General features: G+C 34.7%; 4 protein-coding genes and 1 pseudogene across 11 annotated transcripts in view; 2 read left to right on the top strand and 3 right to left on the bottom strand.

Annotated features, from left to right (window-relative positions):
• The window catches only part of LOC127795043 (MAR-binding filament-like protein 1-1), a 9,503-nt gene extending 1,932 nt beyond the window's left edge, over nucleotides 1-7,571 (top strand). The window contains exons 2-4 of the mRNA XM_052326459.1: nucleotides 4,347-4,390; nucleotides 4,502-4,642; nucleotides 5,764-7,571. Coding sequence (XP_052182419.1) covers nucleotides 4,347-4,390; nucleotides 4,502-4,642; nucleotides 5,764-7,473 — 1,895 coding nt within the window. The 3' untranslated portion in view covers nucleotides 7,474-7,571. The remainder of the gene's footprint in view (nucleotides 1-4,346; nucleotides 4,391-4,501; nucleotides 4,643-5,763) is intronic.
• A 14,282-nt stretch (nucleotides 7,572-21,853) lies between these two features.
• Nucleotides 21,854-24,137, bottom strand: LOC127795515 (disease resistance protein RPV1-like). Of its 4 annotated transcripts, XR_008021808.1 has the most exons (3): nucleotides 23,542-24,137; nucleotides 23,101-23,478; nucleotides 21,854-22,696 (listed from the first exon to the last, which is right to left on the bottom strand). XR_008021808.1 is itself a non-coding variant. In XM_052327253.1 (2 exons), the coding sequence occupies exons 1-2, from the start codon at nucleotides 24,066-24,068 to the stop codon at nucleotides 23,364-23,366; spliced, it is 642 nt and encodes a 213-aa protein (XP_052183213.1). In that variant the 5' UTR covers nucleotides 24,069-24,137; the 3' UTR covers nucleotides 21,854-23,363. The 4 variants fall into 4 exon arrangements, 3 of the variants coding, with proteins under 3 accessions (XP_052183213.1, XP_052183215.1, XP_052183214.1); XM_052327253.1 differs by having other exon boundaries at nucleotides 21,854-23,478; XM_052327255.1 differs by having other exon boundaries at nucleotides 21,854-23,448.
• Nucleotides 24,138-44,726: 20,589 nt separating this feature from the next.
• LOC127795511 (TMV resistance protein N-like) lies at nucleotides 44,727-49,645 on the bottom strand. 2 transcript variants are annotated; one of them, XM_052327247.1, is made up of 5 exons: nucleotides 49,044-49,645; nucleotides 47,414-48,506; nucleotides 46,684-46,959; nucleotides 45,510-46,589; nucleotides 44,727-45,440 (listed from the first exon to the last, which is right to left on the bottom strand). In XM_052327247.1, the coding sequence occupies exons 1-5, from the start codon at nucleotides 49,568-49,570 to the stop codon at nucleotides 44,784-44,786; spliced, it is 3,633 nt and encodes a 1,210-aa protein (XP_052183207.1). In that variant the 5' UTR covers nucleotides 49,571-49,645; the 3' UTR covers nucleotides 44,727-44,783. The 2 variants fall into 2 exon arrangements, with proteins under 2 accessions (XP_052183207.1, XP_052183208.1); XM_052327248.1 differs by lacking the exon at nucleotides 46,684-46,959.
• A 1,446-nt stretch (nucleotides 49,646-51,091) lies between these two features.
• Nucleotides 51,092-53,882, top strand: LOC127794824 (uncharacterized mitochondrial protein AtMg00530-like; annotated as a pseudogene).
• Nucleotides 53,883-64,526: 10,644 nt separating this feature from the next.
• On the bottom strand, nucleotides 64,527-69,406 carry LOC127795514 (disease resistance protein RUN1-like). Of its 4 annotated transcripts, XR_008021807.1 has the most exons (6): nucleotides 68,782-68,990; nucleotides 68,509-68,576; nucleotides 67,154-68,246; nucleotides 66,428-66,703; nucleotides 65,460-66,328; nucleotides 64,527-65,390 (listed from the first exon to the last, which is right to left on the bottom strand). XR_008021807.1 is itself a non-coding variant. In XM_052327251.1 (4 exons), exons 1-4 carry the CDS (start codon nucleotides 69,306-69,308, stop codon nucleotides 65,582-65,584), a joined length of 2,643 nt encoding a protein of 880 aa, XP_052183211.1. In that variant the 5' UTR covers nucleotides 69,309-69,406; the 3' UTR covers nucleotides 64,527-65,581. The 4 variants fall into 4 exon arrangements, 1 of the variants encoding a protein (XP_052183211.1); XR_008021806.1 differs by lacking the exon at nucleotides 68,509-68,576 and having other exon boundaries at nucleotides 64,527-65,325; nucleotides 68,782-69,406; XR_008021805.1 differs by lacking the exon at nucleotides 68,509-68,576 and having other exon boundaries at nucleotides 68,782-69,405.
• Between the last annotated feature and the right edge of the window lie 2,683 nt (nucleotides 69,407-72,089).

Below are 72,089 nucleotides of genomic sequence, written 5' to 3'. Positions count from 1 at the left end.
TCCAAAAGATTGACTCTGGGCCTTTTAATAGTAGGTATGTACCTTGCCTATTCATCATGAAGTAGAGGTATTGGACAGAAGTAGGAGTGGGCTTTTCCTTGTCGTTAGGTTTGGGAGAAGCCTTGACTGGCGCTGCTCTTTTAGTCATTCATTAGAAGTAGGCTCTCCTAAGGTGTTGAAGGAAGGCTATGAGGCATTTGGGAAAACCCTTTAGCTCAGCTGGCACCAATTACTTTTGTAATCTTGCTGCCCTGAGGCTTTCTTGCATCTTCTTCTTCCTTGTTTTGGTCAAAAAGTTGCCAAAAGAAATGGACTTCTTTGGGGAGGGTAATCTCTTCACTTGCTCTACAAATCACCTAAGGTCCTTATGGTTGCACAACAAGATTATTAGACAAGTCCTAATCTATTTTTCATGGTTGTTTCTTCTACTTTAGGCATGTTTGGTAGCTTTTTGTTTCTAGTTTTCTATTTTCTTCTGCATTATTTTGGGAACAAAAACAAGGAATAGGTTTAAGGAAGTCGGCATGGCTATGGTTCTTTTACGAATGGCTTTGTAAATTAGATTGTTCCAAATGGTAGAAAGGAAGAGCAATAAAAGGGTATGGCAGGTAGAATTTTTTCTATTACCTTATCTAGATCTGTCGAATTTCTTGGAGTAGGGATCTTTATAAACCTAGTAAGAGGCTAACTATCAGAAACATAAAATGGAAGGGTGATTTTCTCTGTTTACAAGAGTCCAAGCTATATTTGTTTTCCTTAGAGGTGATTAGAAGTATGAGTAGTGCTTGTTGGGTTTATTGAGTGTGGGCTATTCTCTTGCACCGGGTTTCTTGAGCTCTTCAAAAGTTAGATTGTTTTGTTGGTAATATTTTGATTTCATGTATATTCAGGTGTGTGGAAGATAATTTTATTTGGATTTTTTCGAGGGTGTAGTGGCTGCATCGTGGTGTGGATAAAATTTTACTTTGGGGGATTAAGCATTATAGAGCCCCTTGGAGTAACTGTGGTATTTAATCGTGATTAGATTCCCCACAAAAAAGAGTTTAGTTGTGCTGCAATGGATTGAGATTGAAGAGCTTATTGATTTACTGCTAGAAAGGGATTTTGTTTGTTTTCATTAGTTAGATTTGTCTAGGTCCCATTTAGATTGGTTCTTAATTTTCTCTGGTCGGACCATCATTTCCTGGTGTTCTTCAGCCTCAAAATAGCATCTTATGATGCTTTTAGTTTGCTTGATTATGATGGCCTAAGGTTGCATGCCACTTCCTTTAGGTTTATAAGCATGTCACTTAAGGAGGACAATTTTGTGGAGTTGTTTTCAAAGTTCTGGGGTTAGTACAAGATTACAGGATCTTGACCTCTCACGCTAAAAAGCTGAAATAGTTATAGACTGACCTCTTTTTTGTTTTTTTGATAGGTTGCTGTAGGCCGACCTTAAGAAATGGAGTAAAGAAGTTCTCGGCAAAATTAAGGTAAGAGTTGATAGGTAGCTTGAGGATATTAAATCCTTATATGTTAAAGAAGGGAGTCAGATATTTCCTTGGACATAAAGTTTAGGGGAGAATTGACTTGGAACATTAGGTGAACAATTTGTTGATTTTAGAAGTGTTCTGTTGGAAACAGAAATCTAGGGTTTCTCTTTCAAAAGAAAGGTGACAAGAATATTAATTTTCATAAAATGGCTAATCTCCACAGTAAATTTAATATATAGGCCAGTTGAGGAAGGTGAATGGATGGTCCATAAGGAGGATGATCTTTGCTGGGTGGTTTGTTCTTATCTGTCTTTACAAAGGAGTTCTTTAGACTATCCATGTTAAATTTTTGTTTCAAAGTTCTTTCTCTGCAGCAAGGTGGCAGTAATTGAGAAACCCTTCATAGAATAGGAGATTGTTGAGGCTTCAAGAGTTAAAATAGTGAAAAGTCCCATGTTTCAAAGTTCTTTCTTTCATTATTGTTGACTGTGGTTGACTAGGAGGTTTGTGTAATGTTAAATGAATTCCATAGCTTTTACTCTTTTGAAAGCCTTAACACCCCTGGTTTAGCTCTTTGTCCTAAGAAAGGAAACCATTAAACATGGCATAAGATATAAGCGCTTTATAGAGGACATGACCATGAATAGAGATGGCTGGTGATCTAAAATTCATGTAGCCAACCCCACCTAATGAGATTAAAGCTTGTGATTGTTGTTGTTGTGTTGTTGTAATCCTATGGAGGGAGCAATAAACAAACAACACCAAGCCTTGATCTTGCCAGTTATCTCTATCCATGACCAAATCTGAAGAAGGGAGCAGTGAAAGAGTTAAAAGATTTTAGAGCAATTGACCTAATAGGAAGTGTTGGTCACTGAAGACTTGATTTTAGAATGTGAGTGTGTGTGTAGTTTTATTTATTTATTTATTTGCTGGGAATGTACTTTTATTAATTATATGTTTGAAAACAGTAATCACAAATCACACTACAAAATTAATTCAGAGACAAAAATAGATTATTTTATTATAATTTTAGAATATACCTATCAACACCAGTATTCACTAAAATGCCAAAACAGTAGGTCTTTAACTTTGAACTGCGCGAAACTTCAAACAAATCACCACCTAAGATATGACGCATGGCTTGACATGTATTTTGTTGGTTCACATCAGTCATAGCTACAAGAATTGTCGTACGGGTATTTTGATTTGTCTGACTAGTGTGCATGTATAATAGAGTTGTTATATCCACTTTGGAGTGTCCATGCTTGTTATGATGGCAGCCACAACTCAAGCTTGATGATCTGGACAGATTATGATTTTCACTGATTTTTATTCTTTTGGGAATAGCTGACACAGATCTCAAAATTCATATTATCTTGATATTAATCTGTTGTCTATATTCTTGGTGACAAGTTAGATATCCTCACTGCCTTTAGCCTTGCCCTGTGGTAGCCTTGCTGATGTACTTTGGAGAACAAATTATATTGACAGAATGAACTCAATCATATTATTCGTGCAAATAATGGGCTTCAAACACCTGTTTTTGAAGTGGATGTCACGAACTCTAGAATTGCAATTTTGCTTATGTAAACAGGCTTTGGATAGAGTTTCCACCTTTTGATCCCCATGCAAGTTGATAATTGCAGGTATTCATGCTATAACTTTTTATCACACAATAGATATTCCTGGGTGGTTTTTCTGATCAAACTGGAAGGAGGGAGAAGTTAAGTTTCTGCTTCTGCCACCAATTGTTAGCATCAAATAGTTGAATTGTAAATATTGTAGTTCAGCATAACATTGCATATTTTCCTCTTCACTCCAATGTCTAGGATACATCTATATGTGATTTCATTATTCTTTAAATTCAATAATTTTATTGGTTTCATTCTATTTTAATTACAGTGTTTTGTGGAGTTATATCTGCATACTGATCATGTGATCCTTTTTAACTGATGAATTGTTGACTGTCATCTCATTTAAAAAGATTTAACATATTAGAGGGAGGCAACAGTATCTTTTAAATTATTATTCTACTCCCTGTGTGATGTTGCCTGATCCTTCTTTCGTAACCTACTAAAAAAACATGGAACAACGTAGATATGGGTGCACAGAAAGGTTTAAACACATGATTTTTGTTTAATAGGAGAGTTTACTTGCATTATAGCATAACTCCTGGTGGAGATGACCAATGTATGGAATTTATAATGTTTCAGCTCACATTTGATGGGACATGCTTTTTTGGATCCTATAGATATTCTTCTTAAATTTTAATGTTACTAAAAGGATACAAGTATATGGTTTTCTTGGTGTCTGCACATTTTCATTAACAAGGATCAAGCATTCTCCAGCTAGATTCCTTTATAACACAACTTTATGACAGGATGGAAAATCTTGAAGACTAGCTCTGATTTTGATGTTAATTATATGGCATGATGAATCAAATGAACAGAGAAAACTCATCTGATACCCTATAGAATGAGAATAAAATTTGAAAAAGTAAATGGAGTGGATGTGCTTAGGTCTTCAAAAAATGACAGAAATGTAGGCAAATGTGCTTAGGTCTTCAAAAAATGTTTCTGTTTTGGAGATTAGATAAATTTATAAAAACATGGCTAGTGTACTATTGAAGAAAACTATTTTTATAAATTCTCCTTTACCTCAACTTCAGGATATTTAGTTTCAAAAATAAATGAAATAATGTAAGAAAAATAATGTTCTCAAAGTCTCTTCATTTATATATGCATAATACTTCATATATTCAGGGTACTAAAATTATTCAGGCAACTATTTATATATGCATAATACTTTATCCATATTCTCTCGGTAGTTATTTTTGTTGGTGACTATCTTAGTGTCTATTTCATTTTATTTCAGAAGAACCTGAAATGAGGGTGATAGAGCAGAAGCAAGAGGCAGAGGTCTGACTCGTAATTATCTCAGTGCCTATTCCCCTTGAATTTCAATATTTATGTTCTTCGGTTATTGTGGGCCTCCCTATATTATCAGTTGAATTAGTTTTTTGTGCCCAGAAAGCAATTCAAGTGAAGGCACCACCAAATTCCTCTCTTTCTATTCTGAATGGACTTGGAATATTCAGTTCTGGTGTGCTGGGTTCGCTGTATGCATTGGCTAGGAAGGAAAATGTTGCTAATGAAGCAATGATGCAGTCCGTAAGCAATCTCTAATTCTACTCATCCGTTTCTCTTCTATAAGATGTGGAATTGCATTGGAAATATACAAGGGTTGGTTTAACTAGATGAAAGCAATATAGGCTTGGCGAATAGTTGGGGCCTGTTTAAATTCTTGTTGTCAGTTTTCATGTGTTGGTTTTTATTTATTTTGTGTTTGCTTTAGTTTCCTGTTAAAAAATGGAAACTAAACCTTTTGTTTTATAATGTTGTCATTTTTTATTCAAAATTTAAAACGAAAATAATTGTCAAACAAAAGTTTTGTGCATTTTATAATATGATTGTTAATCAAAACGAGCACGAAGAACACACGAGAAAATAATTTGATTGTTAGGATTAGGTCGATCCGCGTACTAGCTCTGCATAGGGGTAATATGCGCCAAGGTGATAATTAGGCTCCACACACTAACAATAATTGCATATATATAAAGAATTATTATATTCTGAACAAAATATCCCTACCCTACAAAAAACGGCTGGTCAGTCTCCGGAGGTTGATGAAGGGGCGTTTCTGGTTTGTCACCGAAGGTTGCGTCTTTGATTAAGGTGGTGGCTAGTTGGTTAAATGAAGACAAAAATATGAACACAGGAACACAAGTTTGGTGTTTCTAGTTTTTGTTAAAATAATTAGGACTACGTTTCCCTGTTTTTGAAACGAAAAACAACATACCAAATGCTATTTTGTATGTTTTCTTTTGAAAACAAAAACAGAACTGAAGAAACACACTAAAATCAAATGGCCCTTAGTTTCTGATGTTGTGATTGAATTTTGTCCAGCATACATTCAACATATCTGGGTTGAAATAACTTCCTTTTGAAGTGGTAGGAGATCTGGAATTTCATTGCGCCCCCACTTTTTCATCTTCTTTTCTTTTATAGCAAAATTTATCCCTGTGGAATAAATTTCAGAGTTTCAAGAGGAATAACCCTTGCAAATTGAATTTTCCCTTGAATAAGTTCTTTAGCTCTTTACTCTCTCTCTCTCTCTCTCTCTCTCAATTTTACTCTCTTTTATACTGCATATTTGTTTTTATTTTCTCCAGTTCACTCTGAAATATGTTTGTGAAGTATTTTGGCCCATCATCTACCTAATGGATTCACAGATGAAAAATAAACTGGATGAAAAGGAAGCGACCATTGTTTCACTAGAGAAGAACTTCGAGTCAAAGATTCTAAATGAGAAGGAAGAACGAAACAAAGAGCTAAAGAAGGCAAATGAAGAGAAGCAGTCTTTGCTGAACCAATTAAAATTGGCAAATAGTACTATAACAGGATTAGGACATGAGCTACAAAGTGAGAAAAGATCAGTGGAGGATCTCCATGTCCAACTAGAGAATCTTCAAACCGACCTCATAGAGGTCGAGGAAGATAAGAAGGAACTAGAAGAAAAGCTCAAGGAGAAGCTTGATTCAATTGAAGTCTTGGAAGAAAGGATAGACTTGCTTAGTTCAGAGATCAAGGATAAAGAATATCATTTTCGTGATCTCAATTCCAAGTTTGCTGATAAAGAATCAGAACTTATTAAATTGAGTTCTACCTATGAGAAAACCAAGGATGAATTGACAGTGGCAAATTCAGAGATTGAAAGATTGAAGGAGGAACTTTTAGAAAGCAAAAGGGAATCAGAACTGAAGAAAGCTGTGGTGGATGATTTGAATGCTCGGGTAAGTGCTTTAGTTTTTCAGAAAGATGACTTAAATCAGAAGTTTGATACTATTCAGAAGGATTACTATGATATGAAGTCACAAGCTGAAGAAAGAACAGCTGCTGATGCCAAATTATTGGAAGAAAGAGACCGTGAACTTTACCAGCTCAAGGAAAAGATTGATCTCGCTTCAAATGAAGCGAGCAGAAACAAAGCATTAGTTGCTGATTTGACCCAGGAAAGGGATGATTTGAGGAAATGGCTGGATGTAGAGTTGAAAGGTATTAGTAGTTTGAAACATGAGATCCAAATTACGGAGGAAAATCTTGGAAAATCAAGAAAGGAGGTTTCTGATCTGACAGAACAGTTAGACCAATCAAGAAGCCTGTGCTTAGGCCTTGAAGCTGAGATTTCTAAGGTTCAAGCTGAGTTTGGCGAAGCTAGAAGGTCATTCCGTGCAAGCCTTGATGAGGCAAAACACAGTGCAGAGGTGTTAGCTGGCGAGCTCACATCAGTTAGAGAGGCTCTTAAAAACACTGAAGACGAGCTCCAGACCGTGTCCCACGAACTGGCAACTGCAGTAGAAAACCGTAACAGCCTACAGAAGGAGATGGTCGAAGCCTACAGGAAAGCTGAAAGTGCGGCCAATGATTTAAAAGAAGAAAGGAAGGCTGTAGCTTCTTTGAGTAAAGAAGTAAAAGCTTTGGAGAAACATATCTTAAACAACAAAGAATCTCGAAAATCCCTTGAAACGGATTTGGAGGAGGCTACCAAGTCACTTGACGAAATGAATCAAAATATAGTGCTGCTTTCGAGGGACCTAGAGATTGCTAAATCACAGATTTCTGGCCTGGAAGATGAGAGAGACTTGCTCTGCAAGTCCCTCGCTGACCAGAAGCAAGCCTCTCAAGAAGCCCGGGAAAACTTGGAGGACGCGCATAACCTCGTCATGAGGGTCGGAAAGGAAAAGGAGGGTTTGGAGAAGAAAGCACAGAAGCTGGAAGAGGAATTGGCATCGGCGAAGGGCGAGATCCTGCGACTGAGGACTCAAATGAATTCATCTGCAGCAGCAGCAGCAGCCCATGTAATGGATGGAGGCAATGCTACAGTGCCTGTGAAGAGAAGTAGGAGGAGGAGAAAGGCAGCTCCAGAGCAAGATAATTCATAGTACATCAACTTGCTTGCCCCCCACTTTATATTTTGTTCTTTCAATCTATCTACTAAGATGGTATTATTCTTGAAAAAGTTTTTAATGCTTGATGGATAGAGTATCGCTAGTTACAATGGTAATTAAGTAACGTGATGTTTCAAAAAATAAATAAATAAATAAAATCAGATCGTGCTGCCTAGTTTGGATGTAAAATAAATTTGGGCATTAATGATATTTATATAGATGGAAAGAAAATATCTGCCAAGTTAATTCACAATTACAAGAATACCATTTCAGCTTCATCTCCAGATCATTCCCAACCAACCCCCCCAGCCACCCCCCGCCCCTAACCAACAAGGAATCATCATAAAAGCCAAATAATCTGTGGATCATCAAACCAAGCATTTATAACCTTACCGTTTCCCTCTCAGATTCACGGTATATATATATCTTCCATGAAACCCTTCCCTTCGAATCACCTGAAGCAGCTTTCAAATCCCTTCAGTCTTCATCATGACGTTGTCGAAGACCTCAACAACCGCCATTCTTCTTCTTCTCTTCTTGGACTGCATCGGCAGCTTCGCCAGAGACATGCCGACCAGCTGGCCTGATTTTCTTCCGGCGCAGGGCGGCGGCGGCTCCTGCCCGTCGGCTTTGCTCGGTGTGAAGTTAGGATGCGCGAGAGATGTGATCGCCTTCGTCAGGACCGGAAAATTTGAGGCCAGTCCAGATTGCTGCAAGGCGTTGGCAGAGGCGAAGGATAAGTGCAGTTCCAATGGATCTATGACCTTCAGCAATCCGTTCTTCCAGCAGACGCTCGATCAGTACTGTTTCAATGCAGCAGCCCCAGCGCCATCTTATGCAGCCTGATTACATATATATATATATATATATATGATTCATATTTGGTCAATAATAATTAGGTTAATTTCCGTTGAATCTCTCTATCTAGTCTTTGTGCTGGTTATGGTGGTTGTTAGAGAATGATATCTCAAAAATAACTTATAGACTTGTTGCCTGTTGCCCAGGGAAAGTTGGGAAGGGAGCGTGAGTCTCATGGGGGTGGGACCGGCACACCCATCCCTATAAACCTACGTCAGACAAGATAACAAGTTTGTTAAAAATAAATTAATTGATTGACATCACGTTTTAATTGAAAACCAAATTAACTTAATTTTGTTTAAATTTAAATTTAAATAGATAGAGAGATTAGGTTAATTTGTTTATAATTTTGCAAAAAATAACTGATAGACCCACCCACGTTTGAAATATTAAAAACAGAGATTGCCTTAATTTCGTATAAATTTCAATTTTTTTGCTTTTAATTTTACCACGACCATCTCGCATTTGAATTAAAATCATGGATTGGCTTAGGTTTTGTTTTAATTTTAAACTTTTTATATTCTTTCAAAAATAACTAATAGACCCGTTTAAATATTAGAATAATTTTGTCTAAATTTCAATTTGTTTATAATATCCAAAAAATAACTAATAGACCCCATGATTGAATCGGAAACAGATAGTGGATCAATTTTATCTTAAATTTTAAATTTTAATTTTCTTTTAAATAATTTAAATTAAGAATAGATATTGGCTTAATTTTAAACTTTATTATGATATGTCATAGGAAAGCATAACAAATGAGGGATCCTCTAGGAAGTTAAAATATTGATATAGTGAAACACAATTTCCTTAATTTGAAGCCATTTTTAAAACTATAAAAATCTTAGTATAAATGACCAAAAGATAAAAGTCTATGTTAAGTTAGGTAACTCAAATTCTTATTTAGAATAAATTATTATTTTTTCTTTGAAGTTTGGTGAAATTCGTGATCATCTTCCCATCTTAGAAACACCTCTGTTATTTCTTCACGTTTCAATTTCATCAAAACCAATTAATAGATTGTTGACGTGACAAATGAGTCACAAAATAATTTACTAACAATCTTACAAATAACTTTCTTTTGAACGTAAAAAAGAAGCTGTAATAGGATTAAATAAAAAAGTTTATATTAAAAAATTTAAACTTTACCCATTCCTCTAATATATTTAAAATTTAATTTTATTTAAATTCAACTTATTTTATTTAAAATTTTGTATAAACAAATTATAAAACTATAATTATAAAAAAATCATTTATAACTTTTTATTTTTTTACATGTGGGTTACTCCTCCATATATATATATATATATATGCATAAATTGAAAACATGAATTTAAGGAAAAAAAATCTATAGATAAACTTTACACAAATATTTAATCTTGTTAAGGAAAATGGACAAAATGGAATTATAATTTGAAGAAATTATAATGAATTAATGGTTTCTTTGGGGATAAATTAGAGTTCCTATTACTTATTTCTTCGAGATTTATGTAACAAAAATAAATTAATAAACGTAAGAAGAAAAGAATCATAGTTCGAATTTAATTAGAAAACCTATAGGATAAATACAACTTCTCCTTTTCGTTGAATTTGACGTTAATTTCACCTATAAAAACAACCAATCATGCCACAACTTCTTGATTCATTGATAGAAAAAGAATAGAGATTCTACATAGTATTTAACATTCAAGCAAGATGAAGAGGGTTTCTTCCATTCCCACTGTTCTTCTCTTTGCCTGCATTGCGACGGCGGGCAGTACTCTTGGCTCTGCTCGAGTTGATGGCTCCTTAAAGTCTTCCAAGTCATTAGAAGCTCCCAAACCAATGGAACATTCTACTGATGATTATTCGTGGTCATCTTGGTATTACTATTACACTCCGGACACATCAGGAAGCCAACATTCAGGTTACAGTTGGGATACGTGCGGTCAAACCATGTCTCAGTTTGGAGCTTGCATGGGGCAGATTATGGGCTCTTATTCTTCCGACTCCAACCAGATCTATGTTACTCCTCAGTGTTGCAAAGCCCTCAATGAAGCTAATCAATATTGCACTTATGGTGGTCTTAGTCGTGACCCTAAAGTGAAATACATTATTAATGTTTGTCGTTATTAACTAGATTAGTTTTTTTTAATGTTAATTAGTAATTAGATTTGGGTTTTAGAATTAATTAAATTGGTTAGGGTTTAGGTTAGCTATATTTGTTATGTGGTGGCAGAATTGTATCTTCTTCCAGCAATTCTTTTGCATGTAATAATTAATAAATGGAATGACATTATTCTTCATATTATTTCTTTAGTCCAAAACTTGTTTTTTATTATTTTATTTCTTTTGTTCACAAGTAGTATTTTGATGGGAAGGAAAAATAGTGGTTTTTTCTATAAAAGAATTATATTTTATAATATTTGAAAAAATATAATTTGTCATCAATTTGTCCTCTTAATAAAAAAATATTCGTTATAAAAAGTTATTATTATTCAATCTAAATTAGCTACGCTTTCAATAAAGTTTAACAATTTGATAATGAATAAGAAGCCAATTATTTCTATATAATTTTTGGCTATGGAAATTAATATTTTTAAGTTAGACATCTGTGTTTTATGCATTTTATCTTAGATTTGTAAGACAATTTAGTTAGTCAAATAAAAATAATTTAATTGCAAAGTGCATATATTTTACAATTATAAAAGAATTATGGATTTTTTTTTTTTACTTGATGAATTAGGAGTGTGTTAAATATATTGGTTAGTACAAAGATAAGGACAATAATGTTTTAAATTTGAAAAAAAAAAAATAAAGGATGTTGGATTGTTACGGTGAATTAGTGGGAAAGGGGATGATACCTTTACAAAATATTTTTTAGTTTTTTAATTTTAATTTCTAATAAGTTATTGAATCTTTAATTAAAAAATATTTTTTTTAATTATTTTTAACTTTTCAGTTTTACCCTATAGGATAAATTGGAAATGATAAATAACCAACAACATTCTTGAGGTTTGGTAATTTTTTACTCTTTAACATTCGAGAAAGATACAAGATTTAATATCATGTTACAATTTTTCTCTTGCATTAGTTAATTGCAGTTATATTTTGGAATAACCAAATAACCTTTATATTTAAAAGGCTTATCTTGCCTTCTCTCCATACTTTTTTACCGTAATCAAAGCTGTTGTGTCATGAAAAATTGGTAGGAAAAATGAGAAAATTTTTCAAATTAATAAAATAAAAAGTTTAGTCACGAGGGCTAGCCTCGCAGCAGGTGTTGGCCGCGAAGGCCAACCTCGCAATAGCTGGCCGCAAGGTCCAGCTTTGCGGTAGCCTGCCGCGATGCCTTGCCTCAAGGCAAGGTTGGCCGCAATAGCCAACATCGCGACCAGGCTGGCCGCGAGGGCAGGCTCACAATAGCCTGCCACAAGGGCCAGCCTCGCAGCTAAACTGGTCGCGAGGGCTACCTCGCGGCAGCCTGTCGCAAGCCATGGCTAGCCCGAATGCCAGCCCCGCCACAACCTGCCACAAGTTGCCTCACAGTGGTTTTTCGTGGCAATCTCCCCCTTCTTTTATTAAATTTGACCCATTTAGAATTCGCCATGTGTCGGCACCAGACACCCTTGAGAATCGTGCCCTATAAATACCCAGCTACAGGACATTGATGGGGACTTCCAATTTCGGTAAAATCTAGAGACTTTGAATGCACTTTTACTATTTTTGTGAATAGTCATTGGGATCTGGAACTGACTTTGCCATCGGAGGGCCTTTGGGGGGAAGATTCCCGCGAGCCTTCTAACCCATTTTTTGAGCATCAATAGGGTCAGAACCTTGCGGTGAGACCTCGCGACGAAGGCAAAAGCTTGTGGTCAGACCTAGCGGCGAAGGCTAAAGCTTGCGGTGAGATCTCGTAGCGAAGGCAAAAAACTTGCGGTGAACCTAGCGGTGAAGGCAAAAGCTTGCGGAGAGACCTAGGGCGAAGGCAAAATCTTGTGGCAAGAGCTAGTGGCGAAGCCTTGTGGCGAGAGCTAGTGGCGAAACCTTGTGGCAAGAGTTAGTGGCGAAATCTTGTGGCCAGAGCTTATGGCGAATCCTTGCGGCGAGCATTCTAACGAAAAACTTCCTTGAGACGACATCTCTTACGACAATCTAACTTCACCCGACCTCGAGCTCGAGTAAACCCAACATTACAAATTTTAATTGTTATACTTTGGCAACAACAAAAGCTTTCGTTGTCGTCGATTCTTTTCCCTCTCCTCCTCCCATTACCTTTTTTGGTGACTGAATCGTTATTAATGTCATCACCAACCAACTTTGTATTCCTTTCTTAGATTCAATCATATTCTAAAATCATTCATCAAAACATCCATATCCATAAGAGTTGGCTTATAATAATTAAATTACATAAGACTTAGTTCAATTTTTCCTTTCCTAACTAACATCTCTTTCCATTTTCTTGTAAATTCTTATTCACTTTTTTTTTTTTTATCATTATCCCAAATGGATAGAACCAAAATGGACAATTTGATTATGCTAGGTATCTCATGCCAATCTTGGTCAGTCCACCAATTGCATTTGTGGATATCTTATTGTAGGAGTGGTGCTTTGGGAAAGAAGTTACCTTACGCCTAATAAACTTCTTCCCTTCATCTTCATGTACACTAATTTCAATTGCATACCATGATTGAAAAGAATTGGTAATCTGCGGCCTATTGATTTACCATAAATGCAAACTAATTGACCGCTATCAAAGAGGAGGTAAGTAGTTCTTCTATCATTAAAGGGCAAAGGGAGAACATGTAGCGACTTGCATAGATCTCGTATTTCCCTCATAGTCTGTTGGTCAAACCAGTGATTCTCTTCTCATAGAAATAGAGAGAATCTTTCTAGTATGTAGCTCTGTTGGCTAGGAGCACAACTCCTCCTTGTTCAAGGTCATCAAATATTCCTCCAACTCCATGATATCGGTAAAGTGGGAGGCTACCCTGGACTCACCTCTCCCTCTATAAATAAATAAATAAAACCCTTCCTAGAAGAAAGTAAAATGAATCTTTGATTCCCGAATTCATTCTGGTCTCATCATGGAATTTTCGAAATCTACAAAAACATTCTAGGAGAGGGCTCGTACTCCTCAAAGATCAGAGAAGGAAAGAAGCAAACCGGCGTCGGTCTTCATTTTCTTCGTTCGCTGGTGGTGCAGCGCGTAGGCAGACAGTAAGGAGTTGCAGGCGGCCGACAGAGCAAAGTAGGGACTTCCTGCGGACTTGCAGTGACCCGTGAGCATGAGTTGCAGTAGCCGGAAGTAGTGAGCGCTAGCCGCGTATGACGAATGTGCAGCAAGAGTTGCTGGCTGTGCACACGAGCAGCGTACGTGCGGTGTGCGTGCAAGCAATTCGGCCAAGGCATTTGCAGCAATGATTGGTGAAGGAGTTTGCGATAAGTGGCTAGGCAGCAAGCAGTCGGCTTTGGCAAGGAGTTGCTGGCGGTAGGCAAGCAGTGTTGTTACGACATTTTTCCGACGGCTGCTCTAGCACCGGTAAGAGTTGCCGACAACTTTTTCTAGCAGTGTATTCCAGCAAGCGTTGCCAGCGATTCTTTCAGCCTCCTATCCTTTCTTTAAATCTCGCTATTTAACATTCATGAAATGAACTAACTTGGAAGAATGGTTCCAGCTCTCACTCACATACGTGTAGATTTTGTCTTTCACAAAAAATCCATGAAAGGTTCCAAGGTTGCTAGCTTGGTGTGAACACCTAGGCCCTCCACAGCTTGAGGATGGAGTTTTTATGTAAAAATTGTTTCTACATCTTCTAGGTATCTTTTAATTAGGTATGATTTTAGTTTATTACATGAGATGTAACAGTGCATTGTTCAAATTAATATCCAGATATTATATGATTTGTGTTGAATTTTGTTGTGTTTTTATGTAATAATTTTTTTTAAAAAAATATACACTCATCTATAAGTAAATCCTAATAATTTGGGCTTCACTCATTTATTTTTAAATGAATTTAAGTTTGATTCATGTTGCTTGAAAGTAAATCCTCATCCAGGAGTAAATCCTAATAAAGATTCATGTTGCTTGAAAGTTGTAATATAGTAATTATCTTGTTCAGGCAAAATAAATATTGATGTTATTATAAAATTGTTTAATAAATTCATTTTAATATTAGAGATGTTATTGTCGACGACGAAATTTGGCTAGTCATGATTCATCTTGTCTGCACTGAGAAAATAAGTATGAAAAAAGGAAGAGAAAGCACACAAAAGGATTTTTACGTGATTCGATCAAAACTGTACCTACTCCATGACTTTTCTCTGGTTATTGCCGCAAAATCACAGTATATTATTGCTTGATCTCCCTCATACAATGGCCTTGACCCCTATTTATAGAGTGAGGTGTTTACAATTTACATAAAATACCAAAATAGGAGGATAATGTGATGGAGACAGGATATTCTTATCTCTTCTGTAAAATCGGGAGTGAATCCTGCATTTGTCAGGGATTTGATTTGCCTCGAATAAACCAAGTGGGGCTCGCCTCTGATTGTTCCGCAATCTTGTTTTTATGTGAGCTGAATAGTTTGGCCGACGAGCTGAAAGCATCGTCAGGAGCTCGTTGGAAGCATTACTGGGACCTTACTTGGATCGTTGCTGGGAGCTCGCTTTGTAACATTCCGATAATTTGAGAAAAGTTAATAATTATTGAATTTTGTATTTGGAGTAATTTTTGATTTATTGGGACTGAATAGTTTAGTGGATAGTTGATAATTATTAATTATGGCGTATAAGGTGATTATAAAATATTTGTGGGTTTAAGAGGAATGTTAATTTATTTATGTATTAAGGAATTGGATAAGTAATTATTGGAGATTTAAGGAAAAAAATATAAATAAAAAATAAAAGTGTATGTTGCTTTGGGGAAATAGAAAATGTTGAATTATTTAATGGTATGTGGAAATAATTATTTATTGGGTTAATTTAAAGAAAAATATTAAATTACTTTATTTTTGGTGGGTGGGCATTATTTGGAAAGAGTTAGGGTATAAGTGTAATAAAGGGAAATGAGAGTTGGGGTGTATATGAGATTTCTAGAAGCGTTGGGGGCGCTTTTATAAATTCTGGAAGTGGCTAAGAGTTACTTTAAATTTAATTTTGTGTAATATATGTATGAAGGAGGTAGTAGCTTGGGTGGCACGCGCACGAGGGAGGAAGTAGGCGGTCGCGGGTTCGAGCAGGGGGAGATACGCGCGAAAGGAGGAAAGAATTGCTGATTTTCTCAGCAAGGCCACAGCCCGAAATGACAATGTTCCGGGCTAGGGCGGTGGCAGCGTGCACGACTGCTGGTTGCGTCACGCGGCGCGCTCATAGCTGCCCATTTCTTTTGAACGAGCAGCCTCCATTTTGCTTTGTTTTTAAGGCCGATTTCGGCCATTTTTGAAGTAGAAAGCAGAGAAGAAATTAAGGAGAAGAAGATGGCGCGCAGAGGTGAAGAAAATGGGGAAATTTGAGAAAAAAAACTCGGGATTAAACTCAGTTTAATAGTGATTTAATTAGCCAGGTAAGTAGAGAAGTTAGTATTAATTATTCTGTACTGTTGGAATTTAATATTGGATCCGATTTTATTAATTTTGGAAGTTTATGTTAATTTACAGCATTATTAATTTGGTGGTGTTCAAGTGTAAAAATGTTGTAATCTGCTCAAACGAGGCAAGCTCTTTACTCCCTTCATGACTCTTATTCAATTTATAAATTTCGTATCCTCCCTTAACTCAATTTGATTCCATAAATTAATTACGTTCGTTATAAATTGTTATTGTGCGAATTTTGCTTAATTAATTTAATGAGAAAATTTCTAGGGTTAAATACCTCTGTGAGCTCTATCAATTTTGTGAAACCCACGCCTTCCCTTAATTCGTTTCGGTTTCGCATATTAATTAAACGAATCGGGAATTTTATTAACATGACTTAATTTAAATTGCATAGGAGACTCGTTGGAAATTTATTTGTTGTGTGCCTACGGGGGTTCGTACTGCCCCCATTCCTTTCGAAATGATGTCAAACCCTATTCAGGAACTAGGTTCCTAGATGTGCGAGTTTGATTATGGATTTTTTAGATGTGAGTCGGGTAGAGTTATCGAGCAGTGGGGCAGGGGTAGGCTGTTTGGTGGCATTGGAGTAGACTATTATACGGCCCTGAAGTGGACCGTCGGGTGGACACTCCTAGTCACTGACCCTTGACCAATGCCAGATACTGCTAACTAGCTCTGCCAATATGTGATTTATTGCATAATTCGATATGTTGTATTATCGTTCATGATTTGATTTGCACATGGGTATGAGATGCATGTTGGGATATTCATTTATTGAGTATGCTTGGACACGGACATTCTAGCATGATTAGATTGGATCTAGCACGGCATATGCATCGGGAGTGGTTTATTATGTGGGCGGAGCATGGCCTAATGATTGGATGTATGGGTGCCAGTGTATCACTGTAGCACCCCCACCCGGATATCCCTAACCACCAGGACTACCCGAACGAGAGCGCTTACGGAAGGAGAAAGAATGTAACATAAGACAAGAACTACCCTGGCATGCATACACAAAAATAAGAATAGCGGAAGCGAAGCTAAACACATGCATGCACTACGGGTACCCCGCTAGCACAGCGGTCACATGATAAATAAATGGACACAGACTCTTGTGCTAACATACACGAGACTCAAGTAAAGACCTGGCACAATAAAAAAAATAATAGAGTAAATCCTACTCAGACATCAGAGTTGACGGGGACTTCTTGTACACCATACTGACTTTGCCGCTAAAAGCTGACTCCTTTGCCATAGCCCACGCTGCTACTACCTGGAATGATGGAAAGCAAAGTGAATCGAGAAACTCAGCAAGTATAAGGAAAAAAAGGTTGAAGGCTGTATAGAACCAATAAGCTCTCCCCCAAAACACCAACCCCCAAGCACACACAAGCCATGAGATGCTACCACACAATAGTATAGCATGATAAAAGTACATACCGGTATTTGGGGCCCACATAAGACACACGGTACCCAAGTCCCATACCAACCTGCCGCTACCCTGAGAGGCAACATAAATCTCCAACAAACCTGCGCACTTGTCCCGGGTCGGTGCTCTCGTCACCCGTGTGTCTGTGTTGGTAATCCTGACACCCAAGCTATAGGCTCCCTCGGAACAGTCCTTCCGTCCGAGAATTGATAACTACCAGGAACCATGCAATGCACATAAAAATGCAATGGCGTAGTGAGCATCAACGTGATACACTGGCGCCCATACATCCAGGCATCAGGCCATGCTCTGCCCACATATTAAACCACACGCGATGCATCTGCTTGTGCTGGATGCAACCTAACCAAGCTAGAATGTCCATGTCCAAGCATACTCAATAAATGAATATCCCAACATACAATCAGTACCCATGTGCATATCAAATCATGAATAATAATATAATGAATCTAATCGTGCAGTAAATCACATACTGCCAAAGCTAGTCAGCAATGCCCCGCACCGGTCAACGGCCAGTGACTAGGAGTGTCCACCCGACGGTCAATTTCAGGGCCGTACAATAGTCTACCCCAACGTCATCAAACAGTTGATCCCTGCCCCACTGCTCGGTAGCTCTATTCGAACCATAAATAAATCCGAGAAAATCATAAATAAACCCGCACATTTAGGAACCTAGTCCCCAAACTGGGTTCAGCATCATTCCGAAAGAAATGGGGGCGATACAAACCCCCGAAGGCACACAATAAATAAAACTCTATAAATCTCAGGTTTAATTTAAATCAAAACAAATGAATAATACTCAATAAATAATGCTAGACGCTGAATTAGAGTAAGGGAGAGGATAGAATACGAGAAATTACGGAGTCTCTCACGGGAATTAAAGAACACGAGGAGAGGGTTAGGAGCTTGTCTTTACACGGCGTTCTTTGCCTTTTCTTGCACTCCCGCCGCGAAGTAAAACGTTTCCTAGCAATTAATAAAATCATAACTTTAATTAAATAAATCTACCGTGTAATATAAATAATTTAGCCATCTAAAATCTCACGTAGGCGCACCACAAATAAAATCTCAGTGAGTCTCATATTTATTTTAAATTAAATCATGTCAATAACATTCTCAATTTATATAATTAATACGCGATACCGAAACGAGTTAAGGAAAGGCGAGGGGTTCATAAAATAGAAAAAGATCACAAGGGTAAAGAGAGCTTGCCTCTATTTAGCTGTTTATAGTGTTTCCACGCTTAAACACCACCAAATTAATACATGCTATAAAATAGATTAAACTCTCAAAATTAACAAAATAGGACCAAAAATAAAATTCTAACCATAAAAAATATTTATTACATATTTATTTACTTACCTAGTTAATTAAATCACGATTAAACTAAGTTTAATCTTGATTTTCCCCTCAAATTCCTCCATGTTCTCCCTTGTGCGTGCTACTTCTTCTTCTATTTTTGCTCTCTGAATTGCCTGATTTTTTGCCTGATTTCATTTCAAATTGAGGCTTAAAAATGAGAGAGAAATGGGTGGCTCAGCGCATGCCTCGTGGCAGCTGCTGGCTGCCACCGCCTTGCCCAAAACGATGCCTGTTTTGGGCGCTATTGGCTGGGAAAAATCAGCAAAAACTCTGCCCCCTAGCGCGAGCACGCATGCCTTAGGCCTCGATCCCGCGTGCCAGCTGTGCTGGCTACTCCTTCAACATTAATGTGCACCCAATTAAATTTAAAACAACCTCAACACAGATCCTAGAAATTACACTTAAACCCACCACTTCCAGAAACTTTCACACACACCCCAATTTAAATTCCCACTTATTTCACTTTTATCCCGAAACTTCCAAAAATTACCCAATTTAATTTTCTTTAATTTTTCTTTATTTTCATAAATGTTCCCAAATAATTTAATTAAATACCTAAATTTCCTATTTCCTCAAAACATCATAAATTACTATTTTACTTTAAATTAACCCAATAAATAATTATTTTCCTTAAACAATAAATACTCAATAATCACCAAACTAAAAAAAATTAAATCAATATTTCCTTTAAACCCACAAATATTCAATAATCTCCACAAACACAATAATTAATAATTAATATTTCTCTTAAACCCAAAATATTTAACAATTATTAATTATTCCCGACCAAATTAATAATCATTTATTTAATTCCCCAATTTCGAGATGTTACAATTACGTTGTTGCTCACTACGTCATTGCATTTTTATGTGCATTGCATGGTTATCGACAGTTTATAGGTCTCGGATGGGAGGACCGTTTCAAGAGAGCCTACAACTCGGCTATTTTACAGCTTAGGTGCCGGGAGGACCGACGCGAGCATTCGGGTGATGGAAGCACCGACCCGAGACAGCGCGCACAGGTTTGTTGGAGATATATGTTACCTTTCAGTGCAGCTATAGATTAGTATGGGACTTGGGTGCCGTATGTCTTGTGTAAGTCCCAAAGACTGATACGTACTTTTATTTACACTTTTATGCTGTGATGGGTGTCTCATGGCTTGTGTACACTTTGGATTGGTGTTCTGGGAAGAGTTTACTATGATGTTCAGCCTACAACCTTCCTTTCTGTATGCTTGCTGAGTCTCTCAACTCACTTTGTTTTCCATCATTTTAAGTGGTGGCAGCGTGGATCAAGGGCAAAGGAGTTAGCTTCTAGCAGCAAAGTCGGTATGGTATATAGGTAGTCCTGTCAGTCCCTATCAGCTCTGATGGTTTAGTAGGATTTACTCTATTATTTTTATTGTGCCAGATCATTCCTCGTGTCCAGCCCGCTTCGTGCGATCTGAAAATACATATAACAGTTATAAATTTAAATTTTATTAACATAATTATTTTTTATTTTTACATAAAATATTAAAAAATATTTTAAACATAAAAAATTTTAACAACACTTCATGTGCTATCTTCAGGTATGAGATGTGGGGGAGCATTCCTTATCTGTAGAGAGAGCGAAATAAAAAATATTCTTCAAACGAGGGGGAGCATCGATTACTAAAATTTCAAATATCAGTACGATTCCGACTAATAGGGGGAGAAATTTTTCTGGGAAAGAAAAGTTGTTTAACCCTTTTTAATTATGACAAAAAATTGGAAACATATTAAATCTCATAGAATAATTAAAGTTTTGTCGTAGTTGAAAAGGAGAGATTGTTGAGTTCACATGTTAATAATGATTTGATGATAATATTAATAATAAAATTTTAATTATATATCAAATATTAGAGTGAGACTTTATGCCTGACTAAGTAAACCTTAAATTCATAAGTTTTAACATCAAAACAATAATTTCAAACAAAATGACCCAACCAGTGTGGGTATTAATTTTCAAAAAAAATATACTATTCAAATGAAAGAATCAAAATAATAAAGTGATCTAAATTTACAATTGAGTATATTTTTATATAATAGAACCTCTAAATTACTAAGAAACTCATTTTTGTTTAAGAAACTCTAAATATATATTTTTAAAAATATAAATATACACTAAAAATACATAAAAGAAAATATTTTGTAATCATACATATATTATATTTGCTAAACTGTAATTACCAAATACGTGTACTAAAAATATAAATTATATGATGGGGACTATTGTGGTTATGGAAAAATTACAAAAATACCCTTTCTTGAAACTCTTTAGAGCCAACATGTGTTCCATGATATTCATACTGAAGTTTAGCTATATAAATACATAAATTTTAAGAGACAATTAGATCACCATTTATATATAATTACTTTGCTCTATCTTTAATATTGAGACTGACTTGATCGTCAAAGAATATGTCGAGAAATCAAGTATATCTACTTTGATGTTCAATCATCTCTCTTTCTCTCTTAGTCTCTCTTTCTATCTATTTATATATAGATATTTAAAATATTTATCAAATATTTTTAAGAAATAAGAAATATTTTTTATTACAATATGAATTGTGTTATAACTAAATAAAAATTTTATTTTTTTTATATTTGATAATAATAGTTTGATGTTATTTAATATTGTATGACATTTTTTAGTATATTATATGTAAATAATTTTGTTCGTTTTTATTTTGTAAAATTGCACAAACTTTTCTTAATGAAATTGGAGGGGTTGTCGCACCATCAGCGACCATATCCTCCAGAAATTTTGGACTAGAACCCCATTGTGATGAAAATTGAACCAACTATTATAGTTCAGTATATATCATTTTTTTATTTTTTACAATAATTATAAATATTAATAATTAATAAAGATAATGTTAATTATTTCTTATTTATCATTAGTCCATAAAGTTATGTTGACATAAGTTTGAATTGCAGATATTAAGTTGAATGTTATAAATTGTTATTATATTGTTTTATGAAATTTGATATTAAAATAAATATGAACTTAGTGATAGTTTAATTTATTTTATGGAATTAAATATTAATTTAGAATGTTAAAAAATGTATAATTATTGTATTTTATCTAAAAAAAGAAGTGTATTGAATATAACTTAAAAAATAATATAACAGCAATCATCAATATAACTCACAAATTTACAAATACTAATCCACTTGAAGCACTTGGCCCTCAACCCATGGCTGACCGAATGTTACCGATTTCATCCTCCCATCGGTCCACCGGGGCCAGAATGATTTTCTACCTATAATACAATAGCGTTACTGAAACTTATGGATGTCATCCTCCCATTAGTCCACCCGAGCAGGTATGATTTCTTATGAGTACAACTGAATCTTGAAACATGGATGATGTCCAGCCCAGCTGCTGAATCTCGCATATTTTGAATTGAAGTTCGTATATTTTGAATTGAAGTTTCTGTTAACTTAGACTGGGAGCCCCTCCATTGGAACTCACCGGAGTCACTTTGTTGGATACTTGCACATGAATCTAGTCGTTCTTCGTCATCCTCATATACTACATGAACAGCGCATTTTACTGGGACAAACATTTCAGCACTACTACTACTAAAATAAAAGAAGATCTCAGTCAAAGTTTTCAAATGATTAACTTCCATCTCCCTCTTAAAACTTTCAAGTGCCATGTAGTCCACAAATAAGTGATCTGACTGAAAATGGAATCCGCAAATGGTGATATTCTGGGCATAGACTGCAACATCATCGCGCATCCCGTAACATTCCAGATAGGCTTTGGCATCAATTGAAGGAGCCTTTGCTTCAAAAACAGCACATACAACAAAACCCCTGAGCCTTTGATACCAATCTGGTATCAGCTGGATTCGAACATAATTCCCCATATTATTTTGATACCTGAACCACTTTGGAACCTCTCTTCCAGGAACAACAATAGTGCATAGGGAATAAACAAAACCCTGCCACAACAAATAAAAACATGAGAGAGAGAGAGAGAGAGAGAGAGAGAGATGGACCTTAAGATAATTTCTGAGAAGTTCAAGGGGGAGGCCGGGCCTATTCTTTACTAGTGTATGACAATGCATTAAACGGACCCCTGCAAGAGTTCTAGGCAATATAGGCGGATCCGACAATGTTTCTAATGATGTGCATCCACTTGCATTAATGGAAACGATATTTGTCGGGAGATAGGGCGACGTTTTAAGCTTCTTGCAATCCATCAACTCAAGAAAGTTAAGCCCGTAAAGACCATTGATGCTTGCTGGCAAACTAATAATGTTGGTACCACTAAGGTATAAATGGCTCAAACAGGATAAGGAGCCTAGGTCATTTGGGAGAAATCCTTTTGAGAAGTTGCACTTACGGAGATCTAGTAAAAACAAAGAGCGTAAGCCTAATGGAGCAGATAGCTCAAACCCCACGTGATCTTGACGTTCTTTCCGAATTAGAAATTATGATAATAGTGAATTCCGTGGTCTTGATGTTACTGGTCCCTTGCATCCCAAAAATGACAAAACCTTAAGCTTCTTCAGGTGTATAATCGAGGATGGTGGTTGCTTAATAGCAGTAAAATCAGCACGAAGTTCCTGCAATCTCTCCAATCCTCCTAGGTTCTCGGGCAACTTGCTAAGTTTTGAGCAGCCAGAAACAATCAAACTTGCAAGAAGTTTCAACCCACAAATCCTCATCTGTCAAGGAATTGAAGCCAAACCTACAATGCCTCAATAACAACTGAAGTCTCCTGAAAAAACAATCAAATCAAATTTTTGTTTTATGCGAACCAAACAAATAAAAGAAGAGTTACCCGTGGGTTGTGCCATTTTCTGAATCCCACCCAGAAATATTGGCCGCTTCCATTAGAGCATTCCTCCATCTCTGCACCTTCTGCTTCCCCTTCTCTTCGCCGGAATCTCGCTCGTGTATGGCGAATGCTTCTCCAACGCTTCCTCTTTGTTTCCGTAAATCCGAGGGATCTACTTTATAAAAAATCGGCAAAACGGTAAGTCCCCTCGTCTTCTGGCACTCGAGTATCTTAACGAGTTCCTCCAAGCACCACTTGGAAGAAGCGTAGTTCTCGGAGAAAATAACGAGGGCAAGCCTCGACTCTTCTATGGATTTCAGGAGCGCCGGAGAAATGGAGTCACCTCGCTCGAGCTTCAGGTCATCCTTGAACGTGAAAATGCCCTTCTGATGCAGAGCAAAATAGAGATGGTCAACGAAGCCATTGCGGGTGTCTGTGCCTCTGAAGCTCAAGAAGACGTCGTATTTCCAGGAACTAGACCCGGAAGGGAGAGAAGCGCAGTCCTGCAATTGGGTGCTGGTGGAGGGCATTGTTCAGCTGCTCGAAAAACAAACTGGCTTCGTATCAATCTATCGTCTATGCGAAGCAACAGAGGCCAAAAGGACACTGGTTCAGTGAACGTAAGACGTATTCAATGTACCACGAAAGTATAAACGCGGTGGGCCCAGTCCATGAGTCCGACCGCGGTGGGCCTTGCCCTTGCAGTTTTTGCGTTGCGTGCAAGGTGCGCTGTGAACTAGAAGCCATGACCGACTTCCATTATGAAAATCTCCCCGAAATTTCATTCAAAAAATTTGAATTAATTACAATATATTTATAAATTACAAATCATATTCTTTTTACCAAACAAAAACTTACTGTCGATACATTAAGTATATCACTTATTATATATTTATTATATTAATTTTTACATAATTTTAAAAATATATAAATTAAATATATCACTGTAAATAAATTAAATTTAACTGCTATTGTTGAATTTTTTAAATTCAAAAACTCACTTCATTAAAATTTTACTTTTTTTATAAAGAATGTATTGAAATTAGAATATAAAATAGATATATATTTTTTAATTTAATAAATATTTTAAAAATATATACAATTATTCCATCGGAACATAAAAAGGTGAATTACACTTGGTAAATTATGAGGTTTAGAATAATTATAAAAAATATTTATGGCATTTGAAAAAATACAAAAGAATACTTAAAGTTTTATGTTATATTATAATTTCTCCTATATTGTTAATTAACTATAGTTAAATTTTATAAAAAAACTAAAATATTTTTATATTTAAATTTATTTTTCTTTTTTCTCATCATTTTTCTCTCTTTTATATCTTCACCATTATTTTCTCCATCTATCTAGAGAGAATAAATGATGGCTACAACTAGAATCAAGAGAAAAATGACAACAACCACAAAAAGTAATGACGAAGAGGTTTGTTCTTTGCAATAGTAGCGATAATTAAAATAGATGTATTTTCTTTTTTCCTTTTTCTTTTTTATTTTTTCTTCTTTTTAAATAAATTAACCTTTGTAATTTTATTTTTGAGTCCTTTAATTGAAATGGATTAAGGGTTGAGACTTGTTTTTACTTTCTACAACTTTTCAATGGAGACAAATACGTAAAACATATGCAAAAATTAAAAAAAGAATTGTTGGTAATGACCAAACTAGCTAGCTAGATTATTGGTAATGACTACATTATTGCCCTCTCCTTAACCTGACCTGACCATATATAGTTTAATTAGTCGATTTGAAATTCTAGCAATGTAATCCATTGAAGATTCTTGGTTGATTAATAATTAATTAATTAATTATAACCAAATAAATAGTGGTGGTCTATATCGTCTAGAATCTAACAATCATATATATAATTAAATGAATAAATAAATAATGCTATTCAAGGCACCTTAGTCCATCCACAAACAATTTAAAATTTCCTTAATTATATAAACAATTGAAATGGTGGTTGTCTACTGTACGTCTAGAATTCCTCATTGATTAGATGATAACAAAATTAATAAACAAAAACTATTATTATGGCTAATGCCTAAGCTATGCTCGGTTATATATATATATATATATACACTATAGTAGTAGTATAATAGATTAATATATATAACTGCTTTTTCAGGTTTAGAGCATCTTACGCAGTGTTCAGTTTAGTTACGTGGTTTTTGTTAATAAACAAAAATGGAGATTATGTGGTGTTCAGTTCAATTACGTGGTTTTTGTTAAATAAAATAAATAAATAATAGGAAGGAGGATTAATTAATTAGTATATGGTGGGTTTAGTCGTGACCCTAATGAAATACATTATTAATGTTTGTTGTTATTAACTAGATTAGTTTTATTTAATGTTAATTAGTAATTAGATTAGAGTTTTAAAATTAATTAAATTGGTTAGGGTTTAGGTTAGCTATATTTGTTATGTGGTGGCAGAATTGTATCTTCTTCCAGCAATTCTTTTGCATGTAATAATTAAATGATAATAAATGGAATGACATTATTCTTCATATTATTTCTTTTGTCCATAACTTTTTTTAATTATTATTTTATTTCTTTTTATTATGTTCTTCGAGCAATTGTTTTTATTATTTTGATGGGAAAGCAAAATACTATCTATAATAATATTTGAATAAATATAATTTGTTATCAATTTGTCCTCTTAATAAGAAAATATTCATTATAAAAATTTATTATTCAATCTAAATTAGTTACGCTTTCACTAAAGTTTTGCAGAAAGAATATGGACAATAATGTTTTAAATTTGAAAAAAAGAAAAATAAAGAATGTTGGATTGTAGAGATGGCAAAATGGGCCCGGCTCGACGGGCTGGCTCGTTGGGGCCCGGCCCGGGATCGGGCTAGGGCCAGCAGCTTGCTGGCCCATTTAAGGCCGGGTCGATTTGGCCCGGCGGGCCAAATGGTGGCGGGCCGGCTGGCCCGCTTGGCCCGGCGGCCCGTTAATCGCCCACAAACCCCCCCCCCCACCCTCAGCCTCGCCTCTCGCCCTCGCCCTAACCCTAACCCTAACCCTCGCCCTCGCCCTCGCCCTCGCCCTCGCCCTCGCCCTCGCCCTCACCCTCGTCTCGCCCTTTGTCATTCTCGCCCTCGCCCTAGCCCTCACCCGCGCCCCTCGCCCTCGCCCTCGCCCTCGCCCTAGCCCCTCGCTCGCCCTCTGTCTCGCTCTCGCCCTCTGTCTCGCCCTAGCCCTCGCCCTAGCCCTCGCCCTCGCCCGCGCCCCTCGCCCGCGCCCTTGCCCTAGCCCTCACCCGCGCCCCTCGCTCTCGCCCTCTGTCTCGTCCTAGCCCTCGCCCGCGCCCTCGCCCTCGCCCGCGCCTCTCTCTCTCGCCCTCGTTCGCCGCCCTCGCCCCTCAGTCGCCCTCGCTCCCCCTCTGTCGCCCGCGCCCCTCGCCCTCTCTCGCTCACTGCCTCGCTCACGCTGCCTACCTCTATTGCCTAGCTAAAGCAAGGTAAGTTAAGTTTTTTTTTGTTAATTATTTGCCTACCTAAAGTTTTGTGTTAATTATTTAAAATGAATTATTTGAATTATTTACAGTGAGGATTCTTCTGTTAGAAATTTAGAATGGATGGTGATGATCAAATTTCGAGAGAAATCCCTAGTAATGTTAATGAGGAATTCATCTCACAATCACAATCAAAAAAGCCTAAGATTTTAACCTCTGATGTGTGGAACCATTTTGTGAAAATTGGTGTTGGTAGTGATGGCAAACCAAGGTGTAAATGCAAGGGGTGTGGTAAAGAATATTCATGTCCATCTAAATCAGGAATCTCTCATTTAAGTCGTCATATTCCTAAATGTATGATGATTTCTAAGTATAATGATGCGGGAGAAATGTTTATTGATTATGAAGGAAAGTTGAAGAGAAAAAAATTTGACCTTAAAGTAAATCGTGAACTTATTGCTCAGATGATTATTTCACATGGTGCTCCCTTTAATATGGTTGAGTGGAAGGGGTTTAGAAATTACCAAAAGTTTCTGAATGAACATTGTAAGTTCATTTGTAGAAATACTGCTAAAGCGGATGTCTTGAGAACATATGAAATAGAGAAAGAGAAGTTAAAACAACAATTGGCCGAAATTCCTGGTAGAGTTTGTTTGACTTCTGATGTTTGGACTGCATGCACTAATCATGGATTTATTTCTCTTACTGTTCATTATGTTGATGGCAATTGGAAGTTAAATAGTAAGATATTGTCATTTGCTCATATGAAGCCACCACATAGTGGACATGAATTATCATTGAAGATGTTGGAATTTTTAAAGGATTGGGGATTGGGGATTGGAGAAAAAAAAAATTTCCCTCACTTTGGACAATGCCACTTCAAATGACAACATGCAAAATATATTGAAAGAACATTTAAATTTGTCAAATACTTTGTTGCTTAATGGAGAGTTCTTTCACATTAGATGTTGTGCTCATATACTGAACCTTATTGTTCAAGATGGTTTGAAGGTAGCTAGTGAGGCATTGCATAAAATAAGACAAAGTGTTCATTATGTGAGGGGTTCAGAAGCTAGGATGAGACAATTTTATCAATGTCTTGAGCAAGTTGGTGGAATTGATACAGGAATTGGGTTGAGATCGGATGTTGTCACTAGATGGAACTCCACCTACATAATGCTTGAGAGTGCACTCAAGTATCGTCGTGCATTTCATAGTTTAAGCTTATGTGATAAAAATTATAGGTGGTGTCCATCAAGTGATGAGTGGACAAGAGGGGAGATAATTTGTGAATTCTTGAAGCCATTTTATACTATCACTAATTTGATTTCTGGATCCTCTTACCCTACATCTAATTTGTATTTTGGGGAAATTTGGAGGATAGAGTGTCTCTTGACATCCAACTTGGAAAATGATGATGAGTTGATTGCAAGTATGAGTGCAAGGATGAAAGAAAAATTTGATAAGTATTGGAGTGATTATAGAGTGGTTCTTGCATTTGGGGCAATTCTTGATCCAACCAAGAAGTTTAACTTTTTGAGGTACACTTATTCAAAGCTCAATCTTTATAACTATGAAGAGAAGTTGGAAAGGGTGAAGACGGCTTTATATAGGCTTTATGGTGAATATGTTAACAATGGTTTATCAAGTTCAAGTTCAATGCCTTCCTCAAATGTTAGTGGATCACAAATTTCCATTGGAGGTGAACAAGCAAAGAAGTCAAAAAATATATATGATGTAAGTCTATATTTTTTTAAAACACTTGTTCATATATAATTGATATAAATATTTGGTTGACTATTTTTTTGATTATTTGATAAGATTTTAAAGCATTTGATTGCCAAGTTTCTAACGATGCCGGAAAATCCCAACTTGATCTTTATTTGGAAGAGCCAAGGATTCCAATATCGGGAGCATTTGATGTCTTGGCATATTGGAGAGAGCGAGCTAATAGAGGGAAATTTATTACAAAGATGGCTTGTGATATATTGAGTATTCCGATAACAACCGTAGCATCGGAGTCCGCTTTTAGCATTGAATCTCGTATTTTGAACAAGTATAGAAGTCGTTTGCATGATGAAACAGTTCAAGCTCTCTTGTGCACACGGAGTTGGTTACATGGTTTTGGAGGTAATTTTTTTTAAACTTTCTAATATCTATGATTTAACATAATATTAAACATTTCTCTTATATGATAAATAATTAACATATGTAATTTTTTATTATAGATGATGAGGAGGAGGAGTCAAGCATTGATAATATAAGACTTTCTAAACAAGACTCAAATGTTGTTGTTGATGAAGAGGATGAAGATTAGAGGCATAATTTTTAATTATTTTTTTTTTCTTATTTGTAATTTGGTCTCCAGAAATGACTTTTTGAGCAGGTTGTTTTTCTTCAAAGTGGGCTAAATGGCCAAATATGGTATCAAAAAAAAAAAAAAAAAATTGGGCGGGCCCATTTGGCCCGCTTGGCCCGTGGCGGGCCGGGCTAGGGCCAGCAATCTGCTGGCCCGTTTTTAAGCGAGCCAATTTGGCCCGGCCTGCGGGCCACTTGGTGGCGGGCCGGGCCGGCCCGTTTGCCATTTCTATTGGATTGTTACGGTGAATTAGTGGCAAAGGGGATGATACCTTTAGAAAATATTTTTTAGTTTTTAATTTTAATTTTTAATATGTTATTGAATCTTTAATTAGAAAATAATAAAAATTTAATTATTTTTAATTTTTCAATTTTATACTATACTTTCAATTGGAAATTATAAATAACAAAGAACATCCTTGAGATTTGGTAATGTTTCACTCTTGACATTCAAGAAGATACAAGATTTAATATCATGTTATAATTTTCCCTTGCATTAGTTAATTGCAGTTATATTTTGGAATAACCAAATAACCTTTATATTAAAAAGCCTTATCTTGTCTTCTCTCCATACCTTCTCTATCGTGATCAAAGCTTTCATTGTTGTCGACTTTTTTCTCTTCCCCCTGCCTAATACCCTTTCTAGTGACTGAATCGTATTGTCGTCACCAACCAGCTTTATATCCCTATCTTTGATTCAATCGTATTCTATAATCATTCATCAAAATATTCATATCCATAAGAGTTGGCTATACCCATTAAATTACATAAGACTTAGTTTGATTCTTTCTTTCCTAACAAACACCTCTTTCCATTTTTTTTTGTAAATTCTTCTCCTCCTTTTCTTTATCATTATCCCACATAGATAGAATGGAAATGGACAATTTGATTTTACCGGGCATCTCATGCCATACTTTTTCTATCTACCAATCGCATTCGTTGATATCTTATTGTAAGAGTGGTGCTTTGGGAAGGAAGTTACCTTACGCCTAATAAACTTATTCACTTCATCTTCATGTACAAGAATTTCAATTGCATACCATCATTGAAAAGAATTGGCAATTTGAGGCCTATTGATTTACCATACATGCAAACCGACCTATCACTATCTAAGAAAAGATAAGTAGTTCTTCTATTGTTCAAGGACAAGGGGAAAACATGTAGCAGCTTGCATAGATCTCATATTTCCCGCATAGTTTGTCGGTTAAACCAACGATTCTCTTTTCAAAGAAATAAATAGATTACTTTCGATATGTAGCTCTATGGGCTATGAGCGCATCATTGGGGCAAGGTGAAAATGAACATAGGATCATGGCACTTTTCTTCTCTTTTACTGTTAATCTCACGTCAAGTGTAGCTTTTCCTTGTTCAAAGTCATCAGATGTTCCTCTTACTCCTAGAAATTGGTAAGTGGGGGGATACCCTCATCTCACCTCTCCCTCTATAAATAAAAAACCCCTTTCTAGAAGAGAGTAGAAGCTTCAGGATGAGTATGTTCTGGATTCCCGAATTCATTCTAGTCTTGATCCACCATGGAATTTTTGAAATCTATAAAAACATTCTAGGAGAGGGCTTGTACTTCTCAAAGACCACAAGGTGTTAAAGTGGCAAGATAGGGGGTATGTATTTTTTTGTGAAATGGATGCTTTAATGTCTCTTCTACTTCTTCTTCTTCTTCTTCTTAGGGTTCAATTCAATGCTCTTATTCGTGATCGTTAACCCAAATTGGGTTCGATCGAACCTAGATGAGGAGTTTCATCAAGGTCACCTGATAAGTCATATATTAGGTTTTGATGTTGACGAGAGAATGGTTTTGATGATGATATGTAAAATAATATGGTAAAAATGAAAGTTGATAAAAGTATAATCAAGGCATAGTATTATTCAAATATATCATCATATCACTCGAATGCAGATCGTTTTTGTCTCGAGTGATTGTCAAAATTAATCAAGTAATTTGAAATATTAATCGAGTAGTTAATTGTTGATTTTGAATTTATAGTCGTTACAGTGCATTTAATGTGTGCAGTTTCTGCTCTTCAGCTTATGATTAGTTCATTAATTATGATCGATCATTTTGAGATAATTTATATATTAATTATCCATTTCTAATCTCTTTGTGAACTTGTTTAATGAAAACTGAGATTATTTTATTTAGTTCACCAAATTTGCTCTTGATAAGCAGTTCACTATCAAAGATCTTGGTTTTCGTAAGTATTTTCTTGGTCTTGAGATTGCTAGGTCCTCCTTAATTAGGGACTTTTCTTTACCAATGTAAGTTCACTATGGACTTAGTTCACTATGGACTTAGTTACTACTATTGGTCTGCAAGATGCCAAAGCTTCACCATTTCCTCTACCCAAGGATTTGTCTTTGCAACCAGATCGAGGCATTCGTCTTTCTAATCCTAATCAGTACTAGAGACTTATTAGTAAACTACTCTACATCAATCTTAAAAGGCCAGACATCAGCTATGTAGTGCAACATCTTAATTAGTTTATGGCATCACCTTGTCCACCACATCTTCATGCAATCTTTCGAGTGATTAAGTATCTTAAGGGAATAATTTCGCAAGGCCTTTTTTATCTTATTTCTATTAACTTACTCTTTCTATTTACTGTAATGCAGATTGGGCTTCATGTACTTTCTCTTGCAAATCTTTGACAGAGTTTCATATATTTCTTGACAATGCTCTAATCTCATGAAAAACTAAGAAACAACCTACAATCTCTCGATCCTCCAATGACTGAATATCCCAGCATGGTCTCTACTACTTATGTGCTTATTTGGGTCTCCAATATTTTCAAAGACCTCAATGTTTAGGTTCCACTACCTATTCCTCTTCACTGTCACAACAAGGCTTCTATTGCAAATGTGTTTACTAAGCCTCTTTTGCTTGCTCAACATCACTCTAGGTTTGTCAAGTTGGAACCATGTACTCCCCAGTCTCCAACTTGAGGGGAGGGGTGTTGACTATTAGTTAGTTAATTATTATAGTTTATTTAGTTGTGCAAGTTGTACAAATAAATGTAAATAGCATAACAGAGCAAGGAATAAGAATATATATAAGTAGCATAGTAGAAACGATGTAAAGGTGATGAGACTATGAATTAGAAAGTGATAAAATATGCTGCACATTTTTAGAAAAAACTAGAATAGATGTAATTTCTGGACAAAATTAGAAAAGTTTGGACAGAGAGCAATTGTGGCTATTATTTTTTGCATGTGAAAGAATATTCTAGACCACTTGTAATATTCTATTATTTTGAGAATAATAATAATTTTTTTTTTGTATTTAAAATATTTTTTGACATCCATTAGATATTATAATTAAGAAAACTAATGGGCTTAGAGTTAGTGGGCTAAGTTGAAAAAATAAATGCTAAGTAAATGGATTTAGAGTTAATGGACTAAGTTGAAAAAAAATAAAAGGCTAAGTAAATGGGTTAATTAGTAGGCTAAGAAGTAGGCTTAAAATTAATGAATTAAATAAAAGAATAATCTATTCAAAAGAAGATTTAGTGGATAATAATTAAAGTGACAAAATAATTAAAAATAGTGGGTGAAATAATTGAGAAATTTGGGAGACAAAATAGGGTGTGAACAAATAATTAAAGATTACAAGTAAGATTTAGTGGAAAATAATTAAAAAATATGATAAAATAATTAAAGATAATGGTTGAAATAATTGAGAAATGTGGGAGACAAAGTAGAGTGTGGACAAATAATCAAAGCTAATGGGTGAAATAATTGAGAAATGTGGGAGACAAAGTAAGGTGTGGACAAAAAATTAAAAATTATGAGAGAGATTTAGTGGAAACTAATTAAGAAATGTGACAAAATAATTAAATATAAGAGTTAAAATAATTGAGAGATGTGGGAGATAAAGTAGGGTGTTGACAAATAATCAAAATAATTGATAAAATAATAGAAAAATGTGGGAGACAAAGTAGCGTGTGGACAAATAATTAAAGATTATGGGAGAGATTTAGTTAAAAATAATTAAGAAATATGATAAAATAATTAAAGATAGTGGGTCACTACAATTATGCTAAGCTAAATTCAATCTTCTATAAATAGAGGAAACTTGAAAAGTTGGAGGGCTTCAATTAGAAAGATAAAAGTTATAAGAAAAAAAGATTTGAGAGTGAGAGAGAGATTTGAAAAAAAGAAAGAAAGAAATAGAAAAAAAAATATAGAGAAAAATATCAAAAAAGTCCTAGAAAAATCCTATAGGCTAGATTTAGTAGTTCGTGTAAAAATTTATGGCAGAAGGCGTTGGATACGCAAATCGAGACTTCGTCGTAGTATAGAAGAATACCGAATCGCTTCGTGGGAAGGTGAGTTATCTTCAAAAAAATTTTAAAATTTCCAAAAATATGATAATGATATTTTAGAATTGTTGATGATGAAATTGGAAGATAAATGCATGATTGATATTTATTATGGATTTTTGAGACAATAGATGCTTAAAAATCAAAGAGAAAATGAGAAATAAATAGAACATGAATTCTAAAAATTATGAGAAAATTTTTGGAGTTTAAAAATATTGTTTTAGGAATTATTGTGAAGAGAAATTAAGAAAGTATTTATTTCATAATTTTGAGGAAATAACAAGAGGAAATGGGAGAAATTAGGAAAATTAGAGAAAATTAAAAATATGATTTTTTTTAGTAATTATGATGTCCAGGGTATGTCAAGGTTCATAATTGAGTACGATTTGAAATCCGACATGAATTCTAAGGCAAAATTACGCTAGGAGCAAAATTATCTTATTGCAAGGTAAGTGATACTTCCCAATTGGATTTAGTTTTATGAAAATACTTGATTTGTAAATTGTTCAACCCCAAAATCCGATTTTATGTAAATAATCTTATCATGTTGTCATGCCTTGATGTGAATATGTCATGTAGATTGCATTTACATGTTTTGATTTATGAAATATGCATATGAGTATGATGAGATTCACGGTCATACGTTGCATGCATTTGGAATTAGATATTGGCGTCATTGCTTTGCTAATGATGCACCCATACACCCCGGTCTGGCAAGGAGACTGAAAAAATGACCGGTAATCTTAAGGTGCAGTCGACCCAAGCATGAGAGTTATGATGTTATGTTCATTGCATACATACATGAGCATTAAATATTTTGTCCCCTTACTTAGATGATTCATCATCTAACTTAGGCTTTGCCCCTGAAATATTCAAATATTCCAGATGGAGATTGTAGTAGAAACGAGAATGAATGAGACATGAAATGACACTTAGCAAAGTGCATGATAAGTTGAATGTATGTTATGTAGCTCATGTATTTAAGTTCTACTACTTCGAATTCTGAATGTTTTAAGGAATGATGATGTAGAACCTTATTTAAGGTTAATGTTAGTTGAGAACTTATGTTATGTATTAAGTTATGTTGAGAAATTTATGTTCCTGTGATGTAAGAACTGATTTATTATTAATGTTATGATGTTAGGTTCGATTCTAACTTCCGTATTTGATATTTATGATAATTCTCCTTGCAGATAAATGAATGAAAATTTTGGGATGGATAAGAGCAATGATATAGTTTAGCAATAGTTTTTAAGAAAAAAAAAATTATTATCCCAGAATTATCCTAAGTTATAACGCGCTCGAAAAATGGGACGTTACACCACTAATTTAGGCCACAAATTAAGGCGGTAGAAGAATGATGCATGTGGAAATTGCACAAACTAACTACGTTACAAATAATAAATTTGTTCTTATCCCTTTTTCTGTAAAAAAAACGTTTTAGTCCTATCCAAACAAATTATTTGCATCCTATAGCCACTTTCCCAATTCTGACCCCACCACTTAATATTTAAATCCAACACTTTATATAAATATTCAAAATGAAAATAAAATCACTAAAAGACCAAAATAACCTTGACCATTTGAAACCCACCCTAGTGGAACCCTCCCCCCCCCCCCCAAAACCCAACCGTCTCTCCAAACCCGACTATAGCCACCGCCAACAGCCACCACCGCCATTGCCAATCGCCTACAACCCCAAAGCAACACCATATTTCCACGAGGTAAGTCTCAACATTTTAGATTTTTTATAATTGGTTTGGGTGAGTACGGTGGGTTGGGTGCCAGCTATAGGGCTTTGTTCGAAGCCCCATCGACGCCGACTGATGGCAATTCTAAGGAAGCCCCATCGTTCGATAGGGGCTTCGAGTGCCCACCGTCTTTGGCGAGGAAGACGGTCGAGCTTCGTATTCTCCAACGAAGCTCGAACTCGGATCCTGGTTACTGTCAATAGATTAAATATATAAATTAAATATATCATTGTAAATAGATTAAATTTTTATTTAATTGCTATTGTTGAATTTTTAAATCTTAAAAACTCAATTCATCAAAAATTTTCTTTTTTTATTAAGCACGTAGTGAACTTAAAATATAAAATAGATATATATTTTTAATTCAACAAATATTTTAAAAATATATACAATTACTCCATCGAAACATGACGCGAGAATTACATGCGATCTGTTTTGAAGTTTTAAGTAATTGTAAAAAATATTTTTGACACTTGAAAAAGTACAAAAGAATACCTAAAGTTTAATGTTATGTTACAATTTCTTTCATGTTGTTAATTAATTATCGTTAAATTTTATAAAAAACTAAAATATCTTTATATTTATTTTTATTCTTCTCTTTTTTCATCCTTTCTCTCTTTTCTATATCTCCTCCATTGTTTTCTCCATCTATCTAAAGTGAATGAATGATGATAACGACTAGAATTAAGAGAGAAATAATGACAACTGCAAATAGTAATGGCGACGAAGTTTGTTCAAAAAAATAGTAGCGACAATGAAAATAAATGCATCTTTTTTCTTTCTTTTTTTCTCTAATTTTTTCTTCTTTTTCTCCTTTCTAAATAAATTAGCTATCATAATTTTATTTTTGAGTCCTTTAATTGAAACGAATTGCGATTGAATTATAAGTATTAAGAGTTGGGAGTTATTTTTATTTTCTACAAGTTTTCAATGAAGACAAATAAGTAAAATATATACAATAATTAAAAAAAGAATTATTGGTAATGACGAAGCTAACTAGGTGTTCATGTTGACTACATTATCGCCCTCCTTAACCTAACTATATATAGTTTAATTAGTCGATTTGAAATCCTAGCAATGTCATCAATCGAAAATCCTTGGTTGATTAACAATTAATTAATTGATTGTAACCAAATAAATGGTGGTGGTCTATTATACATCTAGAATCTAACAATCATATATATAATTAAATGAATAAATAAATAATACTATTCAAGCCACCTTAGTCCATCCACAAACAATTTAATTTTTTTTTAATTATATAAACAATTTAAATGGTGGTTGTCTACTGTACATCTAGAATTCCTCATTAATTAGATGATAACAAAATTAATAAACAAAAACTATTATTATAGCTAATTGCCTAAGCTATGGTCGGTTATATATATATATACATACTATAGCAGTAGTATAATAAATTAATATATATAGCTTCTTCTTTAGGTTCAGGGCATCTTACGCGGTGTTCAGTTCACTTACGTGATTTTTGTTAAATAAACAAAAATGGAGATTGCGCGATGTTCACTTCAATTTCTCGGTACCGAGTTTGGTGGCCCACGAAACTCAGTACGACCCATGAAACCTAATTATGTTGTGCAGGTCTGAATTTTTTTTTCTTCCACATAAATCCTTTTAGATCTGGAATAATAGACTAACCATTATTTTTTACTCACAATTATAATCATTCTACACAGCTTAATAAGCAATGCGAACATAAAAATAATTGAAAACCTAAATAGAAATCATAATCGATACTTTGAGATTGAGAATGCTTGTTGGAGAGGGAAGATGGTAAAACTTGGTGAATGTGGCTTCAATGAAGTCCTAATTGTGATTAATGAAGAAGATTGAATGACCCAAACAACAAAATATTAAATGTAGGAAAAATGGTTGAGTTTAGATACTTTTAACAATAGAAAAGAAAGTAAAAGCATGAATGTTGGAAGATAAGAGAAAGGAAAGATAAAATGAAAGAGACAATAGTATTTTGATAAATAAAGATAAGGGCAATGTGGACGTTCTAATTTAAAATCTCATTAAAGGTATTTTAGGCATCTCACATAAAAGTGGCTATAGAGTATAATTAATTTATTGGACTTATATAAAAATAATTTTTTTACTAAAAAGTGGTTAAAAATAATTTTATAAATTTCTTTTTGCTTAATTATGAATTCCTCCAAGGATGCACCCCCTCTTGGAGCCTATATATAGGCATAATTACCTCTCACATTGTGTGAGCAAGTGAACAAGTGACATCACTTGTGTTTAAGTCAACGTCCAATATCTTTATCCTAAATAAATTTCAAATTTTTTCTCCCAACTCATCTTATTCACCAAAGTCAGTCCCATTATTTCTACCTTTATAAGTTAGTCCCCATAAATTAACTTAATTATATTAATTAAAAACTATAAAAAAAAATTTGGTTTTGTTTTTCCTTTACCCACCTTGCTAAGCTCATTTTCCCTCAGGTTGGTTGTTCAACAAAGCGAAGTCAAAAATCAAAGAAGGAAACAAGCAACCGATGTTAGTCTTCATCTTCTTTGTTCATCGGTGGTGCAGCTGGCGGAGAACAAGGAGTTGCAGGCGGTCGACGGTGCAAGGCAAGGACTTTCTGCAGTGAATAAGGAGCATGAGTTGCAACAACTGGCAGTAATGGGCACGAGCAGCGTGCAGCAAGAGTTGCCGACTGTACATGCGAGCAGCGTGCGACGACCGTGCGGTTTGTGTGCAAGCAATCTGGCCAAGGCGTTTGCAACGATGAGTTAGTGATTAGCGGCTGAGTAACAAGCAGTTGGCTTTGGCAAGTGATAGAATTGAAATGATATGACACTAACCAATAAGGGGGTGAATTAGTATATTTAAAAATTTCTTTTGAGAAATAGAGATGTTGTCTGTAAAGAGCATGGATTTGTTAAACCTCAAGATCTTGAAATGACACAATGAGGTATCAATCGTGTAAAGACAATCTCGTTTTGTGAAAAAAATGAATTTGAAATCTTATGAATGAATGAACAAATTAAGTAAGGACAAAAATACTAACAGGAACAAATAAAAATAGAAAGCACAAAAGACACGGATTTATAGTAGTTTGACTTTCCAAACTTAGTCCACTATTTTAGCTACCCAGTAAGGATTTTTAAGTAACTTTCACTAACAACCCCCTACTCAACACGAGTAGGTCCTCTAGTCCGTGATCTATTGGGCCCTCTAGCTTATACTAGGAAAATTACAAAAATCATGAGAATGAGAAACTAAGAGTATAACTCTTAGTTACAAGCTCTCTCTAAGTGAAGAATCGAGGTTTAAAATGAATAGAACAGTATAAATACAAAGACTCAAAAATTAAATACAGAGAGAGAAGAATTCAATGCTCGATGTAAACTTGAATGCTCAGTAGTTGAAAATCTTAAATGTTTCCAACAGTCCACAATCGATTCTCCCAACCCATATTTATTATTGATGGTAGATAAATCCAAAAATCTGACCATTGTGGTAGTTGGCCAAGTATTAAATGCGCCAAAAACTAACCGTTACAAAAATATGAGAAACAAACTGTCAACAGACAAAATAGGTTAGTTAACTATATTTTCAAGTAAAACTAAAGCATAGTCGACAAACAAGAAAGCATAGCCGACTATTGTCAAACAAAATATAGTGATTATCGGCAAACACATTCACATAGTTGACACCTTCAAAATATGAAGAGAATTTCAAACATCATGCACACACATAGTCGACAGAAGAAAAATCATAGTCGACAGACCTTACATAATAGTTGACATAATAGAATATAGTCAATAAAAGCCATACATAGTCGACAGAACATGCAAGCATAGTCGACTATCCTTAGGCACATAGTCGACTATTCATAGGCATAGTCGACAGCACTTATACACATAGTCGACTATCCATTTTGAAAATTTTGAACACTTCACATTACCTAATTTTGTTCCTTTGGAAAACAAGTTGAGATTAGGGGTGTACACGGTTCAGTCTGGCCGGTTTTGGGCCAAGAAAATTCGTTGAACCGCACATACGGTTTGCACCTATAAGTAAACCGACTGGTCTGACTTGGTGAGGAGAAATCGCACCGAACCGCACAGCAGATTGCGGTGTGATGCGGTTCGATTTCCGCGATTTGCTAGAAATGCAACAACTATTAGTTCACCATCACCAAATTTCCACACTCGCTCATCGACTAAGATTTACTCCAAATAATAAAAGCTTCGAACCCATCTTATTTTAGTCAGGATATTGCAGTACCTCGATCGAAATGACGTCATGAGCTGGTCTGGTGTGACAGGGGGCGGGGGTCGGTTCGTTGCAAGCTTCGTCGCTCTCACTTCGATCTGTGTATGGGTGCAGCGGGTGGGTTAAGTGACTCAAGTCCATGTGTGTGGCAGCGGCGGCCGGCGGGAGGATGGGTCGATTCGTCACTCTTGCCTCGGTCGGTATCTGGGTTGCGGTGGATGAGTCAGGGCCAGGTGCATGGCAACGGTGGCCGGCGGGGGCATGGGTTTGTTGGTGAGAGACCTAGACCTGGTGCGGCGAGGGGTGCATCGCTGTCGCCTATGCTGATAGAGGAAGAAGAAGAGAGAGAAGTGGTTTGGGGATTTAGGGTTACTGCTGGTTAAACACCCCCCTCCCCCACCGCGTTTCTCATTTTATATTTTATATTTTATATTATATATATATTTTAATATAATTAAAGGATAATCGAACTGTTCGGTTTCAAACCGAACCGCCAACCTTCAAACCGCGAAACCACGGTTTGGAGGTTTTCCAAACCGCACCGAACCGCCTCTTTAAAAAAATCGTGCGGTTCGGTGTGGTTCGATTTGGTGTGGGAGATTTTTGAGGTTCACCGATTTTTTTGAACACCCCTAGTTGAAATTATCAAAAGGATATTAATTTTGAATCTTAACACTCAACCTTACTTCCTATAGGATTCAAGAAAGATTGATTTTCATAACTTTGCTTAAAACTCATTCATATAGATTTAAAAGTTGATTTTCATATAGTCATTATCAAAACTACAATTTTATTTTTTAAGAGTAAAATATCAGCAAAGAGTTGCAGGCGACAGGCAAGCAGTGTTAGTGCGGCATTTTTTCGATGGCTACTTTAGCACCGGCAAGAGTTGTTGGCAACTTTTTCTGGCAATGTATTCCAGCAAGCATTGCAGGCGATTCTTTCAACCTCCTGTCTTTTCTTTAAATCTTGCTATTTAATATTCATGAGATGAATTAACTTGGAAGGTTCCAACTCTTACTCATGTTCGTGTAGTTTTTGTCTATCACAAAAAATCCACGAAAGGTTCCAAGGTTGCTAGCTTGGAGTTGACAACTAGGCCCTCTATAGTTTGGGGAGGATGAGGTCTTTATGTAAAAATTGTTTCTACATCTTCTTGATATGTTTCTACATCTTCTATATATCTTCTAACAAGTATGATTTTGGTTTATTAAATGTGGTGTAATAGTGCATTATTTAAATATCCGGAGGAGTGCGTGCACTGTGGAGGATTTTGCCTGGAATTTTCCAACCAAACCTTGCCCAAAACAACGTCGTTTTGGGCAAGGCAGTGGGCATCCACCAGCTACCACGCAGCGTGCACTGAGCTGCCCTCCAATTGGCTTTTTAAAGCCCAATTTCAGTGGGTTTCGGGCAGAGAAATTGAGCAACATAAGAGGGAAAGAAATGAAGGAAGAAGAAGGCACATAGTGGCGAAATTAGGAGAAATTTTGGGATTAAATTTGGTTTAATTAAAAATTAATTAGCCAGGTAAGTAGAGAAACATGTATTAATAATACTGTACGATTAGAATTTAATTTTCTGTGAGATTCTATTAACTTTGGGAAGTTATGTTTTGTTGCAACGTGTATTAATTTGGTGACGTGTGGGGGTAAAAACACTTAAATCTGCTAAATAGAGGCAAGTTCCATACTTCCTTTGTCAGCCTCTTCTGTTTTATGAATTTCATACACTCCTTTACCCCGATTCGATTTCGCGTATTAATTATACGACTTAAGAATTTTATTAGTATGAATTAATTTAAGTTAAATATGAGATTTTCTGAGGTTTTATTTGTTGTGTGCCTACGGGGTATTATATTGCCCCTGTTTCTTTGGAAATGATGTCGAACCTAATCCGGGGCTAGGTTCCTAGAGGATTGGCGGGATTTGATTGTGGTTATGGTTTCCCGCGAGTAAGAGTCTTGATAAATGGAGGCATGAGCTATTGATTGGTGAGGTGACGTGTTGACCATTTAGTGACACTGGAGCGAACCGTCGACTAGATCAGGCTCATATATCTTTGCTAGCCAGGGTCGCGAGCTCATATATCTTTGCTAGCCAAGGCCTTGGGCTTATATGATTTATGCTAGGGCTTCAGGCCCATATGGTGTGTGTTAGCCAATCCATGGGAACAACAAGTTTGTATGCGAACTTGAATGCCAGGTTGTGCATTTCTTATGTGGGACCCAAGGACTGCCACTATGTGCATTGGTTTATTTATTTATGTTGATGGTTGCATGTTGTAATGCATGGCATGGCACTTTGATTTCCATCACATTTGACAGGTGGTATTTAGTGTGAGAGATTTAGTCCCAGTCGTACCATATTTCTTCTATTGTGCTTGTTGAGCCTTGTGGCTCACTTTGTTTTACCATCATTTCAGGTTGAGAAGAATGATGCTCGAGGATGGTTGCTATGGCGATTGTTATTATTTGCTTTGGATTTTGTGTGTACAGGGCAATCCCAGCCGAAAAGATCTTTGGGGTGAGAGTTGTGATCAGGGGCTTTGATAATGTATATATTGTATTTGATTGATTGATACTTTATTATGTAATAAAATGCCCCTGAGATGTATATTTATATTTAATTTGCTTCCACTGTTATATATTAATAGGGCAAAATTCTAGCCCTTGCGGTTAAGTTATTATCTAGTTGTAAACAAAGATCCCGAAAATTCTAGATCATCACACCCCCAATCGGACACGGGGTTAGTTCCCACTAAATGGGACATTTCTCCCTCCATCAAGAGTTGATCTCCTGCCACTCCTAAAGAAACTTGATAGATTTATCACTTGTGCCATGCCCCAAGGACTAGAAGAATTTATTTTGGTCTGTCTTTAGGATGACTATAACTCGTATGACTAAGTGACCAATAAGGAAAACCACATGATTTATCAGAAAAATTAATGGGTTCACTTTGCAACCGTCCTAAATAAAAAATACGAGAATTGTGATTTATTAATTATTTAAAAATTCATATTTTTCCATTTATTATTAAAAATAAATGGGTGGGTTTGATGGGACTTAGAAGATAGATGCAAATAATCCGAGATATTTGGCCCTTTGTGGATGTGCTTATCGAAGTGCAATGTTTTAAAAATGGGATCAGATCGGCCGATCGGACCAGTTTAACCGAGAATCGGTGGTCTATTCGGTTTGGTTTGGCTTAAAAAAATGGATGCCTTTCAACCCGGTCAAAATTCGATCGGACCAGTGAACCAAGAACCAGGCTGACCTTGATTTTTTTCACTCCCATCACTCATTTTTAAATTTTTAATTATTTCTTTAATAACATATATAACAATTATATAAAAAATATTAGTTGTATATTAGTTAATAATAACATTTCTCATAATAAAATATAAAACACTAGTATTTCAAATATATATTATTTAATTATAAAATATATATATAACATCATCTGGTCGGACCATTCCTGTCGAATCAGTTGGACCAACAGACCCGTGACCTAATTAATAGGCCGATTCACCGTCCGATCTAATTTTCAAAACATTGTCGAAGTGTGGATTAAGTTTCACTTTATGTCTTTCTTGCCTTTTGGACTTGGTTTTGTTATATCATTAGAACCTTTGTATTTATTTATTTATTTTTTTATGATCTAAGTGTCCAAGTTTCCCCCCGACTAATCTTGGAAAGAGCGAAGTTCTCCCTTAGTTCGCTTTTTGGATAAAGTTGGATGCGGTCACAATCTGTACATGCTCGGAGTGGACTTTTGGGAAACAATTACCCTCCTTATAGACCCCATCTTTACGTTGTGAGGACAAGACTCCTGGAAAGGCAACATGGCACACCATAACCCTGCTTTCATGTAAGCGACTTGCCTTCTAGCTTTATTGGCCTTCTAGCAAAATTTTTGTCTTTCAAGATGCTACAAAGATTCAAGCATTCGATGCTCCTGGTATCTTTCTTATACTTTACCATTGCACCATACTCGTGAGGGCGAACCTTTGTATTTTTGACACTACCATGAGATGATCATGCGATTCAATGTTTAATATTAGGTCTAGAAAGAAACATAAAGAATTTTGGAATTAGAATTTTAATTCAAAATTTTAATAAATTCTTGTGTTGTGTACAAAAAAAGTTAATAGTAATTAGAATTTCGTTTACCCTTAAACTCTAGGTAAACTCTAGAAATAGAATTCCAATCAAAGTGGGTTGGAATTGAAAATTAAAATTCTTAAACATAATTGAGACTTACTTATAATTTGAATTATATAAATTTGTAAATGTTATTCAGAGTTAATTAGAAGTCATGATAAAATACTTGATGAAATTATATTTAGCACAATTTTAATGGGTACATGATGGATGCGTAAGTAGATTGAAGATACATTTTCTACTTCTTGTGGCATTGAAATTTTTAATTATAAAAATATTAATTTCGTAGTAGTATAATTATTATAACTCACCATTTTTAATATATGTAATAATAAATTATGAATTATGTTAAATTATCAAGAAAATTTATGAGTAGATGGCGCTCGAAAGGATTTATGTTTATTGTTGTTTGAATATAATAATAAGATTTGTAATTGAGGAATTGTGAGCCTACATACAAGTTAGTGTTTTTTTTATCTTGTGTAAAATCTCTGATAATTAAGTTAATTTGGTCGAAATTTAGAAAGGAGCTCAAAAAGTTGTTGTAGTGTTTCGAACATATTTAAAGATAATCGGTCATCTCCTATTTATGACAGTGAGAATTGACAAATAGCAAAGCTCCCATTTCTTTCAAAATTGAGATTACCATTGCTAGACTTTAAAGGTAAGGTGGCATGTTCCCAGTGCGGGTATGATTCGAAGGGTCTCCAAAAGATTTTTGAGTCTCTCAAAGAGATCTTTTCTTTTAAAGACCTCGTCTATCTAAAAAGTCTTCCTAATTTTTTTGAGCTTTTGTAGAGCCTCTTAGGCCTTTGGACTTGTCTATTTTAGACTTATTTTATTTTGCACACCAATATTGTTTTAATAGTAATTTAGAAATAAAAAATATTATAAAAATTAGAGAGATGACATATTATAAAAAATATGTCGTGGATTTCAACCTCCCATCAGTCCACCGGAGCAAGAATGAATGTCTACCTACAAGAAAGGATCTAAAAACATAATTTTTATCCGCCACAGTTGTTGAATCTCGCACATTTTGAATTGAAGTTTCTGATAACTCAAACTGGGAGCCCCTCCATTGGAACTCATCACAATCATCACTTTGTTGGATACTTGCACGTGGATCTGGTTGTTCTTCATCATCCTCATATACCATATGAACAGCGCATTTTACTGGGGCAAATATTTTAGGACGATTACTACTAAAATAAAAGAAGATCTCAGTCAAAGTTTTCAAATGATTAACCCCCATCTTCCTCTTAAAACTTTCAAGGGCCACGTAGTCCAGAAATAAGTGATCTGACTGAAAATCAGAGTCGCAAATGCGGATAACCTGGGCATAGACTGCAACATCATTGCGCATCCCGTAACATTCCAGACAGACTGCGACATCAATTGAAGGAGCCTTTGCTTCAAAAACAGCACATACAAAAAAACCACCGAGCCTTTGATACCAATCTGACTTCAGCTGGATTCGAACATAATGGCCCATATTATTTTGATACTTGAACCACTTTGGAATATCCCTTCCAGGAACAACAATAGTGCGTTCGAAACCAACAAAACCCTGCTACAACAAATAAAGACATGAGTGAGAGAGAGAGAGAGAGAGAGAGAGAGAGGGAGAGAGATGGACCTTAAGATAATTTCTGAAAAGTTCAAGGTGGAGGTTGGGCTTATTCTTTACTAGTGTATGACAATGCATTAAATGGACCACCGCAAGCCCTCTAGGCAATATAGGCAGATCTGACAATGTTTCTAATGATGTGCATCCACTTGCATTAATGGAAAAGATATTTTTCGGGAGATAGGGCAACGTTTTAAGCTTCTTGCAATCCATCAATTCAAGAGAGAAAAGCTGTTTAAGACCTTTAATGCTTGCTGGCAAACTAATAATGTTGCTACCACTAAGGTATAATCGTCTCAAACAGGATAAGGAGCCTAAGTCATTTGGGAGAAATCCTTCTGAGAAGTTGCAGTTACGGAGATCTAGTAAATCCAAATAGCGTAAGCCTGATAGAGCAGGTAGGTCAAAATCCATGGGATCTTGACGATCTTTCCGAATTAGAAATGATGATAATAGTGGATTCCATGGTGTTGATGTTACTGGTCCCTTGCATCCCAAAAATGACAAAACCCTAAGCTCCTTCAGGTGTATAATCGAGGATGGTGGTTGCTTAATAGCAGTAAAATCAGCACGAAGCTCCTGCAATCTCTCCAATCCTCCTAGGTTCTCAGGTAACTTGCCAAGTTTTGAGCAGCCAGAAACAATCAAACTTGTAAGAAGTTTCAACCCACAAATGCCACTTGGAAGACTTGTAAGTTCTTTGCAATCCCGCAGACTAATAAATTGAAGATTGCTGGGACTGAGATGTTCAACTGGCAGTTCCTTTACACAAGTCGCATCCAAATCAAGCTTAATTAAGCATTCTGTAAACGCTAAGACTTCAGAAACATTTTTGAGTTTTGAGCAACCAGAAAGAACAAGTTGTTTAAGGGATTTAAGCCAACAACCCGTAGGAAGAACCTTAAGATATTTGCAGCCCCTCAAATTTAAGAATGTAAGCCTTTTGATGGCTCCAATGGATGGGTCGATCTCAACAAAGTTCATACCTTCAAGACTCAATTCCTTAAGATTTGATACTTGTGTAAAATCTAGGTACTTGGTTATGCCTCGCGAATAACTGAGGTCAACGTGTTCCAACTTGTCTAAGCACTGCCATTGATATCAGTAAACAAAGGATAAACAGGATTTCAGTAACGCAAGCATATATAGTAAAAAAAAACAATAGGATGTGTTTTAGTCACACCATTCTTCCATTCCAAGGTTGTTTCAGACAGCTATTGGATATTTTCAGAGTAACAAGGTTGTCCGGTTGAAAATTTGACGGGAGGCATTTTGAAGGGTATCCATGCCAATCAAGAACGCGTAAATCATTGGAGAGGTAGTCGAGACCATTAGGAAGCCAAACATTACTAAGCTTGAGCAGTCGTAATTTGCTCATCTTTGAAAACGCATCAGGACTCAAGGATATCTCTTTTGTTTTATGAGAAACCAAAACTATGGCCTCCACTGTTTCTGTCCCCTAACAAACAAGCGGTAAAAATAAGAAACTGAATCTAAAGGAAAGGGTTATTGAAATTTAAGCATAGCTTTTATCCTAAAACAAAAAATGGGAAAGGGTAAGAGAAATTGAACATAGATTTTTTTTGTCAAACGAAGTGCATGCTGTGCAAAATAATCTATTTACATATGTTCCATTCTATTGAGAGTAAAAAATAATAATATACAAGTTCAAGAATTTCTATGTACAAGTTTAAGTTTTGCGATGACATGATGATTCATAATTTAACAGGCAAAGATTTTGTTGGTCCAATTATATAATGAAGTTTGGCCACGCATGCATCAGAAGATATTGTTGAGAGTAAAAACAAAAATATAAAAAGTAAAGATACCCCTCACTGGACAAATCTAAGCTCTTAGATGATAAAATAATTTACAAATTCAACACATTCTCAGACGAGAGCATTTGCACTTACTGTTTTTTTGGTGAGTGTATGGTAGATGTCTTCGTACTTCCACAACCTGCTCCTTTTACCGGGCTCTTTTGGGGATTCTTCGTTAACAATATGCCATCCCATTTCTTGTATCAGATCATGCATGTCTATCATATTGTTTGTTATCGTTACAAGTGCCTTGTCTTCAAGAACCCTTATTCCAATATCAGCGTGGAAACCACAAGCAACCAGTGTATCTATTACGTAATCTTTGATGTTCCGTTTAAAGAAGCATGCAATGTCAAGAAAAATTTCCTTCTCTTCATGGTCCAGTCCGTTATAGCTTAATTTGAGCAGGTCCTGAATTTCTGCATTGGGTTGTTGCCTTAATCTATCAACTGCACTTCGCCATTCAATTATGCTTCTGCCAAAGAGAAAAGAGCCCAAAACTCGGAGAGCTAATGGAACTCCTTTAGCATAACGAACTACAATGTTTGTGAGCCTCTCATAACCCTGTGTTGGTTGGTTTTTTCTAAATGCTTTATAACAAAATAGCTCTAAAGCTTCTCCACGATTTAGTTCCTTGACATTATACACATGATTCACTTCAAGTATATCAAGTAAATGAGAGTCTCTTGTTGTTATTATAATCCGGCTTCCTGAACCAAACCAATCAAGCTTGCCAACAAGTGCTTCCAGTTGATTTAGCCGGTCCACATCATCGAGGACTACAAGAACCCTCATGTATCGTACCCTGTTCATTATCATACTAAGCCCTCGATCAAGATTTCTTATTTTTATATCACTGTCTAAGAGGATGTCAGAGAGAAGCAATTCTTGCAATGACTCCAAACCATGTTTCTTTGAAGTTTCTCTGACATTTGCAAGGTAGCTGCTACCATCAAACTGAGAACAAATTTGGTTATAAACAGCCTTGGCAATCGTAGTCTTTCCTATACCACCCATTCCACATATCCCCACTATACATGAATCATCCAATCCTACACCCAATAGTGATTGCACTTCTGCTACACGAGGATCTAATCCAACAACATAATCAAGAATGATCGAATCCTTATCTTCCAGTTTACTAAGAATGTCTTTGACGATTTCTCGGACAAGCTTTGCTTCAAGCCTGTCGATTAGATGAAAAAAATAAAAAATAAAAATTCAAGATAAGTTTAAGAACCCAACCACGTCTCATAAGAATATAGCCACATGATGAAGGCGATCTGGGTCCTCTCTAGCAGCATATGCATGGGATGCTTTGAGGAGGAAAAGCAACCTTTATAATGGCATTAATTAACTAGATATATGATCACATTTTCATCACAATTACACAAGAAGCGTTGCAGGTGACTGTGAAAACATATTTATTGAGCAAATATATTATAGATACCTAGACACCCAATTGTTTTGGTCAATTTTGTCTTTGTTTTTGCTCTTCTTTCTTTTCCCTATTCCAAGCTAACATGAAATAAATTAGCAAAATGTCCAAACGTCAGCAATTAGGAAAGAAGTACCGAAAAAATGATAAAGCAAGACATAGTCCTCATCTGTCAAGGAATTGAAGCCAAACCTACAATGCCCCAATAACAACTGAAACTTCTTGAAAAAACAATCAAATCAAATTTGTGTTTTTCGCGAACCAAACAAATAAAAGAAGAGTTACCCATGGGTTGTGCCATTTTCTGAATCCCACCCAGAAATATTGGCCACTTCCATTAGAGCGTCCCTCCATCTCTGCACTTTCTGCTTCTCCTTCTCTTCGCCGGAATCTTGCTCGTGTCTGGCGAATGCTTCTCCAACGCTTCCTCTTTGTTTCCGTAAATCGGAGGGATCTACTTTATAGAAAACCGGCAAAACGGTGAGTCCCCTCGTCTTCTGGCACTCGAGAATCTTAACGAGTTCCTCCAAGCACCACTTGGAAGAAGCGTAGTTCTCGGAGAAAATAACGAGGGCAAGCCTCGACTCTTCGATGGATTTCAGGAGCGTCGGAGAAATAGATTCACCTCTCTCGAGCTTCAGGTCATCCTTGAACGTGAAAATGCCCTTCTGATGCAGAGCCGAATAGAGATGGTCAACGAAGCCGCTGCGGGTGTCTGCGCCTCTGAAGCTCAAGAAGACGTCGTATTTCCATGAACTAGACCCAGATGAGCGAGAAGCTCCATCCTGAAATTGGGTGCTGGTGGAGGCCATTGTTCAGCTGCTCAGAAAACAAACTAGCTTCAGAGTTCAGAGGCCAAAAGGATAAAAGCAACAGAGTTCAGTGAAAGTATTTAATGTAAAATTTTGGCTTGGATTTCTTTCACACTAACACGGCAATCAATAATCATGAGGCTGTGGGCCCTGCTCTTGCAGTTAAAATACGATTGCGTTGCGTGCAAGGTGCGCTTGTGAACTACAATATGAAAATCTCTTCGAAATTTCATTCAATATATTTGAATTAATTACAATATGTTTATAGATATTAATACATGTAAATTAGACAAACTTATAAATTACAATCATATTCTTTTTACCAAACAAAAACTTACTGATAAATAGATTAAATATATTACTTATTATATTAATTTTTACACAATTTTAAAAATATATAAATTAAATATATTACTGTAAATAAATTAAATTTTACTGCTATTGTTGAATTTTTCAAATTTAAAACCTCACTTCATCTAAACTTTGCTTTTTTATTAAGAACGCAATGAAATTAAGATATAAAATAAATACATATTTTTTAATCTAACAAATATTTTAAAAATATATACAATTATTCAATGAAAACATGAAATGAGAATTATACATGAACGATTCTGAGATTTAGAGTAATTATAAAAAATATTTATAATGTTCGAAAAAATACAAAATAATACCTAAAATTTAATATTATATTACAATTTCTCCTATATTGTTAATTAATTATAGTTAAATTTTATAAAAAAAATAAATATTCTTATATTTAAATTTATTCTCCTCTTTTCTCTCTCTTTTATATCTCTTCCATTACTTTTTACATTTATTTACAATGAATGAACGATGATAACGACAAGAATCAAGAAAAAAACAATGACAACCGCAAACAATAATAACGACAAAGTTTGTTCATGACAATAGTAGTGACAATGAAAATAAAAATATTTTTTTTCTTTCTCTTTCTATTTTTTTTTCTCTTTACTAGATAAATTAGTCTTTATAATTTTATTTTTTAGTCATTTAATTGAAACGGATTGTGATTGAATTATAAGTCTAATCTTTATAGATATGAATTAAAAGTTAGGAGTTGTTTTTATTTTCTACAAGTTTTCAATAAAGACAAATAAGTAAAACATATGCAATAATTAAAAAAAAAATTATTGGTAATGATAAAGCTAGCTAGCTATTATTGCCTTTCTTGACCTGACCATATATAGTTTAATTAGTCGATTTGAAATCCTAGCAATCTAATCGATCGAAGATCCTTAATTGATTAACAATTAATTAATTTTAACCAAATAAATGGTGGTTGTCTACTATACGTCTAGAATCTAACAATCATATATATAATTAAATAAATAATACTGTTCAAGGCACCTTAGTCCATCCACAAACAATTTAAAATTTTCTTAATTATATAAACAATTTAAATGGTGGTTGTTTACTGTACGTCTAGACTTAGAATTCCTGATTAGATGATAACAAAATTAATAAACAAAAACTATTATTATGGCTAATACCTAAGCTATGGTGGGTGCTAGCGTGTTGACTGATGAGCTGGCAGCACCTCATTGGGTGAGTGGAGCACACACCCAATCAGGTGCTGACACTGAGCTGGTGCCAGGTAAGTGTCATGACTGTCAGCATTATTCGTGATATATATATGTACACTGTAGTAACAGTATAGTAGATTAATATGTATAGCTGCTTCTTCAAATTGGTCCAAAGGTGAAATCGCTCGCGCGCGCCACACCCAGTCTGACAAGACGTGGGAGGAGGTTAATCATGGTAATTTAGTCGGATGCAGTGGCTAGACCCAGGCTCACTGCGCATAAGGAGCAGCATTTTGGAGAGAGATACCCCACACTGTTGTTTGCGAGACTTGATCATTGATCTTGGTCCAAGATTCACCACAAAAGACACTTTGTGCCCCCTTCTTGACCAACTGGGCTGCTCATGTGGGCGCTGCTTCTTCAAGTTCACGACATCTAATACGGTGTTCAGTTTAGTTACACAGTCTTTGTTAATAAACAAAAATGAAGATTACGCGATGTTCAGTTCAATTACGTGATTTTTGTTATATAAAATAAAAATAAATAATGGAAAGAAAGATTAATTAATTAGTATATGGTGGGCTTAGTCGTGACCCTAATGAAATACATTATTAATGTTTGTCGTTATTAACTAAATTAGTTTTTTTAATGTTAATTAGTAATTAGATTAGAGTTTTAGAATTAATTAAATTGGTTAGGGTTTAGGTTAGCTATATTTGTTATGTGGTGGCGGAATTGTATCTTCTTCCTCCAATTCTTTTGCATGTAATAATTAATAAATAATAAATGGAATAACATTTCCTTCATATTATCTCTTTTCTCCGTAACTTTTTTTTTTTTTTTTTGGTTCACAAGTAGTATTTTGATGGGAAAGCAAAATACTATCTATTATAATATTTGAATAAATATAATTTGTCATCAATTTGTCCTCTTAATAAAAAAATATTCATTATAAAAATTTATTATTCAGTCTAAATTAGCTAGGCTTTCAATAAAGTTTTACAGAAAGAATAAGAATTTGATCATGAATAAGAAGCCATTTATTTCTATATAATTTTTGGCTATAGAAATTAATATTTTTAAGTTAGATGTCTGTATTTTATCTTAGATTTGTAAGACAATTTAGTTAGTCAAATAAAAATAATTTAATTTTCAAAGTGCATATATTTTGCAATTATAAAAGAACTATGGATTTTTTTTTTTTTTTACTTGATGAATTAGGAGTGTGTTAAATATATTGGTCAGTACAAAGATAAGGACAATAATGTTTTAAATTTGAAAAAAAAAATGGAGGATGTTGGATTGTTACGGTGTATTATGATACCTTTACGAAATATTTTTAAGTTTTTTAATTTTAATTTTTAATAAGTTATTGAATCTTTAATTAAAAAATAATTTTTTTTAATTATTTTAAATTTTTTAATTTTGTACTATACTATGAATTAGAAATTATAAATAACAAAGAACATCCTTGAGGTTTGGCAATATTTCACTCTTAACATTCGAGAAGATGCAAGATTTAATATCATGTTACAATTTTTAACATCCTTGAGGTTTGGAAATATTTCACTCTTAACATTCGAGAAGATACAAAATTTAATACCATGTTACAATTTTTAGCATTCTTGAGGTTTGGCAATATTTCACTCTTGACATTAGTTAATTGCAATTATATTTTGGAATTACCAAATAACCTTTATATTTAAAAGGCTTATCTTGCCTTCTTTCCGCACCTTCTCTCCCATAATCAAAGCTTTAGTTATTGTTGTCTACTCTTTTCTTTTCCCCCATGCCAAATACCTTTTTTGGTGACTAAATTGTTATTGTCATCACCAACTAACTTTGCATTCTTATCTTAGATTCAATCATATTCTAGAATCATTAATCAAAACATCCACAATAGTTGGCTTATAGCTATTAAATTACATAAGACTTAGTTCGATTCTTCATTTCCTAACCAACACCTATTTCCATTTTTTTTTTTTTTTTTGTAAATTCTTCTCCACCTTTCCTTATCATTATTCCACATAGATAAAATCAAAATGGCCAATTTGATTATGCCAAGCATCTCATGACATATTTCCATTCGTGGATATCTTATTGTCGAAGTAGTGCTTTGGGAAAAAAGTCACCTAACACCTAATAAACTTCTTCTATTCATCTTCATGTACATCAATTTCAATTGTGTAGCATGATTGAAAAGAATTGACAATCTAAGGCCTATTAATTTACCATAAATGTAAATCGATCGATCGTAGTCTAACAGAAGATAAGTAGTTCTTCTATCGTTCAAGGGCAAATGAAGAACATGCAACGGCATGCTTAGATCTCATATTTCCTGTATAGTCTATCGATCAAACTAACGATTATCTTCTCAAATAAATAGAGAGAGAGAGAAAATCTTTCCGATATGTAGCGTCGTGGACTAAAAGATCATTATCAGGGCAAGGCGAAAATGACCATAGGATTATGATCATTTTCTTTTTTTCTTTTACTGCTGATATCACATCAAGTGCAGCTCCTTCTTGTTTATGCTCATCAATTGTTCCTCCGACTTAAAGAAATTGGTCAAGCGGAGGGCTACCCTCAACTCACCTCTCACTTTATAAATAAAAAAACCCTCCTTAGAAGATAGTAGAAGCTTCAAGATGAGTATGTCCTAGATTCTCAAATTCATTCTCGTCTTGATTCATCATAGAATTTTTGAAATCTTCAAAAACATTCTAGGAGAGGTCTCGTACTTCTCAAATATCACAAGGTGTTGAAGTGACAACATATGGGGGTCTATATTTTTTTGTGAAAGGAATGCTCTAACAACTCTTCTACTTTTTCTTCTTACTAGTGTTCGATCCAATTCTCTCATTTGTAATCGTTAACCCAAATTGGATTCAATCAAACCTAAATGAGGGATTTCATCAAGCCCACCTGTTAAGTCATTTATTAGGTTTTGGTATTGATGATTGTAGACTCGTGAGCTGGAGACTCTCTTGAAGTCTCTAGAGAATCTCCATAAAAGTATAACCTTAGTGTCCCAAAGGCCCAAAACAGGTCCCAACTATTCTATGGCTCCAAAGAGTCTTTGAACTCATTTGGAGAATACTCATTGGGGGTACTTTAACTCTAAAGATACCTTTAGATTCTCCAACCTCATTGATTGTATTTTCCAAAAAGTCTAAGACTCCCATATGCAAGTTTCACAACTAACTTGAGAAACTTGCTGAAGTAGAAGACAATACGAGCTATATCAGATAATCTCAGCTCAAAACACACCCCGAGAAATGTCCGCTCATCACCTGACCAATTCAAAGCTCAAAACATATATATTCATATATGTTGTTGAAAATGAAAAAAAAAAGTTGTGTTTTCTTTACTATTTTCAGGTCATTTTTAATTTTTGATTTTCTAAAATAATAAAAACGCGTTCTTTTTTTATTTTTTAAAAATGCATTTTTGAAAATAAAAAAGCTTATAAAATGTATATATTTTGAATGTTTTCATCTAAAATAAACTCAAAACTCAAAATACATTTATTTATTTATTCATATTTTATTATTGTAATGAAAAAAATATTATAAAATTCATTAACTTTAAAATGTATATATTTTTTTAATAATATATTAACATTAAATATTTCTAATTTACTGAATAATCAAATTTATTAAATAAAATATCATTAAAAAATTATTCTCAAAATTTAAAAAAGAACACATTTTCTAAATTTTTGTTTTGAGAAATAATTTTTCAAAATAACAAACAAAATGAGTTTTTAGTATTTTTAAAATAAAAAACTAAAAATAAATTTAAAATTCAAAACTAAAAATTAAAACGCAAAACACAGATTCTTCATATTTCGTGTACATAAAGGTATTGTTTCTCTCTCTTCTTTTTGTAGGATCAAAGATTAAAAAAAGCAGTTCCCATCAGCAAAACTTAGCAGTTGAGGACGAATACGAGTTGAAACTTAAGGAGCCTTTGGACTACAATTGTTATATAGCCAATGAGATCATGTGTTCAAATCTTTGACCTTGGGTTCTGTGATTAACCCTCTTTGTAGAAATCTTGACTCTGAGTTACGGAACCCTTAAAGGTGAAAGAATTTTATCTTTTGAAACCTAAAAAGACTAGAAAAAGCAAAACGAAGCAGCTCCAAGAATACGGGTAGTCTGTTTGAGCTGCCCGGAATGCCCGTAAGACGGATTGCTGACCCATTGTGCAACCATCACATCATCATTATTCCTGAGATAGGGGTAGTTTGAGAAATTCAAAAATTTGAAAGTAATGAGGCTTTTTTTTTTTTTTTCTTTTTTTGTCCTTTCAAAATTTAAGTTCCGACATATGTTTAATTTAAAAAATTTAATTTATAAAACTTTATTTTATAAATATGCTTAAATTATTAGTGAAATGACATTTTCGAGCATAGAGAGAAAATGCAGGGGCAGTTTAGGCAGCCGGGGGGAGAAAGACAGAAGGTGGGACCCACCTATGGTGACATGTCAAGCTTTCCGGGGCCACTTTGTTTACTAACGTGACAATATTTATCTACTAGTCAATGAGTTAATGCACATTTATAATAATAATAATATATCCCAAAAAACACACTGCAATTGTTGTATTTAGTCAATGCCCTCCTTCTTAATTAATTGTATTTATTTATTTATTGTTGATTAGTTGCAAGAAAATCAAATTTGATTCATCATCTTTCAAATGATTCTAGAAAGGGTCTCAACCACTCCAGCAAAATGAATTTCCATTAAATTTGAAGTGAATTTAACTTTGATTTAGATTGGGACAATTAAAGGAAGGTAGATGGTGGATTAACTTCTCTTATAAATTAGAAAGATAATCTTCATTATCACATATCTTAATTTAATTTGAGAGTCTCATAGTCTTATATCAATTTTAATTATTTCATCTTTTTATGTATGTTCAAGGTGCGCTGTGAACTAGAAGCCATGACCAACTTCCATTATGAAAATCTCCTCAAAATTTTATTCAAAATATTTGAATTAATTACAATATGTTTATAGATATTAAAACATGTAAATAGACAAACTTATAAATTACAAATCATATATTCTTTTTACCAAACAAAAACTTACTGTCAATAGATTAAATATATATATTTATTATATTAATTTTTACACAATTTTAAAAATATATAAATTAAATATATCACTGTAAATAGATTAAATTTTTATTTAACTGCTATTGTTGAATTTTTAAATCTTAAAAACTCAATTCATCAAAAATTTGCTTTTTTATTAAGCACGTAGTGAACTTAAAATATAAAATAGATATATATTTTTAATTCAACAAACATTTTAAAAATATATACAATTACTTTATCGAAACATGAAGGCAGAATTACATGTGATTTGTTTTGAAGTTTAAAGTAATTGTAAAAAATATTTTTGACACTTGAAAAAATACAAAAGAATACCTAAAGTTTAATGTTATGTTACAATTTTTTCCATGTTGTTAATTAACTATCGTTAAATTTTATAAAAAAACTAAAACATCTTTATATTTATATTTATTCTTCTATTTTTTCATCATTTCTCACTCTTTTATATCTCCTCCATTGTTTTCTTCATCTATCTAAAGTGAATGAACGATGATAACGACTAGAATCAAGAGAGAAACGATGACAACCGCAAATCGTAATGGCGACGAAGTTTGTTCAAACAAATAGTAGTGACAATGAAAATAAAGGCATCTTTTTTCTTTCTTTTTTTTTTCTAATGTTTTCTTCTTTTTCTCCTTTCTAAATAAATTAGCTATCGTAATTTTATTTTTGAGTCCTTTAATTGAAACGGATTGTGATTGAATTATAAGTTTGATCTGTATAAATTAAGAGTTGGGAGTTGTTTTCATTTTCTACAAGTTTTCAATGAAGACAAATAAGTAAAACATATGCAATAATTAAAAAAAGAATTATAGCTCTCCTTGACCTGACCATATATAGTTCAATTAGTCGATTTGAAATCCTAGCAATGTAATCGATCGAAGATCTTTGGTTGATTAACAATTAATTAATTAATTATAACCAAATAAATGGTGGTGGTCTATTATACGTTTAGAATCTAATAATTATATATATAATTAAATAAATAAATAAATAATACTGTTCAAGGCACCTTAGTCCATCCACAAACAATTTAAAATTTTCTTAATTATATTAACAATTTAAATGGTGGTTGTCTACTGTACGTCTAGAATTCCTCATTAATTAGATGATAACAAAATTAATAAACAAAAACTATTATTATGGCTAATGCCTAAGCTATGGTCGGTTATATATATATATATATACTACAGTAGTAGTAGTATAATAAATTAATATATATAGCTGTTTCTTTAGGTTCAGGGCATCTTACGCGGTGTTCAGTTCACTTGCGCGATTTTTGTTAAATAAACAAAAACGGAGATTATGCGGTGTTCACTTCAATTACTTGGTACCGGGTTTGGTGGCCCGCGAAACTCAGTACGACCCATGAAATCCAATTATGTTGTGCAGATTTAAATTTTTTTTTTCACATAAATCCTTTTAAATTTGAAATAATAGACTAATTATATGTTTTTTACTCACAATCACAATCATTTTACGTAGCTTAATAAGCAATGCAAATATAAAAATAATTAAAATTTTAAATAGAAATCATAATCAATATCTTGAGATTGAGAATGTTTGTCGAAGAGGAAAGATGGTAAAACTTGGTAAATGCGATTTCAATAAAGTCTTAATTGTGATTGATGAAGAAGATTGAATGACCCAAACAGTGAAATATTGAATGTAGGAAAAATGGTTGAGTTTGGATACTTTCAACAATACTAAAGAAAATAAGAGCGTCAATGTTGAAAGATAAGAGAGAGGAAAGATAAAGTAAAAGAAACAAGAATATTTTGGTAAATGAAAATAAGGAAAATGTTAGCTTTTTAATTTAAAATTTCATTAAGGATATTTTAGAAGTATAATTAGTTTGTTTGATTTATACAAAAATATTTTTTTACTAAAAAGGTGGTTAAAAGTAATTTTATAAATTTCTTTTTGCTTAATTATGAATTCCTCCCAATGATGCACCCCCTCTTGGAGCCTATATATAGGCACAATTACCTCTCACAGTATCTACAGGCATAATTACCTCTCACATTGTGTGAGCAAGTGAACAAGTGACATCATATGTGTTTGAAAACAGAAGTCAACGTCCAATATCTCTATTCTAAATAAATTTCAGATTTTTGTTCCCAACTTATCTTATTCACCAAAATCAGTCCCATTATTTCTATCTTCACAAGTTAGTCCCCGTAAATCAACTTAATTATATTAATTAAAAACCATCAAAAAAATTTGTTTTCTTTTTCCTTTACCCACCTTGCTAAGCTCGTTTTCCCTGAGGTTGGTTGTTCAACAAAGCAAAGTCAAAAATCAGAGAAGGAAAGAAGCAACCGGTGTTGGTCTTCATCTTCTTCGTTCACCGGTGGTGCAGCTGGCGGACACCAAGGAGTTGCAGGCGGCAGGGCCGGCTTAAGGCATAGGCCAGTAAGGCCTATGCCTAGGGCCCCCAAAAAAGGGGGGGCCCCAAAATTGCAGCAACAACCAGCCTTGAAGCTTCACTGCTTTAGGGAGCTGCTGCAATACCACTGAGATGGGAGCCCCAAAACTATAACGGCAGCCAGCCTTGCCCAAAAGGTTCACTGCTTCAAGAGGTTGCAGCACTGCCACTGAGGGGGGGCCCCAAAATTGCCGCGGCAGCAAGCCTTGCCCAAGAGCTTCACTGCTTGAGGAGGCTGCCACATTGTTTCAGACTCTCGCCCACTCCTCTTCCTCCCTCTCTCTCTCTCTCTCTCTCTCTCTCTATATATATATATATATGATTTCTCTGTAAATTTTATTTTTTTACAGAACTGATGGGAATGAAATTGAAATAGATAAAATTATTTATTGAAGAATTTTTTAAAATTAATTATTTTATCTATTTAGTTTTCTTTATAACCTAAAAAAGTTAAAATTACTGATGGTAATTTGAAGAAAAATTATTTAAACTTTAATTTTTTTTAAATATGATATACTATCTGATACTAATGATTTATATTTACTTTCAAAATTAAAAATTTTAAAATAAATTTTCATCAGCAATACTAAATTTTATATAAAAGGTTAATTCTTTTCTTAATGTATGAATAGTTTATAGAATATTATTAATTATTTTTGTTATTGTATCTTAATAGAAAAAAGTTTTTTAAAATTAAAATTAATAAAATTTTATTTACGTTCAATTATGTTACAAGAAAGATTAAATAATTTAGTTATATTATTAATTAAAAAAAATTATTCTAAACTAGAATACAAAATTTTAATTAATGATTTTATATTTCAAAAAAATAAATTTTTAATAAGTTTAATTATTGTTTAGAAGTCCCCTAGTAATCGGCAGGCGGCTGACGGTGCAAGGCAAGGACTTTCTGCGGTGAACAGCAAGCATGAGTTGCAGCAGCTGGCGATAATGGGCATGAGCAGCGTGCAGCAAACGTGTAGCAAGAGTTGCCGACTGTACACGCGAGTAGCGTGCAACGGGTGTGCGGTTTGCGTGCGAGCAATCTGGCCAAGGCGTTTGCAACGATGATTGGTGAAGAGTTGGCGATAAGCGGCTTAGCAGCAAGCAGTCGACTTTGACAAGTGATAGAATTGAAATGATATGACACACATCAAGAGGGGGTGAATTGGTATATTAATTTTTTTTTTTGAGAAACAGAGATGTCGTTTGTAAAGACTATGGATTTGTTAAACCTCAAGACCTTGAAATGGCATGATGAGGTATCAACCGTGTAAAGACAATCTCGTTTTGTGAAAAAAATGAATTTGAAATCTTATGAATGAATGAACAAATTAAGTAAGAATAAAAATGCTAACAAGAACAAATTAAAATAGAAAGCACAGAAGACACGGATTTATAGTGGTTCGACTTTCCAAAACTAGTCCACTACCTTAACTACCCACTAAGATTTTGAAGTAACTTTCACTAACAATCCCCTACTCAACATGAGTAGATCCTCTAATCCGTGACTAGGAATTGTACAACCCTCCCAATCTATTGAGCCTTCTAGCTTACGCTAGGAAAATTACAGAAATCATGAGAATGAAAATCTAAGAGTATAACTCTTAGTTATAAGAGCTCTCTAAATGAAGAATCGAGGCTTAAAATGAATAGAACAGTATAGATACAAAACCTCAAAAATTATATACAGAGATAGAAGAATTCAATGCTCGATGTAAACTTGAATACTCGGTAGTTGAAGATCTTAAATGTTTCCAACAGTCCACAATCAATTCTCCCAACCCATATTTATTGTTAATGGTAGATAAATCCAAAAATCCGACCGTTATGGTGGTTGGCCGAGCATTAAATGCGCCAAAAACTAGCCGTTACAAAAATATGAGAAACAAACTGTCGACAGACAAAATAGGTTAGTCGACTATATTTTCAAGTAAAACTAAGATATAGTCGACAAACAAGAAAACATAGTCGACTATTGTCCAACAAAATCTAGTGATAGTCGACAAACACATTCACATAGTCGACACCTTCAAAATATGAAGAGAATTTCAAACAACATGCACATACATAGTAGACAGAAGAAAAATCATAATCGACAAACCCTACATAATAGTCGACATAATATAATATAGTCAACAAGAGCCATACATAGTCGACAGAACATGCAAGCATAGTCGACCATCCTCAGACAGATAGTCAACTATTCATAGGCATAGTCGACAACACTTATACACATAGTCGACTATCCATTTTGAAAATTTTGAACACTTGACATTACCTAACTTTGTTCCTTTTGAAAGCAAGTTGAGATTATCAAAAGGTTATTAATTTTGAATCTTAACACTCAACCTTACTTCCTATAGGATTCAAGAAAGATTGATTTTCATAACTTTGCTTAAAACTCATCCATATAGAATTAAAAGTTGATTTTCATATAATCATTATCAAAACTACTATTTTATTTTCCAAGAGTAAAATATCAACAAAGAGTTGCAGGCAACAGGCAAGCAGTGTATTCCAGCAAGCGTTGCCAGCGATTCTTTCATGCGCCTATCTTTTCTTTAAATCTTGCTATTTAATATTCATGAGATGAATTAACTTGACTAGCACTGGCAAGAGTTCCTGGCAACTTTTTCTGGCAGTGTATTCCAGCAAGCATTGTTAGTGATTCTTTCAACCTCCTGTCTTTTCTTTAAATCTTGTTGTTTAATATTCATGAGATGAATTAACTTGGAAGGTTCCAACTCTTACTCACGTTCGTGTAGATTTTGTCTATCACAAAAAATCCATGAAAGGTTCAAGGTTGCTAGCTTGGTGTGGACAACTAGGCCCTCTATAGTTTGGGGAGGATGAGGTCTTTATGTAAAAATTGTTTCTACATCTTCTTGATATGTTTCTACATCTTCTCTATATCTTCTAACAAGTATGATTTTGGTTTATTAAATGTGATGTAATAGTGCATTATTTAAATATTTGTGGGAGTGCGTGCGCTGTGGAGATTTTGCTCGAAATTTTCCAGCCAAACCTTGCCAAAAATAACATCATTTTGGGCAAGGCGGTGGGCAGTCGCCAGCTACCACGCAGCGTGCATTGAGTTGCCCTCCAATTGGCTTTTTAAAGGCCAATTTCAGTGGGTTTCAGGCAGAGAAATCGGGTAACAGAAGAGGGAAAGAAATGAAGGAAGAAGAAGGTGCACAGTAGCGAAAGTGGGAGAAATTTTGGGATTAAATTTGGTTTAATTAAAAATTAATTAGCCAAGTAAGTAGAGAAACATGTATTAATAATTTTGTACTGATAGAATTTAATTTTGCATGAGATTCTGTTAACTTTGGGAAGTTATGTTATGTTGCAGCGTGTATTAATTTGGTGACATGTAGACATAAAAATGCTTAAATATGCTAATAGAGGCAAGTTTCATACTTCCTTTGTGAGCCTCTTTCGTTTTATGAATTTCGTACATTCCTTTACCTTGATTCAATTTCGCGTATTAATTATACGAGTTAAGAATTTTTTAGTATGAATTAATTTAAGTTAAATATGAGACTTTCTGAGGTTTTATTTGTTGTGTGCTTACGGAGTATTATATCGCCCCTGTTTCTTTGAGAATGATGTCGAACCTAATCCAAGGCTAGATTCTTAGAGGATTGGCAAGATTTGATTGTGGTTATGGTTTCCCGCGAGTGAGAGTCTTGATAAATGGAGGAATGAGCTGTTGACTGGTGAGGTGACGTGTTGACCATTAAATAACACTGGAGCGAACCGTCGATCAGATCAAGCTAATATATCTTTGCTAGCCAGGGCCTTGGGTTTAAATGATATATGCTAGGGCTTTAGGCCCATATGGTGTGTGCTAGCCAATCCATGGGAACAACAAGTCTGTATACAGACTTGGGTGCCAAGTTGTGCATTTTTTATGTGGGCCCCAAGGACTGTCACTATGTGCATTGGTTTATTTATTTATGTTGATGGTTGCATGTTGTAATGTATGGCATGACACTTTGATTTCCATCATGACATTTGATAGGTGGTTTTCAGCGTGGGAGATTTAGTCCTAGCCGTACCATAGTTCTTCTATTGTGCTTCTTGAGCCTTGTGGCTCACTTTGTTTTACTATCATTTCAGGTTGAGAAGAATGATGCTCGAGGATCGTTGATATGGCGATTGTTATTATTTGCTTTGGATTCTGTGTACAGTACAATCCTAACCGAAAAGATCTTTGGGGTGAGAGTTGTGATCAAGGGCTTTGATAATGTATATATTATATTTGATTGATTGATACTTTATTATGTAAGGAAATGGCCCTGAGAGGTATATTTATATTTAATTTGCTTCTGCTGTTATATATTAATGGGGCAAAATTCTAGCCCTTGTGATTGAGTTATTATCTAGTTATAAACAAAGATCCCCGAAATTCTAGATCGTCACACTCCCAATCGGACACGCGGTTAGTTCTCACTAAATGGAGCATTTCTCCCTCCATCAAGAGTTGATCTCCGGCCACTCCTAAAAAAATTTGATAGATTTATCACTTGTGCCATACCCCAAGGACTAGAAGACTTTATTTTGGTCTGTCTTTAGGATAATTATGAGTTGTATGACTAAGTGACTAATAAGGAAAACCACATAATTTATCATAAAAATTAATGGGTTCGCTTTGCAACCATCCTAAATAAAAAATATGAGAATTCTGATTTATTAATTAATTTTTTAATTATTTAAAAATCCATATTAATTATTTAAAAATCCACATTTATTTCAATTTATAAATTGAAATAAATGTGAATTTATAAATTGTTATTATTTTGTTTTATGAAATTTGATATTAAAATAAATGTGAATTTAGTGATTATTTAATTTATTTTATGAACTTAAATATTAATTTAGAATGTTAAAAAGATTGTATAATTATTGTATTTTATCTAAAAAAAAAGCGCATTAAATATAACTTAAAAAATGATAAAACAACAATCATCAATATAACTCACAAATTCACAAAGACTAATCCACTTGGAGCACTTGGTGCTCACAACCCATGGCTGACCGGATCTTATGGATTTCATCCTCCCATCAGTCCACCAGGGCCGGAATGATTTTCTACCTAGGGGGTGTTTGTTAACTAAGATAAGAGGGAGAAAAGGTCAGATATGGGAAGCATTCCGGATGTTTGGTCTTTCCAACGTGTTTGTTAAGCTTATCTGGCCATTTCTGGAAAAGGCATCACGTGACCTCTTATCTCCCACTTTCAAGATAAATTTATCCGACCTTCCCCATCGGATAAATTTATCTGGCTCTTTCAAGATAAGCCTCAATTACTTATCTACCCCTTGTAAGATAGTTAAGGCTATTTAATGCATTTTAAAGATTTAAATTTATTAAAAAGTTTATTTATTTATCTCTTATAATTAATATTATTTAATATATTTTTAAATTATTATATGTTTTGACAATTTTTAAAATTTAAATGACATTATTCATTTCATTAATTTTTAAAATTTAAATTTCTCTCTCTATATATATATTTTATTAACTAATATAATTCATTTCATCAATTTTTAAATTATTTTATTTAATTTTATATTTTATTATCTATTATGAAAATATGTTTTGGCTATTTTTAATTATGTAGGTGAAATTATTGTAATCCTAACAATTATTATTTATACTTTTCAACTCTTTTTAAATTTATTTTTGAACTTGAATTTAGAAAATAAAATATTATTTTTAATTTTAATCTTAATTTGTTTGATAATTCATATTAATCATAAAATACTATTTTAATCATAAATTTGGTAATAGGGATATTTTGGTAAAAAAAACCCTTATCTTGGTGCTTATCATATGTATTAACAAACATGTGGAAAGAAAAAATACAGTTACCAATGGATTCTAAAAAATTTAACAAACAGTCTGATAGAAATCTTGGAATACTTCCCGACCTTATCTTAATCATTCCATATGTTGGTCCGAAAAGTATCCCAATCTTATCTTGATATCACCTTATCTTACTCATTTTAACAAACGCCCCCCTAGAATACAATAGGCTTACCAAAACTCATGAATTTCAACCTCCCATCAGTCCAGTGGAGCGAGAATGAATTTCTACCTATCGGAATGAATCTTCCAACATGATATGTCCGACCACGTTGCTGAATCTCGCACATTTTGAATTGAAGTTTCTGATAACTCAGACTGGGAGCCCCTCCATTGGAACTCATCACAGTCATTACTTTGTTGGATACTTGCATGTGGATCTGGTCGTTCTTCATCATCCTCATATACCATATGAATAGCGCATGTTACTGGGACAAACATTTCAGCACTACTACTACTAAAATAAAAGAAGATCTCAGTCAAAGTTTTCAAATGATTAACATCCATCTCCCTCTTAAGACTTTCAAGTGCCACGTAGTCCAGAAATAAGTGATCTGACTGAAAATGGAAGTCGCAAATGATGATTTTCTGGGCATAGACTGCAACATCATTGCGCATCCCGTAACATTCCAGACAGACTTCGACATCAATTGAAGGAGCCTTTGCTTCAAAAACAGCACATATAAAAAACCCCCCGAGCCTTTGATACCAATCTGGCTTCAGCTGGATTCGAACATAATGCCCCATATTATTTTGATACCTGAACCACTTTGGAATCTCCCTTCCAGGAACAACAATAGTACATTTCAGATCAACAAAACCAGTGCGTTTGGAATCGACAAAACCCTGCTACAACAAATAAAGACATGAGAGCGAGAGAGAGAGAGAGAGAGAGAGAGAGAGAGAGATATGGACCTTAAGATAATTTCTGAAAAGTTCAAGGGAGAGGCTGGGCCTATTCTTTACTAGTGTATGACAATGCATTAAATGGACCCTCGCAAGCCTTCTGGGCAATATAGGCGGATCGGGCAATGTTTCTAATGATGTGCATCCACTTGCATTAATGGAAAAGATATTTGTAGGGAGATAAGCAACGTTTTAAGCTTCTTGCAATCCATCAATTCAAGACGGTGAAGCCCGTAAAGACCTTCAATGCTTGCTGGCAAACTAATAATGTTGCTACCACTAAGGTATAATTCGTGCACACAAGATAAGGAGACTAGGCCATTTGTGAGAAATCCTTCTGAGAAGTTGCAGTAACGGAGATCTAGTAAAAACAAAGAGCGTAAGCCTGATAGAGGAGGTAGCTCAAAACCCATGGAATCTTGACGTTCTTTCCGAATTAGAAATGATGATAATAGTGAATTCCGCGGTGTTGATGTTACTGGTCCCTTGCATCCCAAAAATGACAAAACCATAAGCTCATTCAGGTGTATAATCGAGGATAGGGGTTGCTTAATAGCAGTAAAATCAGCACGAAGTTCCCGCAATCTCTCCAATCCTCCTAGGTTCTCGGGCAACTTGCTAAGTTTTGAGCAGCCAGAAACAATCAAACTTGTAAGAAGTTTCAACCCACAAATGCCACTTGGAAGACTTGTAAGTTCTTTGCAATCCCTCAAATTTAAGAACGTAAGCCTTTTGATGGCTTCAATGGACGGGTGGATCTCAACGAAGTTCATACCTTCAAGACTCAATTCCTTAAGATTTGATACCTGTGTAAAATCTAGGTTCTTCGTTATGCCTCGCGAATAACTGAGGTCAACGTATTTCAACTTGTCTAGGCACTGTTATAGATATGAGTAGACAAAAAATAAACAGGATTTCAGTAACGCAAACATATATTGTAAAAAAAAAAAAAGCAATAGGATTTGTTTTCATTATACCATTCTTCCATTCCAAGGTTGTTTCAGGCAACTATTGGACATTTTTAACGAGACAAGGTTGTCCGGTTGAAAATTTGACGGGAGGCATTTTGAAGGGAATCCGTGCCAATCAAGAACGCGTAAATCATTGGAGAGGTAGTCAAGACCATTAAGAAGCTGAACATTACTAAGCTTGAGCAGTCGCAATTTGCTCATCTTTGAAAACGCATCAGGACTCAAGGATATCTGTTTTGTTTCATGAGAAACCAAAACTATGGCCTCCACTGTTTCTGTCCCCTAACAAACAAGTAGTAAAAATAAGAAACTGAATCTGAAGGAAGGGGTTATTGAAATTTAAACAAACTTTTATCCTTACACAAAAAAAGGGAAAGGGTAAGAGCAATTGAACACAGATTTTGTTTGTCAAACGAAGTGCATGCTGTGTAAAATAATCTGTTTATATATGTTCCATTCTATTGAGAGTAAAAAATAATAATATACAAGTTTAAGAATTTCTATGTATAAGTTTAAGTTTTGCGATGACATCATGATTCATAATTTAACAGGCAAAGATTTTGTTGGTCCAATTACATAATAAAGTTTGGCCACGCATGCATGAAAAGATATGTTGAGAGAAAAAAATAAATATAAAAAGTAATATACCCTTCACTAGACAAACCTAGACTCTTAGATGATAAGATAATTTACAAATTCAACACATTCTCAGATGAGAGCATTTGCACTTACTGTTTTTTTTGTGAGTGTATGATAGATGTCTTCGTACTTCCACAACCTACTCCTTCTACCGGGTTCTTTTGGGGATTCTTCATTAACAATATGCCCTCCCATTTCTTGTATCAGATCATGCATGTCTATCCTATCGTGTGTTATTGTTACAAGTGCCTTGTCTTCAAGAACCCTTATTCCAATATCAGCATGGAAACCACAAGCATCCAGTATATCTATTACATAATCTTTACTCTTCCATTTAAAGAAGCACGCAATGTCAAGAAAAATTTCCTTTTCTTCATGGTCCAGTCCATCATAGCTTAATTTGAGCACATCCTGAATTTCTGCATTGGGTTGTTTCCTTAATCTATCAACTGCACTTCGCCATTCAATTATGCTTCTTCCAAAGAGAAAAGAGCCCAAAACTCGGAGAGCTAATGGAACTCCTTTAGCATAATGAACTACATTGTTTGTGAGCCCTTCATAACCCTGTGTTGGTTGGTTTTTCCTAAATGCTTTACAACAAAATAGCTCTAAAGCTTCTCCATGATTTAGTTCCTTGACATTATACACATGATTCACTTCAAGTATATCAAGTAAATGAGAGTCTCTTGTTGTTATTATAATCCGGCTTCCTGAACCAAGCCAATCAAGCTTACCAACAAGTGCTTCCAGTTGATTTAGCCGGTCCACATCGTCGAGGACTATAAGAACCCTCATGTATCGTACCCTGTTCATTATCATACTAAGCCCTCCATCAAGATTTCTTATTTTTATTTCAGTGTCTAAGAGAATGTCAGAGAGAAGCAATTCTTGCAATGACTCCAAACCATGTTTCTTAGAAGTTTCTCTAACATTTGCAAGGTAGCTGCTACCATCAAACTGAGAACAAATTTGGTTATAAACAGCCTTGGCAATGGTAGACTTTCCTATACCACCCATTCCACATATCCCTACCATACATGAATCATCCAATCCTATACCCAACAGTGATTTCACTTCTGCTACACGAGGATCTAATCCAACAACATAATTAAGAATGCTTGAATCCTTATCTCCTAGTTTACTAAGAATGTCTTTGACAATTTCTCGGACAAGTTTTGCTTCAAGCCTGTCCATTAGATGAAAAAAATAAAAAATAAAAATTCAAGATAAGTTTAAGAACCCAACCATGTCTCATAAGAATATAGCCACAGGATGAAGAGGCGATATGGGTCCTCTCTAGCAGCATATGCATGGGATGCTTTGAGGAGGAAAAGCAAGCTTTATAATGGCATTAACTAGATATATGATCACATTTTCATCACAATTACACAAGAAGCGTTGCAGGTGACTATGAAAACATATTAATTGAGCAAATATATTATATATACCTAGACATCCCATTGTTTTGATCAATTTTGTCTTTGTTTTTGATATTCTTTCTTTTCCCCTTTCCAAGCTAACATGAAATAAATTAGTAAAATGTCCAAACGTCAGCAATTAGGAAAGAAGTACCGAAAAAATGATAATGCATGACATGGTCCTCATCTGTCAAGGAATTGAAGCCAAACCTACAATGCCCCAATAACAACTGAAGTTTCTTGAAAAAACAATCAAATCAAATTTGTGTTTTTTGCCAACCAAACAAATAAAAGAAGAGTTACCCGTGGGTTGTGCCATTTTCTGAATCCCACCCAGAAATATTGGCCGCTTCCATTAGAGCATTCCTCCATCTCTGCACCTTCTGCTTCCCCTTCTCTTCGCCGGAATCTCGCTCGTGTCTGGCGAATGCTTCTCCAACGCTTCCTCTTTGATTCCGTAAATTCGAGGGATCTACTTTATAGAAAATGGGCAAAACGGTGAGTCCCCTCGTCTTCTGGCACTCGAGGATCTTAACGAGTTCCTCCAAGCACCACTTGGAAGAAGCGTAGTTCTCGGAGAAAATAACGAGAGCAAGCCTCGACTCTTCGATGCATTTCAGGAGCGCCGGAGAAATGGATTCTCCTCTCTTGAGCTTCAGGTCATCCTTGAACGTGAAAATGCCCTTCTGATGCAGAGCCGAATAGAGATGGTCAACGAAGCCGTTGCGGGTGTCTGCGCCTCTGAAGCTCAAGAAGACGTCGTATTTCCAGAAACTAGACCCCGATGAGAGAGAAGCTTCGTCCTGCATTTGGGTGCTGGTGGAGGCCATTGTTCAGCTGCTCGGAAAACAAATTGGCTTCGTATCGACCTATCGTCAATGCGAAGCAACAGAGGCCAAAAGGACACCAGTTCAGTGAATGTAAAATGTATTTAATGTACCACCAAAGTATAAACGCGGTGTTCCAGTCAGTCCGTGAGTCCGACCGCAGTGGTCCCTGTTCTTGTGGTTCCAATACGTTGCGTTGCGTGCAAGGTGCGCTGTGAACTAGAAGCTATGACCGACTTCCAATCAAGCCCAAATGCAATGTTCGCAAAGTCTATCCTTCTCTCTGAATTGAAGTGGTCCAATGCAAAGACAAGATTTTTCATATCAAACCCTGAATGGAAGAACTCTCACTGCCCTTGCTGCCATTGTCGAGGTTTCTGTTGATTTAGACGTCTGTAGTTGTCCAATTTGAATTGATTATTAGAGAACTCTCACTTGACCAATAAAATGATCTTATTGATTAGAGAACTCCCACTTGACCAATAAAATGATCTTTCCCTTTGTCTTTTGTGATCAAATTGGCATTCTATCTCTATGAAAAAAAAGAAAAAATCATTGCCATGATTAATTTTTATTTTTTATAATTATAATCTATACCCAGTAAAAAACAGACACGTATATTGAATTATTTTTTTAGGTATGAAGTTTTTGTTTGTGTAATTATTTTTTATTATTTTTTAATAAAAAATAATTTTACCTTCCAATCTTGATGATGCTTAAGATGGATCATCAATGTGTCTTGACATGACTATTTATAAAAAAAAAATTATAGAGTTAAAACCATTTATTAAGTTTTCAATAAACAGTGTTACTTTGCCTGAATTAATTGACACATGAAATGACTAAAAAATATCAAATAACAAATACATCATCACCTTGAAATTGTTGCCCCACCTTGAACATACCACACACGCATCCGAATGAAGTCCGAACGATCTTCATCATGGATGAAGTCCACCCGAACTGTACTGGCAGACTTCAACCCCAACAATGTGTGCAGACTTCATCATGGATGAAGTTCATCCGAATTGGGCGGGCAAACAGCAATGCGGGCGGACTTCAAATGTCCGCCCAACAATTGTTGAAGCCAAGAGGGCAAACTTCAACCCCAGTAGTGCGGGCAGACAACAATGCATGCGTACTTCAAATGTCCGCCCAGCAGTGTGGCGGGCTTCAACAATTGTTGGGTGGGCTTTATCAGTGATGAAGCCTACTCAGTAGTCTTGGTGGACTTCAACTGATTTTTTCAATAAATTTGTGTGTCAATCTTTCGAGTATTGTATCACGACTCATCGTCAATACTTACGTTTTTTCTATACTTAAGTTATTATTATAAAAAAAAAAAATTGTATGGTTGGATTATTATGGTGAATTAGTGGGTAAGGGGATGATACCTTTACAAAATATTTTTTAGTTTTTTAATTTTCATTTTTAATAAGTTATTGAATCTTTAATTAAAAATAAAAAATTTTAATTATTTTTTAATTTATTCTACACTACGAATTGAAAATGATAAATAACAAAGAACATCCTTGGGGTTTGGCAATATTTCACTCTTGACATTCAGGAAGATACAAGATTTAATACTATATTACAATTTTTAACATCCTTGAGGTTTGTCGATATTTCACTCTTGACATTAGTTAATTGCAATTATATTTTAGAATTATCAAATAACCTTCATATTTAAAAAGCTTATCTTGCCTTCTGTCCACACCTTCTCTGCCGTGATCAAAACTTTTGTTGCTGTCAATTCTTTTCTCTTCCCCCCATGCCAAATACCTTTTCTGGTGACTAAATTGTTATTTTCATCACCAACCAACTTTGCATTCATATCATAGATTCAATCTTATTCTAGAATCATTCATCAAAACATCCACAAGAGTTGGTTTATAGCTATTAACTTACATTAGACTTAGTTCATTTCTTTCTTTCCTAACCAACGCCTCTTTCCTTCTTTTTTCTTTTGTAAATTATTCACCTTTCTTTATCATTATCTCACATGAATAGAATCGAAACGAGCAATTTGATTATACCAAGCATCTCATGCCATACTTCTTTTGTCTACCAACCACATTCGTGGATATCTTATTATAGGAGTGGTGCTTTGGGAAAAAAGTTACCTTACGCATAATAAACTTTTTTCCTTCATTTTCATGTACATCAATTTTAATTGCATGCCATGATTGAAAAGAATTGACAATCCAAGGCCTATTGATTTACCATAAATGCAAACTGATCAACCGCTATCTAAGAGAAGAAAAGTTGTTCTTCTATCGTTCCAGGACAAAGGGAGAACATGTAGCAACTTGCTTAGATCTCGTATTTCCCGTATAGTCTGTCGATCAAACCAACAATTCTCTTCTCAAAAAAATAAAGAGAGAGAGAGAGAGTCATTCCAATATGTAGCTCCATGAACTAAGAGAGTATCATCGAGGTAAGGCGAATGCAATTTTCCAAAGAGTCAAGAGACTCCCATATGCAAGTTTCTCAAGTTTCACAACTAACTTGAAAAACTTGCTAAAACAGAAGACAATACGAGCTGTATCAGATAATCTTAGTTCAAAAAACACCCCAAGAAATGTCCACTCATCACGTGACCAATTAAAAGCTCAAAAAAATATATATACATATATGTTGCTAAAAATGAGAAAAAAATTAAAATCTTCATTTTTCCTATACATAAAGGTATTGCTTCTCTCTTTTCTTTTTGTAGGATCGAAGACTAGAACTATAGCCTCTATATAGATGGTGTTGATCCCATGTTCGATCCTTGGTGCTGGA

Source organism: Diospyros lotus, chromosome 2, assembly GCF_014633365.1.
Source record: "Diospyros lotus cultivar Yz01 chromosome 2, ASM1463336v1, whole genome shotgun sequence".
Taxonomy (NCBI): Eukaryota; Viridiplantae; Streptophyta; class Magnoliopsida; order Ericales; family Ebenaceae; genus Diospyros; species Diospyros lotus.
The sequence above is the reverse complement of the archived record's forward strand: the minus strand, read 5'-3'. Positions and strand labels throughout refer to the sequence as shown.

Bases quoted from the DNA above. Each gene is read 5' to 3' on its own strand.
- LOC127795515 (XM_052327253.1), bottom strand. From the start codon at position 24,068: ATGCCCTCCACCAGCACCCAATTGCAGGACTGCGCTTCTCTCCCTTCC. The intron at 23,479-23,541 runs GTAACTCTTCTT...TTGTTTTTTCAG, and splicing joins GAAAATGGCACAACCCACGG to GAGACTTCAGTTGTTATTGA.
- LOC127795511 (XM_052327247.1), bottom strand. From the start codon at position 49,570: ATGGCCTCCACCAGCACCCAATTTCAGGATGGAGCTTCTCGCTCATCT. The intron at 48,507-49,043 runs GTAACTCTTCTT...TCTAATCGACAG, and splicing joins GAAAATGGCACAACCCATGG to GCTTGAAGCAAAGCTTGTCC. The intron at 45,441-45,509 runs GTCCATCTCTCT...TTGTTGTAGCAG, and splicing joins TTTTCAGAAATTATCTTAAG to GGTTTTGTTGGTTTCGAACG.
- LOC127795514 (XM_052327251.1), bottom strand. From the start codon at position 69,308: ATGGCCTCCACCAGCACCCAAATGCAGGACGAAGCTTCTCTCTCATCG. The intron at 66,704-67,153 runs GTAAGTGCAAAT...CTTGTTTGTTAG, and splicing joins ATACACTCACAAAAAAAACA to GGGACAGAAACAGTGGAGGC. The intron at 66,329-66,427 runs GTATAATGAAAA...TATCTATAACAG, and splicing joins AACCTTGGAATGGAAGAATG to TGCCTAGACAAGTTGAAATA.